Here is a 72089-nt window from a genome sequence, read left to right on the forward strand (position 1 = left end):
CTCTAAATGTGTTTTAGTTTTATTGTGTCTTGCTTTTTGGGATTTATCTATATTGATATTACATGTTGGACGGTAGTACTTATTTGCTTCCATTTTAATACTAAATTTTTTATTAAAATTGATTTTAGAAGTTCAATGATTTATATCATGCATTATTTCAATCACACTTTACTAACACTTTTAATGTTTAAAATCTAACTCATACAAATATGAATATTGAAATAATGTTGTAAATATATACTTTTATATTGAATAATCTGTCAATTTAAATGTTATTCATTTACATGAATATTTTAAGAGTAATAGGGGTAATAGGCTTTCAGGTTAAAGGTTGAATGGTCGAGTTCATTAAAAAACAAAACATTAAAAGTAATTTAAAACTATAATATATTTTCATAACCGTGTGTATTTCAGTTGAATAATAGAATAATAATTATTATTAAAATATATTTGATTATATGAATTTGTGTATTGTAAATAAATCAATTGGTCGCGGAGCGGAGCGGTAGCGAAGTGGAGCGACCAATTGATTTAATACAATATGCTTTTAAAATTTAAATTATTAATATCTTAGAATAAATATTTAGTTATAATATAAAATACACACGGTTATGAAAATATATTATAGTTTTAAATTACTTTTAATGTTTTGTTTTTAATGAACTCGACCTTTCGACCTTTGGTATGAAAGCCCATTACCCCTATTACTCCCCGTCCATACATATGTATTACAGACGGGTTTCGGTTGTGTTTCTATTTCGGCTATAGGATCTTTGAACTATAGTCCGTCAATACTTATGTATTAGAGACGGATTGATTCGTATCGTTATGTATGGAGTCCTATGTTAATCTCTCCCCGTTCATACTTAAGTATTTAACGCGGGTCTAATAATCGTTTGCTCTTGATATCATTATAAGCTATTGTCGCCTTCGTTGTCGTTTTTATTATAGGCCTCTAAGGCCGGTTTCTATGTGTGCGTACTTAAGTTTAGATGAAATTCATATAGGCAACCCTTAAGGTTATGTAATGTCCGCGGTCTATATGTGTTCGTTGTGTGAGGTTAAAGTTGAATAGCAAGTGTCAATCGCATAGTCTTTTCCCTTTTGTAAGTACGTAAGCATTTGCAGAGTTTGAACCTATCCTGTCTTTGAGCATGACGTATTTTGATTTCTTGTGGTTAAATAAAAGCTGCTTTCGCAGTACGTGAAATTATATTAACGGTTTCGTATGAGTATGTTGGGTAGAAAAACCGGTTCCTGAACTTCGCTGAAAAAGCTGAAACACTGAAACGCTGAAAATAAAACGCTGAAATTTCGAGAATTCCAGAAAAACGCTGAAATTACAGGGAATTCCCGAAAAACGCTGAAATCGTGCTAGGAACCGACGATACACGTTTTGAAAATTTTTCCTGGCCCGGTGTCTGCTGCCGGGTCCTAAACCGTGCTTTAGTCTTTACCGAATTTTATTTGGGTTATAGAGATACGCCTACAAGGTCGTTTTCTTCGGCTCCCTTTAATATTTTGAAATGGCATCAGACCACAATTAATAGGTTAGTAGCTTGAAGATGCGTATGGCCGGACCATGGTAGCTAGAGCGAAGAAGAGGTCCCCCATAAATGTTGCTATAATTTCGGCAAATGAGAAAGAGATCTGAGCTCAACCTTTGATCGATTGATGGAGGACCTCATTTCCTTGACATGAGCTGGAATCTTCAGTTGGCTCAGGACGAACGATAATTGTTCAGGACACACTGTATTACATGATACTTACTAGCCAAAAATTAGTTCATCAAAACTGCATCAGTTCCAAAAACTACCATCATGCTTCCCCAAAATGGAAAATAAATAAATAATATTTTACTTTCATTTGTCTGTGCATCATGATATAAATTGTTGTTATTGTTTTATGTGCATGTATGTTCCCGTATGAGCTAACAATGAAGTTTTCACTTCATTTGAATAAATTCTTAACTACAGTAATTCAAATTCTCAATTGTTTTTATTATTGTTTGGTAATTCCTTGCAACTTCTCATTTCAACGTTTCATACAAGAAGTAGTTGAATGAAAGTACAGTTAGGCTGAACCTGACAACCCATATTAAGTGCTAGCATCGAGATTTGATTATTTCGATTTTATTTTCGGTGACATTGAAATTCGTAAATAAAGGGTTCAACTGTCATTGTACTTAGCATAGCTTAGATTGGGTTTCATATTTCTACATTTTCTACAAGGAGGTCTTAAAGGGTCGTCCCCGGGTTAGAGGTCAGAACTTGGTTTACATTCTCAAGTTGCTGGAGACTACCATCTGCATTCATACCTCGATTTGTCTGGCCTATGAGAGTCGAACAACATTTTCCCATACACAGGCTTGGCTTTAATGTAGATGAAGGCTAGGCACTGCACATTGTGGATTAACTGGAACTCTAAACTCTCAAAATAAAACGAGTCAACAAGAAAGATCCAATAATTGAACGTTTATCTAACTATATTAATTAACAGCTTAAGAGATATACATTATACACAAAAGAAATCAGTTCTACATTTTATCCGAATCAAGCGCTAGAGCTACAGATTCGCTTAGCTTGGGCTTGAATTCTGGTTCCATTGCTTCGTATTCTATTGAAATCCCCTTTGTTACCTCGGAATAACGCTAAGCTTTTAAAGACTACAAATTTGGTCCCAGGAAAACCAAGTAAAGCGGAGTACTACTGTAAATCAGCTGTTGACTTATTTTTCTCTGGTTGAATCAAGTTATTACTGAATGAAATATAATCACTGCTGCTACAAGAAGTCTTTTCTCGGTATCTATATGTCCATCTTAGCAAATCAACTTGGTCCATGATTCCTCCTTTTAAGATAGTCTAAAAATAAGAATTGTTACAATTTCTAACAGATGCTATGTCATTTCTTTAAAAAACCTGATGATTTTCTCACCACAGCAAATGAATTATTCGCAATTGTTGAATCCATTCCATGGGCACAATGAATTAAAAAGAAATTAAGTAAGATCCCTTTTGTCTAAAAGTCGCATCATCATTATAACTAGCTATCAAATTTAACTTACCTCAAGTCTCCAACAGAGAATACCACAGTCGCCCATAGTCATGCGTGACGTGTTGACAAAAGAACAGTGGTTCTCATAATCATATTTTATATACATTGAAATGTTCAAATAAGATTTTTTTCGTCTTGTAGAAGTAAACCACATTCTTGGAATATTCAGCATAGTGTTTAAAGTTGGCTTGTGCGGTTGTGATAGGGTTTTGATACTCCATACATACGGTTTATGCATGTCTCTATAACCAAAAATCAAATCAAAGGTAGAGACTAAAGCAAAGGTTCAGGACTCGGCAGCGGTCCCGGCCCGGAAATGATTCAAATTGTGTATTGTCGGTTCGTAGCACGATTCAGCGTTTTTCGGAAATTCCCTGAAATTTCAGCTTTTTCTTTTCGGCATTTCAGCGTTTCAGTGTTTCAGCTTTTTCAGCGAAGTTCAGGAACCGGTAGTAAAACAGTGGATTTGGTCCAAGTGTCCATGGTCTGCGTAGAGGCTCGCTCTCGGAACGGATAGAGTCCAGCGGAACGTAGTGCAATCCTGTTCGGGTGACGAGCGGTGTCCGTTTATTCCGCTATCCAATTTTGGCTCAAGCGATGAAATTCCACGTCGGGGGGTGGGTGACGTGGTGTGTTTTACGGTCGACTCGGGTCCATGTATAACCACGAGATCGTGAGTTATTGGGTGGACAGAAGGGTGCGCATCGCTATCTGTAGGTTCTAATATATGGTTGTTGGGCCCGATCCTTAGTTCTCGGAGGGTAGTTTTCGAGTCGGCCCAGTCGTTACGTTCCTGAATATATCAGCAATCTACACCCGGGATTGCGGGAAATGCTTACTCGTGTGTTAGGTCGAGTTAAGCCTGAGAGCCATTTGTTATTCTACACATAAACATATCTTCCTGTGGTGGTCGTATACCCCTTCATAAACATCTTTCCCGTTGTTAAAGCGACGCAGGCGAACCCTTAGTAGCGACGCCATTTTACATACATTATTACATACTTACACGTTTACATATATATATATATATATATATATATATATATATATATATATATATATATATATATATATATATATATATATATATATATATATATATATATATATATATATATATATATATATATATATTTTGACATTACCCGAGATACGCGCCTGCATCTTAAAACCGACATAGGGGGTTTTGATTTGAGGCCCAGTTATGCGTCGTATACATATATATACATATATGACGCATTCTCGAATATGACCCATTTCAAAATGGCGCAAGGATATCACTATCACTGACGCGGAGGGCTATACTTGAAGATCGCATCAGTATTCATTTCCGACAAGATTTAACAGAAATTAGCCAAAATTCAGTACAATGATAATAATAAATTATTTTTTCATTTTACTACATTACAAAATTATTTTCACAATCAAAATATGTTTTATTTATCGGTTTTTATGTGTTTTTAAAGAAGACTTCGAGATTTTCGTGGTGGTTTAAATTGAGGGCCCGACTGTCTCTGTGATCAGTGAAGCAAGGGCTTTATGCTTGACATTCACGGTCTTGTTAGTTAACCGAAGTAATAGTAGACATTTCCGATTGAATCACACGTAGACGTAGCGCATTCGTCTAGATAATATTGGCTTGTGCGATAAGTGATGTTGTAACATATTCAACGAAAACATTCTACATGATCTACTCAAAAGAAGACTTCAATCCATTCGGAATACGCAGATGTACCAGCATACACGTGAAAACGAATACGAAAGAAAGTATGATAATTATTTCTGCACTTCGATTTCATAGACATGGACATCTTTTATGTACTTGCATTTCCGATTTCAAAATTCAAATCCCTTGTTTATCTTCTGGCGTGTAGTGGATATCAAAAGGGATGCAGCCAATACATGAACCACCTGTTCTATTTCATATTTTCAGCTTCATGATATTTTGATCTTAAAATGGGGATTCATCCTGTTATTCATTTGATTGGTAGATATCATTTGATTTGTTGGATTTGGTGTCCCTTACAAACCTACCAAGGTTTGATTTTGATATCGGTTGTTGTGTGATTGTGTCGGGCAATTTTGAGATTGAAAGTTGATTAACTATATATTTATCTCACGCCTATACGGCCTACCAAGGTTGAACTCAAGCGTTAGTCGAAAACTCACGCCCCCATGTACTTTACGGTAAATGATCGCAAAAAAGTTCCGTCATGTTTGGAAACAGGTATCATTTCTAGCCTAAAATAAGACATGAATCATAAAATGTGGCCAACATGTGGTGTACTGCAGAATAGCATGATTATTGCTTCTTTTGCTCTACATATTCCTTATAACAAATGTTCTTCTAGTAAAACAATACAACTAAAACAGGTATGCAGATCTTCCTGCTCAATTATGATTGTTCACAGACCTAAGTTTGTCCATTTGAAAAAAAATAGAATATTTATGCTTAAATTGAATATCTTCAAAAGCGAAAATCCATTGATGATTATAGGACTCCTGAACTGACCCACAGTCAAGTATGTATGTATATATATATTTAAATATATATATGAGCTCGAATAATATACAGAAATCATGTCAGTTCACTCAAGGTGAATACCGGTATACACAATGATTCCTAGAACATAATTATCCATTTGAGTGCAACACTTTTTCACAAGAATTTCTCCAAAAATTAAAGAAAATCCATTTGGGTAAAAAAACCAATGGCTCCTAGTATATAATGACGCACGGAAACATATCTGTTCATGCTCAAAAATGTATAAATAGGTAGATCTATCCTCAGAACCGGAATCTCTCGTCGAAGTTAACTGAAAAACAAGTTTGAGACCTAACTGTTCGCCAATATACAACTTCTAATTATAATAATTAATGGGTCCTTAGGTAGAGTAAGTATAACTCGATCAGCGATAGATTCATAAAGGAATTTCTTTACGGTAGGAAATGAAAATGTTTTATGAGAGCCAGCGTCGTTTATCTATCACGTGATCTAACACGTGTCTTATCACTTGTTGAACTCCGCCCACTGAGTAACCTCGTGGCGATTAAGTCCGTCTGAGTTTCCTAGACGCATACGTTTTATTTCAATCGTGGCAGTTAGAATTGTGGTCCTCGATCATTCGTTTATACACAGGCTAATAGTACTAATCCTTTCCTAATTAAGGATTCGAATCCAATCGCGTTGACATACAGTTCTTGGTTTTCGTGGCGCAACTATTTTGCCCGGTCGATCATCCATTCAAGAGATGTCTGCCATCTGACATCGATTATGATGTGGCTTTTATTCATATTGGCTGTAACGGCAAACCTAGTTCGGTGTTTTATTCTCACGGAGCAAGGGGTATCATAAATGTATGTTTGTTTTAAGTTTGTGAAAGGCCGATTTACATATAAATTTCATTCTAATAAAAGTACAATTGGATAATAATAATCGGCCATAATCCATCACAATAACGACGGATCGTTCTGAGCAGGTATATTAGGTATTTGATCAACCTGAACTAAAGTCTGATTTCCCGCAGATGCAATTTACCGACAAAATCGGCAATCCCCAAGGATGGTGTTAAATCGATGTATGACTGTATGTTAATTTGATATGAGTATATAATAAATGACTCTCACAATCAAATGACTCGTTGTATAACTAATATGTATATACATACATTTTTACCCCAACGTCAGCCAATTTTGAAATGAGTATCTTATTATTCAAAGCCTATTCAAGATGAGTATATCAAATAACTGATCACATAGGATGACTCGTGATCTAGTATGAGTACACTAAATAAGTACACTAAACTCGTACTACACTGACTCCTAACATTGAATGACTCGTTGTATATGTAACAGGCCTACTTATACATATTTTCCCCAAAAACCAACATAAACCTAATTGGATTGAGTATATAACGTATAAAACGACTCAGGATCACTCGTCGTATATCTACTACATATATTTCTCCCATATTCATCATTGGCAAACTTGACCCACGTTCATCCATGGATGTATAAACTAGCGGGGTCGACCTTTACGCTCAGCAAACGGAAAAACAAGGTATCACCTTTTTAGCCCAAGGTGAGCCAATTGATGAGTAGATTTAATTAATCTTCGCACAGGGTGACTGGTATACCTACTATATATAAATCTCCCCGAGCCCGCGTCAGTCTATTTGAAATGTATCTATATCAATTTGAAGTGTCTATATCTAAACTATAAGAGAAAAACAGCGAAACATTGTCACGGGTTGACGTCGTCTGTGCGCTTTGGTTGGTGAAGGACCGGTGTTAAAATATCCATGAAATACCCGACAATGTGTTATCCAGTTTCTCCCGTGCAGTACAGGGGTTCACAAAATATCTTAGGAAAATGGACTCAAATGTTTTTCCAATAAATTACTTCGATTTAAAAGAAACATAAAAAGTAAATTCATCCAAATCAAGTGAAATCTTCAAATAAAATAAATGGGACCATATTTTATAGCAAAATAATCAACTTAACTCAATCATGATATAACACAGGACGGGTACATAGCTTGGCCGCGTGTATGTCTAGGGTAGCATTTTGCCGATACGATAATAGATATATTTATTGACCGTATAAAATGACTGCGTTTTGTCACTACGCGCAAGCTGATTAAAAAACATTTACAGAAAGATTTGGTGAGCGTCGGCTGTTGCTTGGTTACAGTATAGTGTGCTTGACCAGACACAGGGTGGTGACCCAAAGTCACCTCGTGCCAGTCACACAGACCAGGACTGAAATTGGTAAATCTCCGACCGCTTGGTTTAAACAGTGATTTTATTATCTACACATTACTATATATAATATAATAGATAAAATGATAAAGTATGGTGTTTGGCGGGCAACGAAAGACCAATGAGATGACTAGAATGAAATGTACATACTCATATGTAGTATGAGTATGACTCTTTGCAATATGTCTGGCCGGCACAAGCTCGCAATATCAGAAAAATATGGTATATCACGAGAGTATGCGCGACACTGACTAAGAATATAATGGGGATTACTGTATCTATCTTCGCACTGTTGAAATGAGTATTAAATGACTCCTAGCATAGATATACTCCTTGTATTATACTTAAAATTGTGGCTAACACGTATCGTCAGCCAATTTAAGGCATATTAAATGGCTTATAGTTTAGAATGACTCTACCCCAGCGTATTTGGTATGAGTACCGGTATTTAAGATGGGTAGGATAGGACGACCCACATAGTTCATACATATTTTCTCCAACCAACGTCAGCCTGATGGAATCTTCTCAAACATATATTGGTAGTTTCGCTTATGTCACCTGCATCATTCGCTTGAAATCTTTGTCGGATACTGGAGATTGAGGGTCTCGGATAAGCTCCTTAATAACACATGGTAGTGGGGCCTTAAGTACGGTAACGTCCATAGTATGTTGCCAGAAGTCAGTCAATCCTTGCTATACATGCTCATGCTTTACGCTGCTATCAAGTTGAGTATTGGTAGGGAGTGGAAACTTTGGGATAGATCTGCACACATCCTTTAGGAAATCCTTCTACACTGCCTGATGCTTCATTTTAAAATTATTGATCGATAAAACTATTAGATTTATATCACGAGTTATGGTGGAAACAGCATGTTTATTTTTATTTATATATAATTAAGTGTACATGTCTTCAAGTACAATTAGAAAAAATATTTTCAATTACAAACATAATATGTGATCGTGTGACTGGTGCAACTTGGTGATGGTGCTTTGTTCGATACTCATTGAAAATTCCAACCTATGACCTCATATTTCGCGAGCATATGAGATCCTTCGATTACCATTTGTCTTAAAATCTTACCGTTCAGAGTATGCATACAGAAGCTAGTTATATCTATTTAACTTTGCCAAACACATAAGTCAGAGTGGAGTCAGTAACTCAAATGTTCGATAAAGATAAATGGCAGACAGATACCGTAGTAACAATGAACTTTCAATTGTTACCGTGTCAACTATCTACTGGTTTGCCCTAACCAACTTTTGATTAACTGACCCCAGATTACAAAGTACATTAATTCTGATTATATATTTTAAACACATTACACAGGTGGTCCAACTTAACCCTTGTGATAATCTATAAAATATTATTAACCATTATCTCTTAACTTCTTCAGAATTACAGAGCAAATAGCAGAATAAACTACTTAAAATTACAGTCATAATTTCCGCAATAATAAATGGGTTCAAGTCTTTGTGTAAGTGTATTTATTCATCCAAAAGAGATACATTCATGAAAGGTATATAGTATGAAAAACAAGGGGTCCAGACACTGCCCAATCAAGAAGATTCCAATTGCAATCTGACAATTTTATATGCAACACCCCAGATGAACATACACTGAACTAATCTTTTGCCACTGTAAACCACCAAACATTTAACACAATATGGTAAAATTGTTTAACCGCAAAACAACTAAACATTAAAGGAATTATGAATGAACAATCTTAAAGTGAGTAAATTAGCTATATGACATAATTACAACATGATCAACAGTCCGAGTGTATCAAAACAAATGACATTCTGCATGATAATGGACAACATTCTAAAGGTTGTGTAAACAGAATAGAAGTTGGACAAAGTAGCCTCTGCTCGATATAATTTCAAAAAGGTCCATAAAACGCGTTTCTTCGGTTTTGCTCCATCACTTCTTCCCTAGAAAAAAATATGATAATTTCAAATATGAGTATGACAAAATAAAGCCCATTCAATTTTAATACGCATTGTACTTTTCCAAAGAAAAACAATTTTCTGATGTAGCAGCACACATCTGGGAGTCGTATTCAAATGTTTCGATATCGGCAATAATTGAAGGAATGAACAACAATATGTTGATTTTAGGGATTATCAGGATGATCACCATGTGAATCATTCAATAGTACGGGTCATTTTCATGTACTCCTCCCAAATGTACAACTCAAATAGACTGAGGTTGTAATTTAAGAAATTAAACTTATATAGGAATACTGTATATATTGAGAATAATTCTATAGTAAGGGTCATTTTATACACTCATTTCAAATGGAATGAATTTGGTTTATGGAAAGTAATACACGTAAAAACTAAACCGTGAAGTAGGGATCAGTTCTATAGTAAGGGTCATTTTTATATGTTTTATATACTACGTGAAGTAGGGGTCAGTTGATTAATAATCATCTCAAAAGGACTGACTTGGTTTTAAATAGTAATATTCATGTAGAAATACTACACTTGGAATTATTTTATAGTAGGGGTCATTTTTATATACAATGTATACTCATACCAACTTTGGTTTTTGAAGAGTAATATTTCTATAGGAATACTTTACTGCCAGTCGTTCTACATTAAGATACATAATTTATATAGAAATATTGTGAATCATTATACGGAAGGGTTTATGTGTAGAAACAAAAGCCAGTGAATATGACCGTTTTATGACCAGGCTCATGATAGCTGGTGAATCGGTGACAATCTTCTGGTCAAAAATGGGAAGTAGTACTAAAATGGTCGATATCCAATTGGTCAAAAAAACCGAGGGCTCAATAAGGATACTGTAATGACTTACCAATTTTTTTACTGACACCTTTTACTTCAAATTTACATCTTGAAAATAAAGACAAATCCTTTGCGCAAACTATTCGTTTCGATCTCCTCCTTGTAGTTCACTCTGAAAATAACCAAATTACTGATTAGGCACAGGCCTAAATGATAAGAATTTACAAAGATAACAAAGAAAATAACAAAATGCATAGACTGGGGCATCAATATCCTAAATATAAAATGGACTGAATTTGCTGCTTGAAGATACCTATTTATACAGAAAAACTATATTTACATTTATTCTATAAAAGGTGTCACCTTTATGTACTCATCACAAACAGACTGACTTAGGTATTTGAAGATACCATGACACGCTTTATTGTGAATTATTCTAGACGGAGGTTGTTTTTCTACAATCATCTCCTTTGAGATGACTGGTTCTCGAAGATTTATGTTTAACACTATTCTCTGAATCATATTATTCTAAGGGTCATTTTTATATAATCATCTCGATTAAACTGACTGTGGTTATTGGAAATAACATATATTGAGAATGACTATTCTGCGAGTCATTCCACACAATGTGTCGTTGCATATTCTTCTCAAATAAAGTGACTCCGGTTATGGTAATTAATATTTGCACACTTGACTGAGATTCAATCTATCGTAGGAGCCATTTTTATACTCATCTGAAATAGACTGACTTTGATTTTGAAGATAAATATTTATACACTATTCTGAAATTAATTCTATGGTAGAACACATCCTTATACTTATCTCAAATAGACTGACTTTGGTTTTTGGTGATTAATATTAGCACACTTTACTGCGATTCAATCTACAGGAGGAGTAGTTTTTATATTCATCTCAAATAGACTGTTTTCTTTAAAGGTTGTAACTTATACACTATAATTGAATTCATTCTATGGAAGGACACATTCTTATACAACTTATCTTCTTATACTTATCTCAAATAGGTCTAGATTGACTTTGGTTTTTGATTATCAATATTTATACACTACAGCTACAGTTTAACTCAAATAGACTGGTTTTTTATGATTAATATTTATACAGAAGGAAAAAAGACTTAATCTATAGTAGGAGTCGTTTTTACACTTATTTCAAATAGACTGACTTTGGTTTTAAAGATAAATATTTATACGCTATACTGAAATTAATTAATTCTGTGGTTGGACACATTCTTATACTAATCTCAAATAGACTGTTTTTTTTTTAAGATTATAACTAATACACTATAATTGAATCCATTCCATGGTAGGACACATTCTTATACTTATATAAAAAAGGCCTAGATTGACTTTGGTTTTTGATGATCCATATTTATACACTATCAAAAGACTAAATCTATAGTAGGAGTTGTTTCTATACATATCTCAACTAGACTGAGTTTGGTATTTTATAGTTAATATTTATACACTATGAAAAAGGTCATTTTATATACTCATCTCAAATGGTCTGAATTTGGTTTTTGGAGAGTAAAACATGACACACTATACTGTGAAGTAGGGGTCAGTTGATTAATAATCATCTCAAAAGGACTGACTTGGTTTTAAATAGTAATATTCATGTAGAAATACTACACTTGGAATTATTTTATAGTAGGGGTCATTTTTATATACAATGTATACTCATACCAACTTTGGTTTTTGAAGAGTAATATTTCTATAGGAATACTTTACTGCCAGTCGTTCTACATTAAGATACATAATTTATATAGAAATATTGTGAATCATTATACGGAAGGGTTTATGTGTAGAAACAAAAGCCAGTGAATATGACCGTTTTATGACCAGGCTCATGATAGCTGGTGAATCGGTGACAATCTTCTGGTCAAAAATGGGAAGTAGTACTAAAATGGTCGATATCCAATTGGTCAAAAAAACCGAGGGCTCAATAAGGATACTGTAATGACTTACCAATTTTTTTACTGACACCTTTTACTTCAAATTTACATCTTGAAAATAAAGACAAATCCTTTGCGCAAACTATTCGTTTCGATCTCCTCCTTGTAGTTCACTCTGAAAATAACCAAATTACTGATTAGGCACAGGCCTAAATGATAAGAATTTACAAAGATAACAAAGAAAATAACAAAATGCATAGACTGGGGCATCAATATCCTAAATATAAAATGGACTGAATTTGCTGCTTGAAGATACCTATTTATACAGAAAAACTATATTTACATTTATTCTATAAAAGGTGTCACCTTTATGTACTCATCACAAACAGACTGACTTAGGTATTTGAAGATACCATGACACGCTTTATTGTGAATTATTCTAGACGGAGGTTGTTTTTCTACAATCATCTCCTTTGAGATGACTGGTTCTCGAAGATTTATGTTTAACACTATTCTCTGAATCATATTATTCTAAGGGTCATTTTTATATAATCATCTCGATTAAACTGACTGTGGTTATTGGAAATAACATATATTGAGAATGACTATTCTGCGAGTCATTCCACACAATGTGTCGTTGCATATTCTTCTCAAATAAAGTGACTCCGGTTATGGTAATTAATATTTGCACACTTGACTGAGATTCAATCTATCGTAGGAGCCATTTTTATACTCATCTGAAATAGACTGACTTTGATTTTGAAGATAAATATTTATACACTATTCTGAAATTAATTCTATGGTAGAACACATCCTTATACTTATCTCAAATAGACTGACTTTGGTTTTTGGTGATTAATATTAGCACACTTTACTGAGATTCAATCTACAGGAGGAGTAGTTTTTATATTCATCTCAAATAGACTGTTTTCTTTAAAGGTTGTAACTTATACACTATAATTGAATTCATTCTATGGAAGGACACATTCTTATACAACTTATCTTCTTATACTTATCTCAAATAGGTCTAGATTGACTTTGGTTTTTGATTATCAATATTTATACACTACAGCTACAGTTTAACTCAAATAGACTGGTTTTTTATGATTAATATTTATACAGAAGGAAAAAAGACTTAATCTATAGTAGGAGTCGTTTTTACACTTATTTCAAATAGACTGACTTTGGTTTTAAAGATAAATATTTATACGCTATACTGAAATTAATTAATTCTATGGTTGGACACATTCTTATACTAATCTCAAATAGACTGTTTTTTTTTAAGATTATAACTAATACACTATAATTGAATCCATTCCATGGTAGGACACATTCTTATACTTATATAAAAAAGGCCTAGATTGACTTTGGTTTTTGATGATCCATATTTATACACTATCAAAAGACTAAATCTATAGTAGGAGTTGTTTCTATACATATCTCAACTAGACTGAGTTTGGTATTTTATAGTTAATATTTATACACTATGAAAAAGGTCATTTTATATACTCATCTCAAATGGTCTGAATTTGGTTTTTGGAGAGTAAAACATGACACACTATACTGTGAAGTAGGGGTCAGTTGATTAATAATCATCTCAAATGGACTGACTTGGTTCTAAATAGTAATATTCATGTAGAAATACTACACTTGGAATTATTTTATAGTAGGGGTCATTTTTATATACAATGTATACTCATACCAACTTTGGTTTTTGAAGAGTAATATTTCTATAGGAATACTTTACTGCCAGTCGTTCTACATTAAGATACATAATTTATATAGAAATATTGTGAATCATTATACGGAAGGGTTTATGTGTAGAAACAAAAGCCAGTGAATATGACCGTTTTATGACCAGGCTCATGATAGCTGGTGAATCGGTGACAATCTTCTGGTCAAAAATGGGAAGTAGTACTAAAATGGTCGATATCCAATTGGTCAAAAAAACCGAGGGCTCAATAAGGATACTGTAATGACTTACCAATTTTTTTACTGACACCTTTTACTTCAAATTTACATCTTGAAAATAAAGACAAATCCTTTGCGCAAACTATTCGTTTCGATCTCCTCCTTGTAGTTCACTCTGAAAATAACCAAATTACTGATTAGGCACAGGCCTAAATGATAAGAATTTACAAAGATAACAAAGAAAATAACAAAATGCATAGACTGGGGCATCAATATCCTAAATATAAAATGGACTGAATTTGCTGCTTGAAGATACCTATTTATACAGAAAAACTATATTTACATTTATTCTATAAAAGGTGTCACCTTTATGTACTCATCACAAACAGACTGACTTAGGTATTTGAAGATACCATGACACGCTTTATTGTGAATTATTCTAGACGGAGGTTGTTTTTCTACAATCATCTCCTTTGAGATGACTGGTTCTCGAAGATTTATGTTTAACACTATTCTCTGAATCATATTATTCTAAGGGTCATTTTTATATAATCATCTCGATTAAACTGACTGTGGTTATTGGAAATAACATATATTGAGAATGACTATTCTGCGAGTCATTCCACACAATGTGTCGTTGCATATTCTTCTCAAATAAAGTGACTCCGGTTATGGTAATTAATATTTGCACACTTGACTGAGATTCAATCTATCGTAGGAGCCATTTTTATACTCATCTGAAATAGACTGACTTTGATTTTGAAGATAAATATTTATACACTATTCTGAAATTAATTCTATGGTAGAACACATCCTTATACTTATCTCAAATAGACTGACTTTGGTTTTTGGTGATAAATATTCGCACACTTTACTGAGATTCAATCTACAGGAGGAGTAGTTTTTATATTCATCTCAAATAGACTGTTTTCTTTAAATGTTGTAACTTATACACTATAATTGAATTCATTCTATGGAAGGACACATTCTTATACAACTTATCTTCTTATACTATCTCAAATAGGTCTAGATTGACTTTGGTTTTTGATGATCAATATTTATACACTACAGCTACAGTTTATCTCAAATAGACTGGTTTTTTGGATTAATATTTATACAGTAATACTGTATAGTATTTTTCATACTGTATGAAAAAGACTTAGGAGTCGTTTTAACACTTATCACAAACAAACTGACTTAGGTATTTGAAGATACCATGGCACGCTTTATTGTGAATTATTCTAGAAGGAGGTTGTTTTTCTGCAATCATCTCCTTTGAGATGACTGGTTCTCGAAGATTTATGTTTAACACTATTCTCTGGATCCTATTATTCTAAGGGTCATTTTTTTATATAATCATCTCAATTGAACTGAGGTTTTTGGTAATCAATATTCACACACTTTACTGAGATTCAATCAATAATTGAATTCATTCTATGCTAGGACACATTCTCATACATATCTCAAATAGGTCTAGATTGACTTCGGTTTTTGATGATTGATACTTATACAGCATGAAAAAGACTTAATCGATAGGAGTCGTTTTTACATTTATCTCAAATAGACTGACTTTGGTTCTAAAGATAAATATTTATACACAATACTGAAATTAATTAATTCTATGATTGGACACATTCTTATACTAATCTCAAATAGACTGTTTCTTTAAAGATTATAACTTATACACTATAATTGAATCCATTCCATGGTAGGACACATTCTTATACTTATCTTATATAGGCCTAAATTGACTTTGGCTTTAGATAATTAATATTTATACACCATAAAAAAGACTTAATCCATAGTAGGAGTCGTTTCTATACTCAACTCAAATAAACTGACTTTTGTTTTTGATGATTAATATTTATACACAATAAAAAGGCTTAATCGATAGTAGTAGTCATTTCTATACTCATCTCAAATAAACTGATTTTTGTTTTTGATAACTTATATTTATACACTTTTAAAAAGACTTATAGAAGTAGTCACTTCTATAATCATCTATAGTAGGAGTCATTTCTATACTCATCTCAAATAAACTGACCGTTGGTTTTTGATAACTGATATTTATACACTATAAAAAAGCTCAATCTATAATAGGAGTCGTTTCTATACTCATCTCGCATAGACTGATTTTCATTTTTGATGACTTAGGCCTAAAGTTATACACTATAAAAAGCTTAATCTATAGTAGGAGTTGTTTCTATACTCATGTCGAATACGCTGATTTGGTTTTTTATGACAAATAGTTATACACTATAATAAGGCTTAATCTATAGTTGGAGTTGTTTCTATACTCATCTGAAATAAACTGACTTTAGTTTTTGATGACTAATAGACACAATAAAGAGGCTTAATCTATAGTAGTAGTTGTTTCTATACTCATCTTAAATAAACTGACTGTTGGTTTTTGATAATCCATATTCAACACTATAATCAAGCTTAATCTATAGTAGGAAATGTTTCCATACTCATCTGAAATAAACTGTCTTTGGTTTTTGATAATTAGTATTCATTAACTATACAAAAGACTTAATCTATGGAAGCAGTCGTTTCTATACTTATCTCAAATAAACTGACTGTTGGTTTTTTGATGTCTAATAGACACATTAAAGAGGCTTAATCTATAGGAGTAGTTGTTTCTATTATCATCTCAAATAAACTGACTGTTGGTTTTCGATAATTAATATTTATATGCTATAAAAAAGCTTAATCTATAGAAAGAAGCGTTCCTATACTCATGTCAAATACACTGATTTGGTTATTGATGACAAATAGTTATACACTATAAAAAGGCTTAATCTATTGAAGAAGTTGTTTCTATACATATCTCAAATAAACTGACTGCTGGTTTTGATAACTAATATTTATTCACTATAAAAATGCTTAATCTATAGTAGGAGTCATTTCTATTCTCATCTCAAATAGACTGATTTTGGTTTTTGATAATTAATACTTATACACTATTAAAAGACTTAATCTATAGTAGGAGTTGTTTCTATACTCATCTCAAATATACTGACTATGGCTTTTATAATTAATACTTATACACTATAAAAAGGCTTAATCTATAGTAGGAGTTGTTTCTATACATATCTCAAATAAACTGACTACTGGTTTTGATAACTAATATTTATACACTTTAAAAAAGCTTAATCTATAGTAAGAGTCGTTTCTATACTCATGTAAAATACACGGATTTGGTTTTTGATGACAAACAGTTATACACTATAAAAAGGCTTAATCTATAGTAGAAGTTGTTTCTATACATATCTCAAATAAACTGACTGCTGGTTTTGATAACTAATATTTATACACTATAAAAAAGCTTAATCTATAGTAGGAGTCGTTTCTATACTCATCTCAAATAGACTGATTTTGGTTTTTGATAATTAATACTTATACACTATTTCTATACATATCTCAAATAAACTGACTACTGGTTTTGATAACTAATATTTATACACTTAAAAAAAGCTTAATCTATAGTAAGAGTCGTTTCTATACTCATCTCAAATTGACTGATTTAGGTTTTTGATAATTAATACTTATACACCATAAAAAGGCTTAATCTATAGAAGAAGTTGTTTCTATACTCATCACAAATACTGACTTTAGTTTTTGATGACTAATAGACACAATGAAAAAGCTTACATCTCAAATAAACTAACTGTTGGTTTTCGAAAAATCAATATTTATACACTATCAAAAATGCTTAATCTATAGAATGAGTCATTCCTATACTCTTGTAAAATACACGGATTTGGTTTTTGATGACAAACAGTTATACACTATAAAAAGGCTTAATCTATAGTAGAAGTTGTTTCTATACATATCTCAAATAAACTGACTGCTGGTTTTGATAACTAATATTTATACACTATAAAAAGGCTTAATCTATAGTAGGAGTTGTTTCTATACTCATCTCAAATAAACTGACTATGGCTTTTTATAATTAATACTTATACACTATAAAAAGGCTTAATCTATAGTAGGAGTTGTTTCTATACATATCTCAAATAAACTGAGTATGGCTTTTATAATTAATACTTATACACTATAAAAAGGCTTAATCTATAGTAGGAGTTGTTTCTTTACATATCTCAAATAAACTGACTGCTGGTTTTGATAACTTATATTTATACACTTTAAAAAAGCTTAATCTATAGTAAGAGTCGTTTCTATACTCATCTCAAATTGACTGATTTAGGTTTTTGATAATTAATACTTATACACCATAAAAAGGCTTAATCTATAGAAGAAGTTGTTTCTATACTCATCACAAATACTGACTTTAGTTTTTGATGACTAATAGACACAATGAAAAAGCTTACATCTCAAATAAACTAACTGTTGGTTTTCGAAAAATCAATATTTATACACTATCAAAAATGCTTAATCTATAGAAAGAGTCATTCCTATACTCTTGTAAAATACACGGATTTGGTTTTTGATGACAAACAGTTATACACTATAAAAAGGCTTAATCTATAGTAGAAGTTGTTTCTATACATATCTCAAATAAACTGACTGCTGGTTTTGATAACTAATATTTATACACTATAAAAAGGCTTAATCTATAGTAGGAGTTGTTTCTATACTCATCTCAAATAAACTGACTATGGCTTTTTATAATTAATACTTATACACTATAAAAAGGCTTAATCTATAGTAGGAGTTGTTTCTATACATATCTCAAATAAACTGACTGCTGGTTTTGATAACTAATATTTATACACTATAAAAAGGCTTAATCTATAGTAGGAGTTGTTTCTATACTCATCTCAAATAAACTGACTATGGCTTTTTATAATTAATACTTATACACTATAAAAAGGCTTAATCTATAGTAGGAGTTGTTTCTATACATATCTCAAATAAACTGAGTATGGCTTTTATAATTAATACTTATACACTATAAAAAGGCTTAATCTATAGTAGGAGTTGTTTCTTTACATATCTCAAATAAACTGACTGCTGGTTTTGATAACTAATATTTATACACTTAAAAAAAGCTTAATCTATAGTAAGAGTCGTTTCTATACTCATCTCAAATTGACTGATTTAGGTTTTTGATAATTAATACTTATACACCATAAAAAGGCTTAATCTATAGAAGAAGTTGTTTCTATACTCATCACAAATACTGACTTTAGTTTTTGATGACTAATAGACACAATGAAAAAGCTTACATCTCAAATAAACTAACTGTTGGTTTTCGAAAAATCAATATTTATACACTATCAAAAATGCTTAATCTATAGAATGAGTCATTCCTATACTCTTGTAAAATACACGGATTTGGTTTTTGATGACAAACAGTTATACACTATAAAAAGGCTTAATCTATAGTAGAAGTTGTTTCTATACATATCTCAAATAAACTGACTGCTGGTTTTGATAACTAATATTTATACACTATAAAAAGGCTTAATCTATAGTAGAAGTTGTTTCTATACATATCTCAAATAAACTGACTGCTGGTTTTGATAACTAATATTTATACACTATAAAAAGGCTTAATCTATAGTAGGAGTTGTTTCTATACTCATCTTAAATAAACTGACTGTTGGTTTTTGATAATTAATATTCATCACTATAATCAAGCTTAATCTATAGAAGAAGTTGTTTCTATACTCATCACAAATAAACTGACTTTAGTTTATGATGACTAATAGACACAATGAAAAAGCTTACATCTCAAATAAACTGACTGCTGGTTTTTCGAAAATTAATATTTATACACTATAAAAAAGCTTAATCTATAGAAAGAGTCATTCCTATACTCATGTAAAATACACGGATTTGGTTTTTGATGACAAACAGTTATACACTATAAAAAGGCTTAATCTATAGTAGAAGTTGTTTCTATACATATATCAAATAAACTGACTGCTGGTTTTGATAACTAATATCTATACAATATAAAAAAGCTTAATCTATAGTGGGAGTCATTTCTATTCTCATCTCAAATAGACTGATTTTGGTTTTTGATAATTAATACTTATACACTATTAAAAGACTTAATCTATAGTAGGAGTTGTTTCTATACTCATCTCAAATAAACTGACTATGGCTGTTTATAATTAATACTTATACACTTTTAAAAGGCTTAATCTATAGTAGGAGTTGTTTCTATACTCATCTCAAATAAACTGACTATGGCTTTTTATAATTAATACTTATACACTATAAAAAGGCTTAATCTATAGTAGGAGTTGTTTCTATACATATCTCAAATAAACTGACTGCTGGTTTTGATAACTAATATTTATACACTATAAAAAGGCTTAATCTATAGTAGGAGTTGTTTCTATACTCATCTCAAATAAACTGACTATGGCTTTTTATAATTAATACTTATACACTATAAAAAGGCTTAATCTATAGTAGGAGTTGTTTCTATACATATCTCAAATAAACTGAGTATGGCTTTTATAATTAATACTTATACACTATAAAAAGGCTTAATCTATAGTAGGAGTTGTTTCTTTACATATCTCAAATAAACTGACTGCTGGTTTTGATAACTTATATTTATACACTTAAAAAAAGCTTAATCTATAGTAAGAGTCGTTTCTATACTCATCTCAAATTGACTGATTTAGGTTTTTGATAATTAATACTTATACACCATAAAAAGGCTTAATCTATAGAAGAAGTTGTTTCTATACTCATCACAAATACTGACTTTAGTTTTTGATGACTAATAGACACAATGAAAAAGCTTACATCTCAAATAAACTAACTGTTGGTTTTCGAAAAATCAATATTTATACACTATCAAAAATGCTTAATCTATAGAATGAGTCATTCCTATACTCTTGTAAAATACACGGATTTGGTTTTTGATGACAAACAGTTATACACTATAAAAAGGCTTAATCTATAGTAGAAGTTGTTTCTATACATATCTCAAATAAACTGACTGCTGGTTTTGATAACTAATATTTATACACTATAAAAAGGCTTAATCTATAGTAGGAGTTGTTTCTATACTCATCTCAAATAAACTGACTATGGCTTTTTATAATTAATACTTATACACTATAAAAAGGCTTAATCTATAGTAGGAGTTGTTTCTATACATATCTCAAATAAACTGAGTATGGCTTTTATAATTAATACTTATACACTATAAAAAGGCTTAATCTATAGTAGGAGTTGTTTCTTTACATATCTCAAATAAACTGACTGCTGGTTTTGATAACTTATATTTATACACTTTAAAAAAGCTTAATCTATAGTAAGAGTCGTTTCTATACTCATCTCAAATTGACTGATTTAGGTTTTTGATAATTAATACTTATACACCATAAAAAGGCTTAATCTATAGAAGAAGTTGTTTCTATACTCATCACAAATACTGACTTTAGTTTTTGATGACTAATAGACACAATGAAAAAGCTTACATCTCAAATAAACTAACTGTTGGTTTTCGAAAAATCAATATTTATACACTATCAAAAATGCTTAATCTATAGAATGAGTCATTCCTATACTCTTGTAAAATACACGGATTTGGTTTTTGATGACAAACAGTTATACACTATAAAAAGGCTTAATCTATAGTAGAAGTTGTTTCTATACATATCTCAAATAAACTGACTGCTGGTTTTGATAACTAATATTTATACACTATAAAAAGGCTTAATCTATAGTAGGAGTTGTTTCTATACTCATCTCAAATAAACTGACTATGGCTTTTTATAATTAATACTTATACACTATAAAAAGGCTTAATCTATAGTAGGAGTTGTTTCTATACATATCTCAAATAAACTGACTGCTGGTTTTGATAACTAATATTTATACACTATAAAAAGGCTTAATCTATAGTAGGAGTTGTTTCTATACTCATCTCAAATAAACTGACTATGGCTTTTTATAATTAATACTTATACACTATAAAAAGGCTTAATCTATAGTAGGAGTTGTTTCTATACATATCTCAAATAAACTGAGTATGGCTTTTATAATTAATACTTATACACTATAAAAAGGCTTAATCTATAGTAGGAGTTGTTTCTTTACATATCTCAAATAAACTGACTGCTGGTTTTGATAACTAATATTTATACACTTAAAAAAAGCTTAATCTATAGTAAGAGTCGTTTCTATACTCATCTCAAATTGACTGATTTAGGTTTTTGATAATTAATACTTATACACCATAAAAAGGCTTAATCTATAGAAGAAGTTGTTTCTATACTCATCACAAATACTGACTTTAGTTTTTGATGACTAATAGACACAATGAAAAAGCTTACATCTCAAATAAACTAACTGTTGGTTTTCGAAAAATCAATATTTATACACTATCAAAAATGCTTAATCTATAGAATGAGTCATTCCTATACTCTTGTAAAATACACGGATTTGGTTTTTGATGACAAACAGTTATACACTATAAAAAGGCTTAATCTATAGTAGAAGTTGTTTCTATACATATCTCAAATAAACTGACTGCTGGTTTTGATAACTAATATTTATACACTATAAAAAGGCTTAATCTATAGTAGAAGTTGTTTCTATACATATCTCAAATAAACTGACTGCTGGTTTTGATAACTAATATTTATACACTATAAAAAGGCTTAATCTATAGTAGGAGTTGTTTCTATACTCATCTTAAATAAACTGACTGTTGGTTTTTGATAATTAATATTCATCACTATAATCAAGCTTAATCTATAGAAGAAGTTGTTTCTATACTCATCACAAATAAACTGACTTTAGTTTATGATGACTAATAGACACAATGAAAAAGCTTACATCTCAAATAAACTGACTGCTGGTTTTTCGAAAATTAATATTTATACACTATAAAAAAGCTTAATCTATAGAAAGAGTCATTCCTATACTCATGTAAAATACACGGATTTGGTTTTTGATGACAAACAGTTATACACTATAAAAAGGCTTAATCTATAGTAGAAGTTGTTTCTATACATATATCAAATAAACTGACTGCTGGTTTTGATAACTAATATCTATACAATATAAAAAAGCTTAATCTATAGTGGGAGTCATTTCTATTCTCATCTCAAATAGACTGATTTTGGTTTTTGATAATTAATACTTATACACTATTAAAAGACTTAATCTATAGTAGGAGTTGTTTCTATACTCATCTCAAATAAACTGACTATGGCTGTTTATAATTAATACTTATACACTTTTAAAAGGCTTAATCTATAGTAGGAGTTGTTTCTATACATATCTCAAATAAACTGACTACTGGTTTTGATAACTAATATTTATACACTATAAAAAAGCTTAATCTATAGTAGGAGTCATTTCTATTCTCATCTCAAATAGACTGATTTTGGTTTTTGATAATTAATACTTATACACCATAAAAATACTTAATCCATAGTAGGAGTTGTTTCTATACTCATCTGAAATATACTGACTATGGCTTTTTATAATTAATACTTATACACTATTAAAAAGGCTTTATCTATAGTAGGAGTTGTTTCTATACATATCTCAAATTAACTGACTGCTGGTTTTGATAACTAATATTTATACACTGTAAAAAAGCTTAATCTATAGTAGGAGTCGTTTCTATACTCATCTCAAATTGACTGACTATGGCTTTTTATAATTAATACTTATACACTATAAAAAGGCTTTATCTATAGTAGAAGTTGTTTCTATACATATCTCAAATAAACTGACTGCTGGTTTTGATAACTAATATTTATACATTATATAAAAGCTTAATCTATAGTAGGAGTCATTTCTATTCTCATCTCAAATAGACTGATTTTGGTTTTTGATAATTAATACTTATACACTATTAATAGACTTAATCTATATTAGGAGTATTTTCTATACTCATCTCAAATAGACTGATTTTGGTTTTTGATAATTAATACTTATACACCATAAAAATACTTAATCCATAGTAGGAGTTGTTTCTATACTCATCTTAAATAAACTGAGTATGGCTTTTTATAATTAATACTTATACACTATAAAAAGGCTTTATCTATAGTAGGAGTTGTTTCTATACATATCTCAAATAAACTGACTGCTGGTTTTGATAACTAATATTTATACACTAAAAAAAAGCTTAATCTAAAGTAGGAGTCGTTTCTATACTCATCTAGAATAGACTTATTTTGGTTTTTGATAATTAATACTTATACACCATAAAAAGACTTAATCTATAGTAGGAGTTGTTTCTATACTCATCTTAAATAAACTGGCTGTTGGTTTTTGATAACTAATATTTATTCACTTTAAAGATGCTTAATCTATAGTAGGAGTCATTTCTATACTCATCTCAAATAGACTGATTTTGGTTTTTGATAATTAATACTTATACACTAAAAGACTTAATCTATAGTAGGAGTTGTTTCTATACTCATCTCAAATAAACTGACTATGGCTTTTTATAATTAATACTTATACACTATAAAGCGCTTTATCTATAGTAGGAGTTGTTTCTATACATATCTCAAATAAACTGACTGCTGGTTTTGATAACTAATATTTATACACTATAAAAAAGCTTAATCTATAGTAGGAGTTGTTTCTATACTCATCTTAAATAAAATGGCTGTTGGTTTTTGATAACTAATATTTATTCACCATAAAAATGCTTAATCTATAGTAGGAGTCATTTCTATACTCATCTCAAATAGACTGATTTTGGTTTTTGATAATTAATACTTATACACTAAAAGACTTAATCTATAGTAGGAGTTGTTTCTATACTCATCTCAAATAAACTGACTATGGCTTTTTATAATTAATACTTATACACTATAAAAGGCTTTATCTATAGTAGGAGTTGTTTCTATACATATCTCAAATAAACTGACTGCTGGTTTTGATAACTAATATTTATACACTATAAAAAAGCTTAATCTATAGTAGGAGTTGTTTCTATACTCATCTCAAATAGACTGATTTTGGTTTTTGATAATGAATACTTATACACCATAAAAAGACTTAATCTATAGTAGGAGTTGTTTCTATACTCATCTCAAATAAACTGAGTATGGCTTTTTATAATTAATACTTATACACTATAAAGCGCTTTATCTATAGTAGGAGTTGTTTCTATACATATCTCAAATAAACTGACTGCTGGTTTTGATAACTAATATTTATACACTATAAAAAAGCTTAATCTATAGTAGGAGTCGTTTCTATACTCATCTCAAATAAACTGACTTTAGTTTTTGATGACTAATAGACACAATGAAAAAGCTTAATCTATAGTAAGAGTTGTTTCTATACTCATCTTAAATAAACTGAGTATGGCTTTTTATAATTAATACTTATACACTATAAAAGGCTTTATCTATAGTAGGAGTTGTTTCTATACATATCTCAAATAAACTGACTGCTGGTTTTGATAACTAATATTTATACACTATAAAAATGCTTAATCTATAGTAGGAGTCATTTCTATACTCATCTCAAATAGACTGATTTTGGCTTTTTATAATTAATACTTATACACCATAAAAAGACTTAATCTATAGTAGGAGTTGTTTCTATACTCATCTTAAATAAAATGGCTGTTGGTTTTTGATAACTAATATTTATTCACTATAAAAATGTTTAATCTATAGTAGGAGTCATTTCTATACTCATCTCAAATAGACTGATTTTGGTTTTTGATAATTAATACTTATACACTAAAAGACTTAATCTATAGTAGGAGTTGTTTCTATACTCATCTCAAATAAACTGACTATGGCTTTTTATAATTAATACTTATACACTATAAAAGGCTTTATCTATAGTAGGAGTTGTTTCTATACATATCTCAAATAAACTGACTGCTGGTTTTGATAACTAATATTTATACACTATAAAAAAGCTTAATCTATAGTAGGAGTTGTTTCTATACTCATCTAAAATAGACTGATTTTGGTTTTTGATAATGAATACTTATACACCATAAAAAGACTTAATCTATAGTAGGAGTTGTTTCTATACATATCTCAAATAAACTGACTTTAGTTTTTGATGACTAATAGACACAATGAAAAAGCTTACTCTATAGTAAGAGTTGTTTCTATACTCATCTTAAATAAACTGACTATGGCTTTTTATAATTAATACTTATACACTATAAAGCGCTTAATCTATAGTAGGAGTTGTTTCTATACATATCTCAAATAAACTGACTGCTGGTTTTGATAACTAATATTTATACACTATAAAAAAGCTTAATCTATAGTAGGAGTCGTTTCTATACTCATCTCAAATAAACTGACTTTTGGTTTTTGATGACTAATAGACACAATAAAGAGGCTTAATCTATAGGAGTAGTTGTTTCTATTCTCATCTCAAATAAACTGACTGTTGGTTTTTGATAACTAATATTTATACCCTATAAAAAAGCTTAATCTATAATAGGAGTCGTATCTATAATCATCTCGCATAGACTGATTTTCGTTTTTGATGACTTAGGCCTATAGTTATACACTATAAAAAGCTTAATCTATAGTATGAGTTGTTTCTATACTCATGTCAAATACACTTATTTGGTTTTTTATGACAAATATTTATACACTATAAAAAGGCTTAATCTATAGTAGGAGTTGTTTCTATACTCATCTCAAATAAACTGACTTTAGTTTTTGATGACTAATAGACACAATAAAGAGGTTTAATCTATAGAAAGAATCGTTCCTATACTCATGTCAAATACACTGATTTGGTTCTTGATGACAAATAGTTAAACACTATAAAAAGGCTTAATCTATAGTAGTTGTTGTTTCTATACATATCTCAAATAAACTGACTGCTGGATTTGAAAACTAATATCTATTCACTATAAAAAAGCTTAATCTACAGTAGGAGTCATTTCTATACTCATCTCAAATAGACTGATTTTGGTTTTTGATAATTCATGCTTATACACTATTAAAAGACTTAATCTATAGTAGGAGTTGTTTCTATACTCATCTCAAAAAAACTGACTATGGCTTTTTATTATTAATATTCAACACTATAATCAAGCTTAATCTATAGAAGGAGACGCTTCTATACTCATCTCAAATAAACTGACTTTTAGTTTTTGATGACTAATAGACACAATTAAGAGGCTTGATCTATAGTTGTAGTTGTTTCTATACTCATCTCAAATAAACTGACTTTAGTTTTTGATGACTAATAGACACAATGAAAAAGCTTACTCCATAGTAGGAGTCGTTTCTATACTAATCTCAAATAAACTGACTTATGGTTTTTTGATAGACACAATAAAGAGGCTTAATCTATAGGAGTAGTTGTTTCTATTCTCATCTCAAATAAACTGACTGTTGGTTTTCGATAATTAATATTTATACACTATAAAAAAGCTTAATCTATAGAAAGAATCGTTCCTTTACTCATGTCAAATACACTGATTTGGTTTTTGATGACAAATAGTTATACACTATAAAAAGGCTTAATCTATAGCAGGAGTTGTTTCTATACATATCTCAAATACCGGTACGGTAAACTGACTGCTGGTTTTGATAACTAATATTTATTCACTATAAAAAAGCTTAATCTATAGTAGGAGTCATTTCTACACTCATCTTAAATAGACTGATTTTGGTTTTTGATAATTAATACTTATACACTATTAAAAGACTTACTCTATAGTAGGAGTCGTTTCTATACTCATCTCAAATAGACTGATTTTGGTTTTTGATAATTAATACTTATACACTATTAAAAGACTTACTCTATAGTAGGAGTCGTTTCTATACTAATCTCAAATAAACTGACTGTTGGTTTTCGATAATCAATATTTATACACTATAAAAAAGCTTAATCTATAGTAGGAGTCGTTTCTATACTCATCTCAAATACACTGATTTGGTTTTCGATGACAAATAGTTATACACTATAAAAAGGCTTAATCTATGGTAGAAGTTGTTTCTATACATATCTCAAATAAACTGACTGCTGGTTTTGGTAACTAATATTTATACACTATAAAAAAGCTTAATCTATAGTAGGAGTCGTTTCTATACTCATCTCAAATAGACTGATTTTGGTTTTCGATAATGAATACTTATACACTATTAAAAGACTTAATCTATATTAGGAGTTGTTTCTATACTCATCTCAAATAAACTGACTGCTGGTTTTGATAACTAATATTTATACACTATAAAAAAGCTTAATCTATAGAACGAGTCGTTTCTATACTCATGTAAAATACACTGATTTGGTTTTCGATGACAAATAGTTATACACTATAAAAAGGCTTAATCTATAGTAGGAGTTGTTTCTTTACATATCTCAAATAAACTGACTGCTGGTTTTGATAACTAATATTTATACACTATAAAAAAGCTTAATCTATAGTAGGAGTTGTTTCTATACTCATCTCAAATAGACTGATTTTGGTTTTTGATAATGAATACTTATACACCATAAAAAGACTTAATCTATAGTAGGAGTTGTTTCTATACTCATCTCAAATAAACTGAGTATGGCTTTTTATAATTAATACTTATACACTATAAAGCGCTTTATCTATAGTAGGAGTTGTTTCTATACATATCTCAAATAAACTGACTGCTGGTTTTGATAACTAATATTTATACACTATAAAAAAGCTTAATCTATAGTAGGAGTCGTTTCTATACTCATCTCAAATAAACTGACTTTAGTTTTTGATGACTAATAGACACAATGAAAAAGCTTAATCTATAGTAAGAGTTGTTTCTATACTCATCTTAAATAAACTGAGTATGGCTTTTTATAATTAATACTTATACACTATAAAAGGCTTTATCTATAGTAGGAGTTGTTTCTATACATATCTCAAATAAACTGACTGCTGGTTTTGATAACTAATATTTATACACTATAAAAATGCTTAATCTATAGTAGGAGTCATTTCTATACTCATCTCAAATAGACTGATTTTGGCTTTTTATAATTAATACTTATACACCATAAAAAGACTTAATCTATAGTAGGAGTTGTTTCTATACTCATCTTAAATAAAATGGCTGTTGGTTTTTGATAACTAATATTTATTCACTATAAAAATGTTTAATCTATAGTAGGAGTCATTTCTATACTCATCTCAAATAGACTGATTTTGGTTTTTGATAATTAATACTTATACACTAAAAGACTTAATCTATAGTAGGAGTTGTTTCTATACTCATCTCAAATAAACTGACTATGGCTTTTTATAATTAATACTTATACACTATAAAAGGCTTTATCTATAGTAGGAGTTGTTTCTATACATATCTCAAATAAACTGACTGCTGGTTTTGATAACTAATATTTATACACTATAAAAAAGCTTAATCTATAGTAGGAGTTGTTTCTATACTCATCTAAAATAGACTGATTTTGGTTTTTGATAATGAATACTTATACACCATAAAAAGACTTAATCTATAGTAGGAGTTGTTTCTATACTCATCTCAAATAAACTGAGTATGGCTTTTTATAATTAATACTTATACACTATAAAGCGCTTTATCTATAGTAGGAGTTGTTTCTATACATATCTCAAATAAACTGACTGCTGGTTTTGATAACTAATATTTATACACTATAAAAAAGCTTAATCTATAGTAGGAGTCGTTTCTATACTCATCTCAAATAAACTGACTTTTGGTTTTTGATGACTAATAGACACAATAAAGAGGCTTAATCTATAGGAGTAGTTGTTTCTATTCTCATCTCAAATAAACTGACTGTTGGTTTTTGATAACTAATATTTATACCCTATAAAAAAGCTTAATCTATAATAGGAGTCGTATCTATAATCATCTCGCATAGACTGATTTTCGTTTTTGATGACTTAGGCCTATAGTTATACACTATAAAAAGCTTAATCTATAGTATGAGTTGTTTCTATACTCATGTCAAATACACTTATTTGGTTTTTTATGACAAATATTTATACACTATAAAAAGGCTTAATCTATAGTAGGAGTTGTTTCTATACTCATCTCAAATAAACTGACTTTAGTTTTTGATGACTAATAGACACAATAAAGAGGTTTAATCTATAGAAAGAATCGTTCCTATACTCATGTCAAATACACTGATTTGGTTCTTGATGACAAATAGTTAAACACTATAAAAAGGCTTAATCTATAGTAGTTGTTGTTTCTATACATATCTCAAATAAACTGACTGCTGGATTTGAAAACTAATATCTATTCACTATAAAAAAGCTTAATCTACAGTAGGAGTCATTTCTATACTCATCTCAAATAGACTGATTTTGGTTTTTGATAATTCATGCTTATACACTATTAAAAGACTTAATCTATAGTAGGAGTTGTTTCTATACTCATCTCAAAAAAACTGACTATGGCTTTTTATTATTAATATTCAACACTATAATCAAGCTTAATCTATAGAAGGAGACGCTTCTATACTCATCTCAAATAAACTGACTTTTAGTTTTTGATGACTAATAGACACAATTAAGAGGCTTAATCTATAGTTGTAGTTGTTTCTATACTCATCTCAAATAAACTGACTTTAGTTTTTGATGACTAATAGACACAATGAAAAAGCTTACTCCATAGTAGGAGTCGTTTCTATACTAATCTCAAATAAACTGACTTATGGTTTTTTGATAGACACAATAAAGAGGCTTAATCTATAGGAGTAGTTGTTTCTATTCTCATCTCAAATAAACTGACTGTTGGTTTTCGATAATTAATATTTATACACTATAAAAAAGCTTAATCTATAGAAAGAATCGTTCCTTTACTCATGTCAAATACACTGATTTGGTTTTTGATGACAAATAGTTATACACTATAAAAAGGCTTAATCTATAGCAGGAGTTGTTTCTATACATATCTCAAATACCGGTACGGTAAACTGACTGCTGGTTTTGATAACTAATATTTATTCACTATAAAAAAGCTTAATCTATAGTAGGAGTCATTTCTACACTCATCTTAAATAGACTGATTTTGGTTTTTGATAATTAATACTTATACACTATTAAAAGACTTACTCTATAGTAGGAGTCGTTTCTATACTCATCTCAAATAGACTGATTTTGGTTTTTGATAATTAATACTTATACACTATTAAAAGACTTACTCTATAGTAGGAGTCGTTTCTATACTAATCTCAAATAAACTGACTGTTGGTTTTCGATAATCAATATTTATACACTATAAAAAAGCTTAATCTATAGTAGGAGTCGTTTCTATACTCATCTCAAATACACTGATTTGGTTTTCGATGACAAATAGTTATACACTATAAAAAGGCTTAATCTATGGTAGAAGTTGTTTCTATACATATCTCAAATAAACTGACTGCTGGTTTTGATAACTAATATTTATACACTATAAAAAAGCTTAATCTATAGTAGGAGTCGTTTCTATACTCATCTCAAATAGACTGATTTTGGTTTTCGATAATGAATACTTATACACTATTAAAAGACTTAATCTATATTAGGAGTTGTTTCTATACTCATCTCAAATAAACTGACTGCTGGTTTTGATAACTAATATTTATACACTATAAAAAAGCTTAATCTATAGTAGGAGTCGTTTCTATACTCATCTCAAATAGACTGATTTTGGTTTTTGATAATTAATACTTATACACTATTAAAAGACTTACTCTATAGTAGGAGTCGTTTCTATACTCATCTCAAAAAGACTGATTTTTGTTTTTGATAATTAATACTTATACACTATTAAAAGACTTACTCTATAGTAGGAGTCGTTTCTATACTAATCTCAAATAAACTGACTGTTGGTTTTCGATAATCAATATTTATACACTATAAAAAAGCTTAATCTATAGTAGGAGTCGTTTCTATACTCATCTCAAATACACTGATTTGGTTTTCGATGACAAATAGTTATACACTATAAAAAGGCTTAATCTATGGTAGAAGTTGTTTCTATACATATCTCAAATAAACTGACTGCTGGTTTTGATAACTAATATTTATACACTATAAAAAAGCTTAATCTATAGTAGGAGTCGTTTCTATACTCATCTCAAATAGACTGATTTTGGTTTTCGATAATGAATACTTATACACTATTAAAAGACTTAATCTATAGTAGGAGTTGTTTCTATACTCATCTCAAATAAACTGACTGCTGGTTTTGATAACTAATATTTATACACTATAAAAAAGCTTAATCTATAGTAAGAGTCGTTTCTATACTCATCTCAAATAAACTGACTGCTGGTTTTTATAACTAATATTTATAAACTATAAAAAAGCTTAATCTATAGTAGGAGTCGTTTCTATACTCATCTCAAATAGACTGATTTTGGTTTTCGATAATGAATACTTATACACTATTAAAAGACTTAATCTATAGTAGGAGTTGTTTCTATACTCATCTCAAATAAACTGAGTATGGCTTTTTATAATTAATACTTATACACTATAAAAGGCTTAATCTATAGTAGGAGTTGTTTCTATACATATCTCAAATAAACTGACTGCTGGTTTTGATAACTAATATTTATACACTATAAAAAAGCTTAATCTATAGTAGGAGTCGTTTCTATACTCATCTCAAATAGACTGATTTTGGTTTTCGATAATGAATACTTATACACTATTAAAAGACTTAATCTATATTAGGAGTTGTTTCTATACTCATCTCAAATAAACTGACTGCTGGTTTTGATAACTAATATTTATACACTATAAAAAAGCTTAATCTATAGAAGGAGTCGTTTCTATACTCATCTCAAATAGACTGATTTTGGTTTTTGATAATTAATACTTATACACTATTAAAAGACTTACTCTATAGTAGGAGTCGTTTCTATACTCATCTCAAAAAGACTGATTTTTGTTTTTGATAATTAATACTTATACACTATTAAAAGACTTACTCTATAGTAGGAGTCGTTTCTATACTAATCTCAAATAAACTGACTGTTGGTTTTCGATAATCAATATTTATACACTATAAAAAAGCTTAATCTATAGTAGGAGTCGTTTCTATACTCATCTCAAATACACTGATTTGGTTTTCGATGACAAATAGTTATACACTATAAAAAGGCTTAATCTATGGTAGAAGTTGTTTCTATACATATCTCAAATAAACTGACTGCTGGTTTTGATAACTAATATTTATACACTATAAAAAAGCTTAATCTATAGTAGGAGTCGTTTCTATACTCATCTCAAATAGACTGATTTTGGTTTTCGATAATGAATACTTATACACTATTAAAAGACTTAATCTATAGTAGGAGTTGTTTCTATACTCATCTCAAATAAACTGACTGCTGGTTTTGATAACTAATATTTATACACTATAAAAAAGCTTAATCTATAGTAAGAGTCGTTTCTATACTCATCTCAAATAAACTGACTGCTGGTTTTTATAACTAATATTTATAAACTATAAAAAAGCTTAATCTATAGTAGGAGTCGTTTCTATACTCATCTCAAATAGACTGATTTTGGTTTTCGATAATGAATACTTATACACTATTAAAAGACTTAATCTATAGTAGGAGTTGTTTCTATACTCATCTCAAATAAACTGAGTATGGCTTTTTATAATTAATACTTATACACTATAAAAGGCTTAATCTATAGTAGGAGTCGTTTCTATACTCATCTCAAATAGACTGATTTTGGTTTTCGATAATGAATACTTATACACTATTAAAAGACTTAATCTATATTAGGAGTTGTTTCTATACTCATCTCAAATAAACTGACTGCTGGTTTTGATAACTAATATTTATACACTATAAAAAAGCTTAATCTATAGTAGGAGTCGTTTCTATACTCATCTCAAATAGACTGATTTTGGTTTTTGATAATTAATACTTATACACTATTAAAAGACTTACTCTATAGTAGGAGTCGTTTCTATACTCATCTCAAAACGACTGATTTTTGTTTTTGATAATTAATACTTATACACTATTAAAAGACTTACTCTATAGTAGGAGTCGTTTCTATACTAATCTCAAATAAACTGACTGTTGGTTTTCGATAATCAATATTTATACACTATAAAAAAGCTTAATCTATAGTAGGAGTCGTTTCTATACTCATCTCAAATACACTGATTTGGTTTTCGATGACAAATAGTTATACACTATAAAAAGGCTTAATCTATGGTAGAAGTTGTTTCTATACATATCTCAAATAAACTGACTGCTGGTTTTGATAACTAATATTTATACACTATAAAAAAGCTTAATCTATAGTAGGAGTCGTTTCTATACTCATCTCAAATAGACTGATTTTGGTTTTCGATAATGAATACTTATACACTATTAAAAGACTTAATCTATAGTAGGAGTTGTTTCTATACTCATCTCAAATAAACTGACTGCTGGTTTTGATAACTAATATTTATACACTATAAAAAAGCTTAATCTATAGTAAGAGTCGTTTCTATACTCATCTCAAATAAACTGACTGCTGGTTTTTATAACTAATATTTATAAACTATAAAAAAGCTTAATCTATAGTAGGAGTCGTTTCTATACTCATCTCAAATAGACTGATTTTGGTTTTCGATAATGAATACTTATACACTATTAAAAGACTTAATCTATAGTAGGAGTTGTTTCTATACTCATCTCAAATAAACTGAGTATGGCTTTTTATAATTAATACTTATACACTATAAAAGGCTTAATCTATAGTAGAAGTTGTTTCTATACATATCTCAAATAGACTGACTGTTGGTTTTTGATAACTAATATTTATACACTACAAAAAAGCTTAATCTATAGTAGGAGTTCTTTCTAATCTCATTTCAAATAAACTGACTTTGGTTTTTTATAATTAATACTTATACACTCACAGGGGTTTGGCGATGGGCTTGAATTTTATTTCCGGGTTGTTGATAATCTCGCGAGAATGGCGCTAAATATGAACTGCGAATAAATTCAAAATATCACGGAAATACCTTGTGTTTATATTGTTTATTTATACGCTATAAAGTTTCGATAAACAATTGGTTGTTAAGAATCATTATCAGACGGTCGTCACGCTTTACTATATAAAATCACAAGGGATGAAACACATGGCTAATTAGCATATCCAGGTCATCCATCCGATTTGAGAAAAAGCTATTTTTCCTTGACTTTGCACAATTGTCAATTATATTTTCTGAAGTGCAAATAAAAATTCCTTCACAGGGGTTGGAGAATGGATAATGCTCTAATGAATGATTTGTATGAATATATGCTCAGTTGCACAAAGAGCCTTTCATCTGGAAACCATGTCATTTAAATTCGCTCCATTTGTTTAGTAATAGACTCAGCCTATGGCTGGCCTAAAAAAGACTTAATCTCGAAGGAGTCGCTTCTACACTCATCTCAAATAAACTGACTAATGGTTTTTGATAATTAATATTCAAACACTATAACTAGGGGTCCAGGGACACCATGTCCACTTAGAAAGTGGTTTCAATTGCTCAACTATCTAACAATTTCAATATTCAACACCCCCTGGTGACCATATTCAAAAACCAATGACCTCAAAACTCACCAATCATAGAACATGTCAGCAGCTACGATTTTGTAATTGATTGTGATAACAAAATAAGCCTCATTACCAAACTACTAGGCCTATGGAAATACTAGGAGTCATTTCTATACTAGTATAAAATGCGTATAACTAAAAAAAAACTTTAGGACTCAGTAACGACTTACCTATTTCATGGCTGACAACTTTCACGTCGAAATTGTGTTTTGGGAGAGGTGACAAGACCTTTTCCCTTCCGATCTTTTTGATCTCCTCATTGTTTATTCTGAAAATGTAAAAAAGATTGATTTAGCATAGGCGCCTTAATGATAACGATGGAAATTACAAAATTGCATAGAGCTTCATGATGGTCAATCATCATATAGGCCTAGGCCTACATGTAGGCCTACCAATATAGGCCGAAGTGCACAACATTGTTCATACAGAAGGAGACTTCCTCATAGTTACTTATCAAACTGCCAGAGCCATGAGAGCAGATACTGTGCTTAATTGAAACCATAATCTTAGAACATGTCACAAGCTTACAGTTTAACAATTGATTGTGGAAACAAAATTGTGATCGAAATTCAACAGATGTCATTTTCAAGACTGATGACACTTAAGATGGTGGCCAATTGCACGATAATTGACTGATTGCAAAAGCGCTCTAATATGATCTCTTCTCAAAGAATATCCATTACGGTGCAGATTCTAATAAAAAATGCAAAACCACTAGGAAGCTGCTGTCTCAGCATTCAGAGCAAAATTGACCTTTTTGGGCAAATGACCACCACCACACATCCACTCGACTCAATTTGCCTTATGCTGATGGGCCTTGGGGGATACAATTATCGCTGAAAGATTAAGACAAACGATGAATCGATTTCAACATTTGCCTTGAAAACATCAAAAATGTTTAAAAAGTGCTGATTTCAGTGAACAAAATGGCCACCAGTTGGCCATCTTGTTTCTGACCGTGCCAATTTTTTCGACTGAAGATGTACCTACGGTAGGCCTAGATGCATGTTGAATTTCAATTCCTAAACGATCAATTGAAACTTCTTCCAATTCTTAAATAGCTGGAGTCCAACTATTGACCCGCATAGGCCTAAGCACAAACGAAAACTTTAAGTGAACGCAATAAACTCAAGTCCAAGTGGTCTAAAAACTACTGAAAAGTGCGGATTTCGGCAAACAACAATGGCTGCCAGTCGCCCATCTTGAATATGATCGGGCCAGTTTTTAGGCTGCAGATGGTGTCGGTTCAACTCCGGATTAGGTCAATATAGTTATGTCATGGTGGGTTTTCTTTTATGAAGTGAGTGGTTCGGTTCCTGATTTTCGAACGATTCTGCTCCTGGACAATGTCTACAATCTAATTGTCGACCGATTCTACCTGTCGACCAATTCTACTGTCGACAATGTCTACAATCTGATTGTCGACCAATTCTAGCCTATCCGTCGACAATGTCTACAATCTGACTGTCGTCCGATTCTACTCATCGACAATGTCAACAATCCTGATTGACTGTTAATCAAATGATTGCAGACAGTGTTGACGAGTAGAATTGGTCGACAAATTTTGGCTGATTCTACTCATCGACATTGTCTACAATCCTGATTCTTACCAATTCTTCTCGCGACACTGTCTGCAATCCTGACTGTAAATCAATTTCTGTGTGTAAGGCTGTGTGTGTGTGTGTGTGTGGATTAACCTTATAGGGTCTATAAAGTGGCTGGGATCGAGGGTCACCTACATCCATCAGTTGATTTTCACAATCAGGGTTGTAAACATTGTCGACGAGTAGAATTGGTCATCAATCAGGATTGTAGACATTTTCGTCGAGTACAATCAGTCACCAATCAGATTAATGAATAGACAAGAACGATCAGCCGACAAACAGGATTTTAGAACTAGGCCTAGGGCTAGGCCTATTTAAAATAGACTTGACTTCGACTGTATTTCGATGCTTATGCCTACCCAGAAAATTAAGTGATAGGCCTATAGGTATCCCAAAAAGATCACTGCCAATCGAAAACAAATAGACTTTAGGTTACAATAATGGGATCCGATACGGCAAGCAACATTGCGGCTTACTTGATAGCCGGTACCCACTCTCTCACTCTCTTCTCTACTTTACTAGATAGAATTAGATTGAGGATAATCTCTTCTTCTAACCAAAAAAGGCCTCGGCGAACTCGGCCCTAAATGGGGAATAATTGCTTTCTCAAGGTACCACGGACCACCGGTTCGGATGAAAGACGTTTTTACATTAGATGAATAAGAAGAGACACTTCTAACCTACCTGCGATTAGGCCTACCAACGAAATTTAGCAAAATTCAGGGAGAACAGCTGCCGCCATTATCAACGGTTTGGTGATCAATTCAATTCAATTCACCGGCTCTGATTCGAGTTATCCGACTTCGTTCTTAGGTGCTACATTTTCTTCACACCGCTTTGTTGGAAAACGTAGATCGCTGTAGGGTAATGTAGACGCTGAAAACTTTTTAGAACTGCGTGAGTGACAGCTTAATTTTAGAACTATTTTCATAGCGCATGACGACCTACTAGAGTAGTGCGCCGCCAAGTTCGAGATTCGGCCGCTAGAGGCACCACCGTACGATGCGATGTATATATTTTCGGTATGAAACTCGATTACGCGAACTACCCTAAAACGAATCTGCCATCTATCTTAAGATGATTTAAGTCAAAATCTGGTGCGCGTTCTTTTGGCTGACGCGCTATAAAAATCTGGCGCACAACAAAGGTTTTAAATTGAAAAATAGCGCGTATCTCGGAAATATGAAAGTATATATATATATATATATATATATATATATATACTCTGAGGATACAAAAGAAGATCACGCTACCACGATAATTGAACCTGGTACGAGCGAGTGCACACGCTCGTCCGGTGAGTATTTATTGGCGGCCATCTCCGCCAAACAGACACTTAAGTCATCACGTGAAGGATAAACCTATAACGTGAATTATAATGTAATAACGCGAAGGATTAACTCACAGCGTGAAGGTAAATGTCATGACGTGAAGGACTCACGTCATCAAGGATAAACCTATTATGTCACCAGATGGCGTGCCAGTCGATCAGAAATATGTTCAGTTGTGCGCAGGCGTCATGACATGGTAACGTAAATAAGTTTCTGCGTATTAAGTTCGAATCCCGAAAATTATGAAGTATCGCTGGTTTACTTTGTTTGCCGCGTAAAAGGTTTCTTATCTCAAGTATGAAATAATAAACTTTGAAGGCTACAGTATCTATTTGTATGTGCTATTAGGTTCGAATCCCGAAATTGTGTAAAAGAAAAATATATCAGGATTTTTTCTTACACCGCTATATATCTCAAATTTTTAGCTTACTGCAAGACATAACCCGTTATCCAAAATACGAAAGATCTTCTTAAGCAATTATTGACAAAAAACGAAGAATGCCTGATCCTGGTCCGTCCGCAGTTGTGAGCAAAACCGAGTCAAATCGAGACTCACATCTATGAATATTTTTTGGGATTAATAGCACTGCTAATAGAATAAATCAGCGACATTGTGGTCATCAATTTGAAATAAGGATCAATATTTTGTGGGATTCGAACCTAATAGAAACTACAGTGACGCTCATGCTGGAGTCATTAAAGTTCAGATGTCATGACGCCTGCGAACAACAAAATTTATTTCGACTGGCACGCCATATGGTGACATGATAGGGGAGTAATAGGGAATATGGGGGTTCAGATCAAAGGTCGAGAAGTCGAGTTCATAAAAAATGAAAAATATATTCTCGCACACTCAAATTTATTTTTTATGAACTCGCCCTCTCAACCTTTAATCTCAACCCCCATATTCCCTATTCCTTTTAAAATATTCATATATATGAATATGATTAACTTCTAAAATCAATTTTAATAGAAAATTGGATATTAAAATGGAAGCAAATAAGTACTACTGTTCAACATATAAAATTGATATAGATAAATCTCAAAAGCAAGACATAATAAAACTAAAACACACTTAGAAAATTAATTAAAGTTAGAATATAAAGATGATATATTAGAAACTAAATAAGATGTATTAAAGAATGAAATATATAAATGTGATACATGTCATCAATCATTCAGTGATAAAAGATATTATAAAGAACATTTAAAATCTAAAAGTCATATTAGAAATATTAATAATGATATTTTAGGTGAAGAATATTTTGATAAAGATATTGATAAGAAACAGAATACAATTAAAAGAATTAAAAAATAAATTAAACAACAAAGACCATACATAGAAGATGTTAGAAATTATATTAATTCATTAGATAATAAAAAAGAAATAGAGATAACTGAAGCATTTAAAAGTGATATTGGTCCAGCTGCTATTGAGTTTAAATTTCATAAAGGTTAAACATTAGAAGAAAATAAAAAACATTTAGAAAATATGAAAAATATTATAAAAATAATTACTGATGTTGAATACCCTAAAATTAGTATATCTTCTAAAGTTAAATTTATTAAATCTGAAGATAAACCAATATATAATATAAATTCTCATTCACAACATATTATTTCAAAACAACATATAATACAAATGTTATAATGAAATAAAAAATAAGATAGAAGAAAAATATTTTGAAGGGTCAGGTTTAATATTCGATGAAATAATATTTATGACTTTACATGTATATAACACAAAATATAATAAATTAACTAAATCAAAAACAATTGATGAAAATAATTTATCATATTTTAAAGATGATAATATTAATGGATCAAGTTATATCAAATTACCATTTAAAACTAATGCTGTTATAAATGTACAAAATTCTGATGATAAATGTTTTCTATGGTCAATAATTAGTTGCTTACATCCTGCAACTGATAATATTTGTAGAGTATCAAATTATAAACTATTTGAAAATAATTATAAGATTTAAGAATATCCCAAAAATAGAAAGAGATAATAATATAAAGATAAATGTGTTTGATTTAATCAAATTACCAAAAACAAAAGGCAATAAAATTGAACATTTTATATTAGAGCCTTTATACCTATCAAAAGATTATGATTCAAATGGTGTTATAGATATATCATATTATGAGAAACATTATATGTGGATTAAAGAAATAGATTTATTTTTTAGAACAGAAAATGATCACCATAAAATATATCTTTGTAGAAAATGTATAACTAAATTCAGTAATGAAAGGGCATTATTCAATCATAAGCAATTATGCGATAATCATGATTATTGTAAAATAGTTTTACCAAATGAAAAGGATAAAGTATTAGAATTCAAAAAAATATGATTACAAAAATAAAGTACCATTTGTAATATATGGAGATTTTGAATCATTAAATAAAGAATCAACTGATAAAGATAGAAAAGATATATATCATAAAAGAAAGAAATTAAATTCTAATTCTGATGTAATTGATTATTCAGATCCTTTTATAACAAATACTATTAAAAAGATTCATCAAAGTGCTGCAGCTTTCGGGTTATATATAAAATCAGACTATCCAGAACTAATTGAAAGTGAATATTATCATTATAGAAATGAAAATGTTATCAATAATTTTTGTGACTTATTAATTGAGTATGAAATCAAATTTAGTAAACTATTAGATACAAATAAAGAAATAATTATGACAGAAGAAGAAAAAGAAGAATTTGAGTTTGCTGATAAATGTTTTTATTGTGAAAAGATATTTAATTTTAGAGATAAAAAAGTAAGAGACCATGATCATTTGAATGGAAAGTTTAGAGGCGCAGCCCATGAGAATTGTAACTTACAAGCTAAGAAAATTAACTTTGTTCCAGTTATATTTCATAATTTATCAGGGTATGATGCACATTTATTTATCAAACAGCTATGTCATAAAATAGAAGAAATCAATAATGAAATAGAAAGAGTAAATTCATATAGATCAAAAGATAAAATACCAACTTATAAATTTAAAATGTTAGCATCTGAGAATTATATATCTTTCCAATTTGGATGCCTAAGATTTATAGATTCATATAGATTTTTAGGTAGTTCATTAGATAATTTATCAAAATCATTAGTTGATGATGAATTAAAGATATTAAAACAACACTATCAACATAATGATGATTTTCAAGTAATGAGATATAAAGGCGCGATTCCAAATTCATTTTATAAATCGCATAATGATTTTAACATAACTGAATTATTAAAAGAACAATTTTATGATGAATCAAAAAAAATGTGTATGTTAAAGATGAAGTCTATAATAGAACATTGAATATTTGGAAAATCATGGACAATTAGTAGATTTATATTCAAAATCAGATGTATTATTATTATCTGATATATTCGAAAGGTTTAGAGATGTAAATCTAAAATATTTCAATATTGATCCTTTCCATTGTTACTCTAGTCCAGGTTTAACTTGGGACTGCGGATTAAAATTTACAGAAATAAAAATGGATTTATTAACAAATATAGATCAATTATTATTATTTGAAAAATCTATATGAGGAGGAGTTTCGGGTGTATTAGGTGATAGATATTTCAATGTAAACGATAACCCTGGATATAAATTATTATATATAGATGCAAATAATCTATATGGTTGGGCAATGATGGAACCACAACCTTATGGAGTATTTGAAATAACTGAAGTTTTACAACATGAAAATAATGATAAATTCAATTGGAAGAAAAGAATTCTAGATATTGCAGATGATTCAGGTACTGGTTACTTCTTTGTTGTAGATTTAGAATATCCTGAAGATAGAAAAATTTAAATCTAGAAATCTAGCTTACTGCCCCGAACATAAAACTGTTACGCATGAAGAATTATCAAATTATCAAAAAAGAATTAAACCCGAAAATCATATTCATACAGAAAAGCTAATGGTAACTCAGGAAGATAAATATAATTATGTCGTACATTATAGAATGTTGAAGTTTTATTTGAATCAAGGAATGGTTCTAAAAAAAGTACATAGATATATTTCATTTAGTCAATCTAAATGGTTGGTTGAAAAATATATAGATTTTAACACCAAACAGAGAACTAAAGCGAAAACTGATTTTGAGAAAGATTTCTTCAAGTTAATGAATAATGCATTCTATGGTATGACCTGTGAAAATATTAGAAATAGAAATGATATTGAGTTAGTTAGTAATGGTAAAAGGATAAGGCATTTACAAACATATCCTAAATTTATTGGTAACAGAATATTTGATAAAAATTTAGCTGCTGATAAAATGAAAAGAACTTCTATGAAATTTAATCAACCAATTTATGTTGGTGCTTCAGTTTTAGAAATATCAAAATTATTGATGTATGAATTCTATTATAACGTATTACAGCCTCATTTTGGAGAAAAGCATATAGAAATCTTATATTTTGATACTGACAGTTACATATTAAAGATTAAAACTAATAACATAACAGATGATTTAAAAACATTAAAACATCATTTTGATTTCAGTAACTATCCAAAAGCTCATGAATTGTTTAACAATGATAATAAAAAAGTGCCCGGTAAATTCAAACATGAATTAGGTGGTGAAGAAATGATAGAATTAATAAGTATTAGATCTAAAATGTATTCATATAAAACCAAAACTCATGAAGCTAAAAAGTTAAAAGGAATTACCAAAAGCGTAGTAGAAAAGAATATTCATTTCAAAGATTACATCAATTGTATATTTAATGAAGAAGTTAGAAAACATAAGATGAAATGTTTAAGATCAGAAGATCACGAGATGTTCATTGAAGAGATAGAAAAGGTTAGTTTAAATCCTTTCGATGATAAAAGATATATTTTAGATGATGGAAATCATACAGTAACTTATGGCTGTAATTTAGGTGAATATCTAAAATTTAAAAGAGAAGAAGAGAAAGAAAAGGAAATTATTAAAAGGATTATTACATGTTAATCGGCTTTAATTCAATTTCAATAAAACATATCTTATTAAAATGGAGAGTAAAGAAGCACACAGTGAGAACAACAAATCATTTCTAGATAGAATAAAAGATATCACAAATGCTAAATCAGTAGATTATAGATTTAAGAAGTTAACAGAATTAACAATTCATAAGTAATATCTAATTACTAATATTGATACAGTTACTAACAAATGTGGAGATAAATTAGTTATTCACTTAGAATATGAAGGATTAAAAGGAAATACATATAAAATCAAAACATATTTACCAGATAGATTTCATAGATTATCAAGTGAAGATTTAGAAGAATTATTTTCAGGTGATTTCTATTTCATATATAGGGGTAAGAATGAAAAAGGGCACCATGAAATAGATTTCGAATAAAATATGTAAAATAAATGGTAGAATTAAAAGAATACAGAATATTTGTTGATTCAAGAAGACTTACAAATTATAAATCACATAATTTACTAGTACAATTAGATAGAGAATTTAAAAATTGTGTAGATTTAAAATTAGTAAATGTAAGTTTATGTAATTCTTTTTATAATATATCGGATAAAAGTATTGAACATAGAGTCTTTTTAATTCATGACAGAAATAAGAATAGATGGTTTCATCTTTATCTTAAACCTGGATTATATAATTTAGAAACATTAGCTCAAGAAATAAATAAAAGAGCACGCTCAAAATGGGCGCATCTGCTGGATTTGGATTATGACTTATTAAAAGTGATAGCTCTGATAAAGTAAGAATAAAATTAGGCAATGATGATCAACATCAATTTCTAGTTAAAAAACCTTTAGCTAAAATTTTAGGAATTAACCCAGATGTAAGGTAATGCTGATGCTACACCAAACTTAATACCTTTTACACACTTTTATATTTATTGCAATTTAAATGATCCTACAAAGACATTTGAAGCAACTAAAGATACAATTTGTAGTTCTGGTTTATTGAATATTTTACCATTGAAGAATGTTAAAGAATTTGGAACGCAAATAAATTATAATTTAGCCGAGTGCGATTTCAAACCATGCATTCCTCAATTTAATCATTTTAGATTAGAAATTAGAAATCAAAATGGATACTTAATTGATTTGAATAACTTTCCTGTGATAACATGAATTAGTTATAAGATGTTAAGAGTAATTTTTCGCTATATAAATATGAATATAACTGTTGGACCGAGTATATGTTTTGGGTTTGATTTTAAACATGGTAAAGAAATGAGATTTAAACTAAATGATGTAATTATTGATATTAAACGCGAATCATTTAATAATGCATCAATGATTAATAAAAGAAATTATAATGTAGAAAAAGTAATTGATTTAATCAAAACACCTTTAGAATATTATGAATTAAATGAAGATGGAATAATCGATGATATTAAAAACATATTAACTGAAATATATGATAATCATAAAAGTAGTAATGAAATAAATGTTGAAATAATTATAACTAAGATAACTAAATATTTTGAAGATAGTAATTTTTTTGATAAATAAATGAGTGATAATAAGTGGATAATAACTGGATTATATAATGGTGCCTTACTATCAGTTGGAACTGTTGGTTAATCAATGGTATTAAAAAAAGTATTAAAAATGGGAAGTGTTAATGTTGATAGATTTGATATAAATGATATTTTAAAATTAACATTAGCAGTTACTTTATCTAATTTAACTATTGATTATTTGGAAAAACAAAAATATATTCCTCCTATATAAATGCGTAATTGTTTTGTTAAATAAATGGCATCTACAGTTATAACTATTATAGGATGGGCAATTGTTAACGCTTTAGCATTTACTGGTGGTGGTTATTTATTTAAACATATTGATAAAAAATGTTCATTATCAGAACAAAAAAGACACAACTTATCGTTAGAAAAGTATAATAAAGCAGCCGAAGAATATAGAGAAAAGAGACAAAACTATATGGATTACATCAATAAAGAATTATATAACCAGAAAATTACACATAGAGATTTTCAATCAGTTGATGATGCAATGAGTTTATACAACGCAGTAACAAATAAAGAAAAATTAAATCTATATAAACCTAAATTATCGGATTATTATACACCAAGTAAAGAACAACAGAAATATGAAAAAATTTGGATTTTAGGTGGAACAGTTATTGTTATATTTGTAGCATATAAATTTACTAATTAGTAATTTTTCTTTCTAAATAAATGGAGGATAAAGTTGATAATATTGATATTATTCCTCACGATATAAATAAAACTAAATTAAAACTATATTTGGAAAAACAAATAATCGAATTTGAAAATGACTTAAAGATAAAAAAGAAAAAATATTTAAAATCTAAAATTATCTAAATTATTTTATTATCAGTGGTTCAGTTCCAATAAGTTCTGTAATAACATTTCTAGCATTAATCTCACCATTAACACCTTTAGCTATCTCAATTGGAGCTTTAGGTTTAAGTTCAAGTGTATTAACCGGAATAAATTCAAAATTAAATTTAGCTGCCAAGCAGCGATGACGGGTTTTCTGCAAAGATGGGAATTGTAGTAAATTGAAATATCGATACATAGAATAAAATGCATTGACAGATTCGAACCTAATATGCTACCACTGTGTAAACGTCAAATATGATTCAGCTTTGAAACCGAACATACGCGGACGTACAATCAACAAATATTAATTCATTTGACCAGGCATTTATTTTGGCATTCAAACATCATGATACTGTATTATCACCATGCTTAAAAATGGATCTGTCCTATTAAGAACTCATTTGAAGCACCTGCGGAGTCGATAGATTGAGTGAATTTACAGATAAGAACGTATTATGATTTAGAATAGATTTAAGAAGTTAATGTTTTTAATGAAATATTTGAATAAATACATATTTTGTAGTGTAGATTCAATCAATAAATTATGAATTGATCTGGTCTGGGTTTCCGTTTGATGTTGGTTTTTGGCTTTTATGGATTACAAATTCTTTAGTGATAAACAATTGATACCTGCAACATGTGTGTAAATCAAACCTATTCCACTAGTTGCGTGTGTTTCCTAATAAACGGGAGAGTCACTCTTGATCTGAGTTATTAGAAAAATAATGTTCATTTAGTTATAGAAATTCATTGCCTTTTTGGAAATTCTGTAATAATATTTGTTCCGTCCTGATTTTTATTACTGTATGAACCAATGATATGCTTTGTAAATATGATGTAATAAAATAAGTTTGAATTTGAATTAAATTTGAACATGAATATCAAGCATAACTTGTTTTTTCAATTTGTCTTTTGTTAACAGTTCCAGAGTTTCAATTACAATCAAATCCAAATTGGCTAAAAAGTACATATGACTAAATGAAATGAACCGTTAGTTACTGCAAACCTAATCCAGTGTTATGTCGATCGTGTTGAATCACTTTCCTTGAGTTGAAAGAATCAGATCTTCTATGGTGCAACATCGGTCGAAGAGAGATATGTTAGTGTTGACTGTCCTTGACCATCTAACTGCATGCGTTTGACATTGGAATCAGCATCATACCCATTTGAACTGCAAAATATTCATACAACATGAAAACGTACAGTACATGTATACAGTTCTCAAACTTTCACCGATGTTGGATATTTGAATGAACGTTGGGCTTATTTCAGTATTCTAAAGCAGGAAATAATAAGCCCAATCAATAGGCCCTATTCCCATTGGAAAAGATTGTATAATGCGTACGCTATACCGTACACTTATCAGTCAAGAATGGAGAAATCGGTATACCAAACCTACGAACAGCAAAATGTACAGGCCTACAATGATTTCTGGTATACAAGCCGTGACCACATGAACGTTTTGGTTTGACTATTAATGTCAGCAGGTCAGAGAAGGCCTGGCCAAATTTAATCACATGGCTCAAATCAATTAGCCTTTCTGCGTGTGAATACTTCACTATTGCTTTAAAAATAGGCCTATCGAGTGAATTAGTACATAGACTGAATTAGACTTTAGGCTAGTCCTGAGCAAATCCTATCCATGTTATAATTGCACCAGTTATATTAACATCACTGTAGGGCCGACGAGAGGGAGAAAGTTGTGTTTGTAGCACATAGGCATGGTAGGCTTGTCGTACTCACTTAATACTTAAAACGCTGTTGTTACCTGTACGTGACTGTACGGTAATTTCTACAGGTTAGCCGTATGTGAGTATGTTGACGCTCAGACTTGCAATATTGGGATTCGAAACCAAACGAAAAAAAAGTCCAGTTGTAGTCCAGTGATTTACCCACTGTGCCACAGAACGTAAATTAATTAAATTTGATTTACAAATAGCCTAGCCTCACCTAACCCAAACTCTATTCTTTCACGCATGCGCGTTTGCAGATTATAGGATTTCACGTATGGCGTTTTTAGGGAACTCACGTACGGTTAACCTGTGGATATCACCGTACAGTCAAGTACGGGTAACAACTTCGTACTTAAAAAATTGTATTGGCTACTAAGAACTCACGTACGGCGTTAGTAGGGAACTCACGTACGGTTTACCTGTGGAGATCACCATACAGTCACGTACGAGTAATAACTACGTACTAAAAATGGTATTGGCTACTATACAATAGGCCTATAGACAAATAAATACCGGTACTGCGGTAGGCTTTCTTAGCTTCCACACTTCACAACCGAACCAACTGACCAACCAGTATATTTAGTCCCAGTACGCACCAACCGGCACAGGCCTAACACTGTTTGTCAACTGTGTGTACCGTTGTAGGCTATCGATATCGATAATCACCTGATACTTTTCTGTCGTTTGTTTTCTCTCTGAGACGAACGTAATTCTAGTAGCAAACGGTAGAAAGTTTCTTTTGTCCAATGTCGTATAGCGCCGCCGCGGTCGAAAATCGAACTAATCTGTCAAGTCGATAATTTTCTAAGTGAGAAGACGCCGCGTTCAGTTCGCGGTACACTGTACGTACAGTTTTTCGATACACTGCTGTTCAACAAATTTGTTTTGAAGTTGAAGTTCACAGCGCGCTATTCAGTTTTCAGAAGTAGAGGGCTAAAATAACATCATTCGTAAGATCTCAGATTGAATATTTTCATCAGATTCAGAGCTCAGTTCATTGTATAAAATATGTTATTTCATGTATTAGACAGTTACTTCTATTACTCTGACAGGAGTTTTTATGTCATAATTTTTTTTACCTCATGTGTAACTCAATTATAGCAGAGTTGATAGTTAAATTATCAATTATTAATTTATAAATAAATTAGTATTATTAATCTAATTATTGGATTGATTATTATTAAGAGATATGACATTATAAACATATATATAATGCACAGATATGGATGTTATATATAATGCAAAGATATGGATGTTATAATGATAATGTATTTCTACTCGCATAGAAATGAGAGTAAATTTTTCCTGTTTGGATATTCTAAAAGCTTATAAGTCCTTTGCCAAGGATATGAATGGTTTGTGATGATATTATGTTAACTAAATTCATTTGTTGGTTGAACGATTTCAATTAATATCGCAATATTTAGCATTCGTGATATAATTAATATGATAGAGATATGGCCATTTGTCTATTGTTTATGTTAGCAAAAGATTGCATTTGATATAGAAGGCTTTAAAATGTTTTGATGTATGGTTGAGATTTTCAAAATAAATGTTATGCTTACATGAGATAATTGGAACTAGATGTTTTATTTCATTTTTATCAAGTATCGATGGATGAATGTCTTTCGACGATGTGCAGTTAGCCCATTAGAGTTTGCCTTAAAATACTTTACTCTCAGTCTAAGCTGAATTTAATTCATACCACCGTTACAGTACCATAAAATTCACACAAAATCTTTAGCGTCATTGGAATAGGACGTCCCCTGTTTCACATCCGGCAGGTCTGTTGACGGTGGGTAAGTTTAATAAGGTACACCAAATCTATTAAAACGATCGCTATTTTAAAATCAAATCATCCCGAAGAAAAATGGGGATTCGAACCTATCGGATATATACTGGTACTCAGCGTCTTTCCACTTAACAAAACATCGTCAATAACATTAGTTCTTATTATTGCTAAGTAGCGGCGCTACCGGTACTGTCGATCGGACATTAGAAACTTTCTACCTTTTGCATTCTGCAGTAGCCTTTCGCGACTCAACGACCTTGATTTAAACTTGATCAATTCAAAATCTGTTTATTGACGCTTTTGGTTACATGAACTGATCAGCAATATACTTAAATAAAATAACCGGAATAACAAAAAATCAAAAATATTAAAGAGGTAACAAACAAATGCCCGTAAACCTGTCAGACACGAGAACGCCGGACTCGTAAACTCTTGGACTCGGACCCGCTGAGCAATAAATTCATAAAATTGACTTTGAAATTGATTGTGGAGAAGAGAGGGAATTATTTGATAGCTCTTCCTCGAAAAGAAGAGAGAAATATCGGAAAGAAAACACAAGATGGCTACTAATTGAACGGAGCCAAATTTCCGATGTTTACGGCTCGACAGTGCCTTTATAACGTGGATTTATCAAAATTCCCATGCAGTATCTGGAGATTGAAGTGAGCTGAAGGATATCATACGGATTGTATCGGCGACAGCGGTAAGGTAAGGAAGCCTTTACACTATTAACAAAAACTATGTGGAAAAGGGAAAAAAAATAATAATAATCACGCGAATTTCAATAGGGTTTTCTGTGAAGAAACAGAAAACCCTAAATATAAAAAGTTATAAAGAAAAAATAAAATCTAATATAAAAGAAATTAATAAATTAAAAAATACATTAGATTATATAATAATGATAATATAACAGTTGAAGAACAGGATAAATTATTAAAAGAATTAATTAATTATTTATTTTTTTATTATATAAATGGGGTTTCCAAAAAGCTTTCCAATATAATAAATCAATTAAATATAATATTCCAGCAATAGATTTTAATAAAGATATTTCATATAGAAATTAAGTTTTAGATTCATTAATTAATTTAGATATTTATGTTACTGAAACTAATTATTCTAATGCAAAGATGGAAAACATATTTCATGTATATTTAATTAATTTTAAAAAATTGAAAGATGAAAAACAATGGTTATTAAAATCTAATATGAAATATTGGCAGAACCAATTAAATTTTGCAGTTTATTGTGCAACAACAGGATGTGGAATTAGTTGGAATGATCATTTGAATAATTCAAAATATGAATTAATTCAAAGTTTATTTAGATTCCATACTTATTTTCAAATAAGATTAATAATAAATGAATTAGAGACTCCTTTGCCAGGATCTAGAGATTTTAAAGAATTAGATAATAATATTAATTTATCAAAGTTTTATAAAATTTGTAATGAATTTAATATAGATATAAATATTCTGATTTTAGAACAAAAATTGGAACAATAAGATTACTTCCTTGCCCTGAAAATGTTGCAGCATATTGTACACTTCCCATACCATCTAATAGTTTTTATAATATCTATAATAATAAATTAGGTTATGGTAAAATAGAAACAAAGGATTTAGAAACACTAAATTTCAATAAATTACCGAAATTCTATGATAATTTAAAACAAGAAAACATTAATGGTTGGGTTTATTTTATTTTAGAAAATAGTGAAGGTTTTACTAAATCAGGTATACAAAGAATAAATCAATCAATTAGAACTTATTTGATATGTATTCTAGGTGCACAGGTTGTAACAAGATCCCCAATAATAGGAAATTTAAATACATCATTTGATACACAAAAACAATTTAAAGTTTTATTTGAAGATTCTATTCATAATGATAAAAATAGATCGATTCCAGAAAATATAGTCAGGTACCAAATTTATTTAGATAAATCTCATGTAAGATGAAATTATTGTATAGGACCTAATTTATTAATTATTTCTGATGATTTAATATTAAAGATGGAAAATATAATTAGGGTTTTCTGTTACATCACAGAAAACCCTATTGAGATTCGCGTGTTTCTTATTATTATTATTATTATTATTATTTTTTTCCACACATTTTTTGTCAAAAGTACATAGGCTTTTTTACATTACCGCTGTTGCCGATACAATCCGTCTGATATCATTCAGCTCAGTTCGATCTACAAATACTCCGTGCGAATTTTGAAGAATCAACGTTACAAAAGCACTGTCGGGCAGTAAACATCGAAAATTGAGCCCCATTCAAAAAGCCGACATGTTTTTCTAAGTCGTCTTTCCGAAATCTACCGCGCGTTTCTTGTCACATCGATTATCAATTCAAGCATAAATTAACAAATTTATTACCCAAAGATTGCACATTCTGTCGCGGTTTTTAAAAACTAATTTTAACAATAACCCATTTTCCTCATCAAATTATAATACCAATACACAGGAAATTTACTACTTTAGATTTTAAAAGCACTGTCGAGCCGTAAACATCGACAAATCGACGTGTGTCACTACATCGTCGTTCCGGGAATCAGCTGCGAGTTTCTCCTCATTCTGAGAATCAAATCGAGTACAAATTAATTTATTACTACCAGTGATTGGGCTGCGGGCGTCAAGCAGTTAATTTAGCAATACCTATTTTTCTTTACCAAATTTACCGTGTTTTTACTAAGATAAATGTACCGGGGAGTCGTAGGCCTAAACTAAACACGCCGAAGAGATTATAGGGGAGAAAAGCTGTTATGTCGACGAGGTATCAAAATAAAACAATATATTACTTTATTCGGCCGCGGGCCTCCATATCAATACCATCAATATTCTATATTTCCTACAGTACATACCGATCATTGTCAAATCCACAAGGTATTTACTAAATACAAGTATAAAGCACAGTCGTATCCGTATGCTGGACTCACACTTGACATTCGGAGTAAGCGTTCGCTGTGGGGGAAAGGAGATCGTTCGCTGGGTCACATGAAGTGTTTATCGAGTTTTACGCGACTTTAAAGTTTTAGTATGGTGGCTGATAAGATAACAAAACACGAATATGCAAATGAGGGCGACATTACGACAAAACGACAAAACTAAAATAACGCGAGAAAACAATGATTTTGATTTTGTCGCCCGCGACAATTCATTATTTTGGTTTTATCGCCCACGACAATTCATTACTTTGGTTTTATCGCCAGCGACAATGCATTATTTTGGTTTTGTCGCCCGCGACAATTCTTCTTTTTGGTTTTGTCGCCAGCGACAATTCATTATTTTGGTTTTATATTTTGTTTTTGTCGTCTGCGACAATTTTCTTTTTTGATTTTGTCGCCCGCGACAATTCAATATTTTGGTTTTATCGCCTGCGACAATTCAATATTTTGGTTTTATCGCCCGCGATAATTCAATATTTTGGTTTTATCGCCCGCGATAATTCATTATTTTGGTTTTGTCGCCCGCAACAATTCATTATTACGGTTTTATCGCCCGCGACAATTCATTATTTTGGTTTTGTCGCCCGCGACAATTCACCATTTTGGTTTTGTCGCCCGCGACAATTCATTATTTTGGTTTTATCGCCCGCGACAATTCATTATTTTGGTTTTATTGCCAGCGACAATTCATTATTTTGGTTTTGTCGGCCCGACAATTCTTTTTTTGGTTTTGTCGCCCGCGACAATTCATTAGTTTGGTTTTGTCGCCCGCGATAATTCAATATTTTGGTTTTGTCGCCCGCGACAATTCATTATTTTGGTTTTATCGCCCGCGACAATTCAATATTTTGGTTTTATCGCTCGCGACAATTCATTATTTTGGTTTTGTCGCCCGAGACAATTCATTATTTTAGTTTTATCGCCCGCGAAAATTCATTATTTTGGTTTTATCGCCCGCGACAATTCATTATTTTGCTTTTGTCGCCCGCGACAATACACCATTTTGGTTTTGTCGCCTGGACAATTCACCATTTTGGTTTTGTCGCCCGCGACGATTCATTATTTTTGTTTTGTCGCCCCGACAATTCTTTTTTTGGTTTTGTCGCCCGCGACAATTGTCGCCCGCGACAATTCAATATTTTGGTTTTATCGCCCTCGACAATTCATTGCTTTGGTTTTATCTCCAGCGACAATTCATTATTTTGGTTTTGTCACCCGCGACAATTCTTGTTTTTGGTTTTGACGCCCGCGACAATTCATTATTTTGGTTTTATACTTTGTTTTTGTCGCCTGCGACAATTTTTTTTTGGTTTTGTCGCCCGCAACAATTCAATATTTTGGTTTTGTCGCCCGCGACAATTCATTATTTTGGTTTAATCGCCCGCGACAATTCAATATTTTAGTTTTATCGCCTGCGATAATTCATTATTTTGGTTTTATCGCCCGCGACAATTCATTATTTTGGTTTTATCGTCCGCGACAATTCATTATTTTGGTTTTGTCGCTCGAGACAATTCATTATTTTAGTTTTATCGCCCGCGACAATTCATTAGTTTGGTTTTATCGCCTGAGACAATTCAATATTTTGGTTTTATCGCCTGCGACAATTCAATATTTTGGTTTTATCGCCCGCGATAATTCATTATTTTGGTTTTGTCGCCTGAGAAAAATCATTATTTTGGTTTTATCGCCAGCGACAATTCATTATTACGGTTTTATCGCCCGTGACAATTCATTATTTTGGTTTTATCGCCCGCGACAATTCATTATTTTGGTTTTGTCGCCTGAGAAAATTCATTATTTTGGTTTTATCGCCCGCGACAATTCATTATTACGGTTTTATCGCCCGCGACAATTCATTATTTTGGTTTTGTCGCCTGGACAATTCACCATTTTGGTTTTGTCGCCCGCGACAATTCATTATTTTGGTTTTATCGCCCGCGACAATTCATTATTTTGGTTTTATCGCCAGCGACAATTCATTATTTTGGTTTTGTCGGCCGCGACAATTCATTATTTTGGTTTTATCGCCCGTGACAATTCAATATTTTGGTTTTATCGCCCGCGATAATTCATTATTTTGGTTTTATCGCTCGCGACAATTCATTATTTTGGTTTTGTCGCCCGAGACAATTCATTATTTTGGTTTTATCGCCCGCGACAATTCATTATTTTGCTTTTGTCGCCCGCGACAATTCATTATTTTGCTTTTGTCGCCCGCGACAATTCACCATTTTGGTTTTGTCGCCTGGACAATTCACCATTTTGGTTTTGTCGCCCGCGACAATTCTTTTTTTGGTTTTGTCGCCCGCGACAATTCATTAGTTTGGTTTTGTCGCCCGCGACAATTCATTTATTTGGTTTTATCGCCCGCGACAATTCAATATTTTGGTTTTATCGCCCGCGATAATTCATTATTTTGGTTTTATCGCTCGCGACAATTCATTATTTTGGTTTTGTCGCCCGAGACAATTCATTATTTTGGTTTTATCGCCCGCGACAATTCATTATTTTGGTTTTATCGCCCGCGACAATTCATTATTTTGGTTTTGTCGCCTGAGAAAATTCATTATTTTGGTTTTATCGCCCACGACAATTCATTATTACGGTTTTATCGCCCGCGACAATACATTATTTTGGTTTTGTCGCCTGGACAATTCACCATTTTGGTTTTGTCGCCCGCGACAATTCATTATTTTGGTTTTATCGCCCGCGACAATTCATTATTTCGGTTTTATCGCCAGCGACAATTCATTATTTTGGTTTTGTCGCCCGCGACAATTCATTATTTTGGTTTTATCGCCCGCGACAATTCAATATTTTGGTTTTATCGCCCGCGATAATTCATTATTTTGGTTTTATCGCTCGCGACAATTCATTATTTTGGTTTTGTCGCCCGAGACAATTCATTATTTTGGTTTTATCGCCCGCGACAATTCATTATTTTGCTTTTGTCGCCCGCGACAATTCATTATTTTGCTTTTGTCGCCCGCGACAATTCACCATTTTGGTTTTGTCGCCTGGACAATTCACCATTTTGGTTTTGTCGCCCGCGACAATTCATTATTTTGGTTTTGTCGCCCCGACAATTCTTTTTTTGGTTTTGTCGCCCGCGACAATTCATTAGTTTGGTTTTGTCGCCCGCGACAATTCATTATTTTGGTTTTATCGCCCGCGACAATTCAATATTTTGGTTTTATCGCCCGCGATAATTCATTATTTTGGTTTTATCGCTCGCGACAATTCATTATTTTGGTTTTGTCGCCCGAGACAATTCATTATTTTGGTTTTATCGCCCGCGACAATTCATTATTTTGCTTTTGTCGCCTGGACAATTCACCATTTTGGTTTTGTCGCCCGCGACAATTCATTATTTTGGTTTTGTCGCCCCGACAATTCTTGTTTTTGGTTTTGACGCCCGCGACAATTCATTATTTTGGTTTTATACTTTGTTTTTGTTGCCCGCGACAATTTTTTTTTTGGTTTTGTCGCCCGCAACAATTCAATATTTTGGTTTTGTCGCCCGCAACAATTCATTATTTTGGTTTTATCGCCCGCGACAATTCTATATTTTAGTTTTATCGCCCGCGATAATTCATTATTTTATTTTTATCGCCCGCAACAATTCAATATTTTGTTTTTATCGTCCGCGACAATTCATTATTTCAATTATGTCGCTCGAGGCAATTCATTAATTTGGTTTTATCGTCCGCGACAATTCATTATTTTGGTTTTGTCGCTCGATACAATTCATTATTTTGGTTTTATCGCCTGCGACAATTCATTAGTTTGGTTTTGTCGGCCGTGACAATTCAATATTTTGGTTTTATCACCCGCGACAATTCATTAGTTTGGTTTTGTCGCCTGCGACAATTCTTTTTCAGTCCACTTGGGACTTTAGTCCCAGCGGGCTATTGTGTTCACTTTTCGTTCGTCCGTCCGTCCATAGACGGAATCCAGTTTTTTTGGGAAGTTTTGAAGACGCTTCAAGGTCATTGGTTTTAGCATGTGGCCATCAGGGGGCGTTGAATAATACAATAACTTAGTATTGCTATATTATATTTGTACCAAGGCATATTTTGTTACCATGATCAATTGCAAAGTTGTAGTTCATGACATCGTCTATGATTGTGGTGAGTTTTTAAGGACATTAGTTATTCCATATAGTCACTAGGGGGCGTTGAATAGTAGAAAAGCTTAGTTTTTCCTTATTAGATTGGTACCTAGGCATAGTTTGTTACCATGATCCATTGCAAAGTTGTAGATCATGACATCGTCTATGATTGTGGTGAGTTTTTAAGGACATTAGTTATTCCATATAGTCACCAGGGGGCGTTGAATAGTAGAATGGCTTAGTATTTCCTTATTAGATTGGTACCTAGGCATATTTTGTTACTATGATCAATTGCAAAGTTGTATTTCATGACATGTACTACGATTGTGGTGAGATAAATGAAGAAATCCCACACTTCGAATTTGAAATTATACTATCAAATTTATTATTACGAAACCACAACGTTTCGGCTGTTGACTAACAGCCATCATCATCATCATCATCATCATCATCATCATCATCATCATCATCATCATCATCATCATCATCATCATCATCATCATCATCATCATCATCATCATCATCATCATCATCATCATCATCATCATCATCATCATTCCACCTGATGATGGCTGTTAGTCAACAGCCGAAACGTTGTGGTTTCGTAATAATAAATTTGATAGTATAATTTCAAATTCGAAGTGTGGGATTTCTTCATTTATCTACAGTTTACACGGATTATAGTGTTTATTCGACAACTAACTGATTATGGTGAGTTTTAAGGTCATTGGGTTTTGCATATGGTCACCAGGGGCGTTGAATAGTAGAATAACTTAGTATTTCCATATTAAATTGGTAACGAGGCATATTTCGTTATCACAATCAATTACAAAATCATAGCTGCTCACATGTTCTATGATTGTGGTGGGTTTCAAGGTCATTGGTTTTTGTATATGGTCACTAGAGGGCGTTATATATTGAAATTGTTAGATTGTTGAGCATTTGAAACCACTTCCCAAGTGAGCATGGTGTCCCTGGACCCCTAGTTTGGTTTTGTCTCCCGCGACAATTCATTATTCTGGTTTTGTCGCACGCAACAATTCAATATTTTGTTTTTGTCGTCCGCGACAATTCATTATTTTGGTTTTATCGCCGCGACAATTCAATATTTTGGTTTTAACACCCGCGACGATTCATTATTGTGGTTTTATCGCCGCGACAATTCAATATTTTGGTTTTAACACCCGCGACAATTCATTATTGTGGTTTTATCGCCCGCGACAATTCATTATTTTGGTTTTATCGCCCGCGACAATTCATTATTTTGGTTTTATCGACCGCGACAATTCATTATTTTTGTTTTGTCGCCCGTGACAATTCAATATTTTGGTTTTGTCACCCGCGACAATGCATTATTTTGGTTTTGTCCCCGTGGTTTTGTCGGAACATTAAGTTTTTTGGTCGAACAGTGTGTTAAGGTCGTTTTGGAAATTTACTCGGTCTGATATATTTTGGATTACTGTGTATGTCATTTGTCAGGACATTAAACAGAAGACGACTTAGGATACTACCTTGCGTGACTCCACTAGTTGGACCGTCTCATTCCAAGATGAGGCGTTCCGTTGATTTCGGTTACAAGTATCCGTTCAGAGATAACTGCTGAGCCATTTTAACGACCTATCATTGATACTGTTTCCTAATAGACTCTTTAGTAATGGCTGATGTTGAACCTTATCAAATGCTTTGTTGAAATCCACCGTTGAACAGGATTCTAAGACTGTGCAGAAAACCCGTTATCGCTGCTTTGCAGCTATATTTGGTTATAATAATTTGATTAAAACTGCAACAATAAATAATTCATTAAGATTAAATGACATAAATAAAATGATTATTACTGCTCCATAATTAATGGAAGGTGAAAAAATAAAAAACATATTCAATCAACAGAAACTAAAACTAAGAATATTCAATTAAATAATGATTCTAAAATAAAAGATTACAATACATCAGAAAATGTAAAAACTGATATTATTCAACATGATATAATTAAAACTAATAATGATAATAAATCACATGAAAATACTAAATTAGCTAAATTAACGTGTATAGGAATTGTAATAGTAGGAATATTATATTTCAAATTTTAATTTTTATAAGATATAAATGGATGTAGAAGGTGGAGAAGATTATGAAATGGGAGAAATGGGAAATAATAATGAAGGATATATTGATGATGATTATAATGATGATGAAACTAATATTGATAATGATGATGGATCAGCATATAATACTAATTTAGCAGATAGTGGTTCTAAAGCCCCATCCACAGACGAGTTTGATAGAAGAACTAAATCGAGAATAAATCCTGAAAATGAAAATCCAGATTTAGTAAAACAAAATTTAGAAAATAATGAATTTATATATAATTTCAAACCTATATTTGAAAGATCTGGATATAATATCAATGATAGAGGTGCTAGATATTTAGTAAGAGAATTAAAATTTTTAGATGGTGAATATTATTATCATTTGAAAGATGATTGTTATATTGATATCTCTTATAAAAATCAAAATAAAATATAAGCAGAATCAACTTTGAGTAATTTAGAACCATCTAGAATTAAAAGAATAAGTAATAGTAATGAAATGGAAAATGTTTCACAAGAAGAAATAAATCAAAATAAAAGAGTATTTAAACAAAGAATTAATGACCTTAATTTGAAACAATCAATAATAATTTAGAAACAGAAACAACTTCTGGTAAACTTAAATCAAATAAAGATCCAATTGAAAAACTATTACCAAATGGATTACTTGATGCAACGAATCAAGAATTAGAAGATTTAAATATATTTTCTGATAAAGCAATCAGAGAAATTATTAGTATAAGACTTGCATCTGATAAAATTGCGCATGATAAAAGTATAAGAGATTTTAAAATTAGAACTTTAGAAAACTATAGAACTGATAAAATGAAAGAAATAGAACAATTAAAATTAGATAGAGATAATAAAGTTATTGACGAAATCGAATTTAGAAAAAAGAAATGCATATTTAGAAAAAGAAACAGATTATTTAAAATATAACATAGAATTTCAGAAAGAAGAAATTTAATTGTTAAAAAAAATCATATCATTATAATGTTAATAGATTAAAAATTATTTTTAAAGATTTGTTGATAAAAGCAAATTCTGAAATATCATTAAAAGATAGAATAAAATTATTATTGAAGTTAGAAGGTATAACAATTCTTTCAATTCTAACAGCTGTAACTATGGTATTCACAAAAACAGGTTTAGCAATATCAAATTCATTAAAATCTACCCCTACGTCCAATAAACCAGATAAACCCCCAAATGATAATAATTCTATACAAGATAAAGTGAAAGATGATTTTAAAAAATTAGCAAAATATTTATGGGAACTATCTAAAAAAATCTGCTGCTGCTTCACCAGGAATTATAGCATCAATTGTTGGTTTTATATTGAAATCTGCAGGAAATACTATTAACTTTGCTGCAGAACATATTATTTTAATTTTAATTACAATTGTTAGTGCAATTATTTTTGGGTTAGTGAATATGATAAAAAATAAATAATTAATTTTTTTGTTAAATAAATGAGTGGGAGTTATATAAATCCTTCTAAGAGTTCTAGAATATCTAATGCTATTAAGGCAGAAAGATCTCATCATATAATTACTCATAATCCTTCTAATATTAATCCTGATGAAACTTTATATGTTAGAATTCCTCGATTAACACAAAATACTTTTTATGTTCCAAATAGTATTTATTTATCAGCTGATATAAAAGTAACTGGCCATGATAATAATTATGTTGTTGATAATGTTGGAAGATATTTGATTAAAAAATTAACTATAAAGATTGGTCCAGAAACAGTTTTCTCATTAGATGATTATAATTTATTTATGCATTATAAAGATTTATGGTTAACAAAAGAAAATAGAAATAATGTGATATTTTTAGGCATCCAATCAGAAAACCATAATAAATTAAGATCAGAAGCTAATAATGCAATAATAACTAATGCTACAGATAATTTGATAAAAAAGATTTATGGAAGCAAATATAAAATTCCATTAGATTTTGAATTGATAGATAATAATGCACCTTTATATAAATACGCAATTCAAGAAGGTATTATATTTGAAATTACATTTGCTCCTGTTAATGAAATAGTATTATCAAGTGTAATAAAAGATATGGGTTATAAATTATCGAATATATGTTTAGAATATGATGCAGTAACTGACGAAAATATTGCTAACACAATTCAAACTCAATACAATCAAGGATTTTGATTATTATATGATTATATTGATAAATTTAAAACTGTAACTATTAATGCAAATGATGAAATAATTAATGAGAATATCAACTTCCCAAGAAGATCTATTAATTAAGGTATATTAATATTTTTTACCATTGCTACATATTCAAATGGCGCAATACAGGTTGATAATTATTATAATCCTGAAATAACAAGAGTAGAAATAACTATTGAAGGTATAGCAAATAAAATATTCTGTCAAGGAATGAGAATGATTGATCAATGGCCAGAAATTAGAAAACATTTTATGAATGAAAAAGTAAAATCATCTGATTTTAGAACGACAGAGGATAATTCATTACATGGTTCTGGGAAAAAAACTACAAAATACAAAAGATGGAATACAATTATTCATGACAAAGAAAAAAGGAAGTTTAAATTTCAAAATGCATATTTATATTGTATCTGACGCGCAATTAAATATTGTAAATTCTCAATTTAATAGTGTTATGTATTAAAATGTTAGTTTTAATAAAAAATTCTATAATACATGGAGGCAGGTAAAGTATATAAACATATTCCATACATTGATAGACATGAAAATAATGATGGCTTATATAATGTAATACCTTGTAATATAGCTTTGATATTTGATCCTATTTTCAAAAATTATAAAACTAAACTAATAGAAATCGATAATAATAAAAGTTAAGTTTTTGATAATTTAAGTAATGAAATTGATAATAATGTTTTAACTTCTACATCTGATAATGTTTTACCTTCTACATATAATAATGAAATAATATTAGATTATAGTGAAAATAGAAATTATTGTGGTTATTGTAAAGGTGAATTTTCAAACAGCCCATCAAATTGGAATAACCATATGAATACATTTGTACATATTACTAATGTTATAAAACGCGTTGGTTTAAGAGAATTTATAGAACACCCATTTAGATATGTAACAAAGTTTGTTTCAAATAAAAAAGTAAATGGTAAAGATTTATATAAAGATTTATTAGGTGAATTTTTATCTAAGGGACCTGAACACAGTAAAGCGGAATTAGATTTAACTGATGTTAATAAAATATTAGGATCAAACATTGTAAATAAAATATTAAGACCAAACACTAAGAAAGAGGATAATGAAAATATAGTAACAGTTAAGCATATTGATAATGAAGATTATTTAGATACAGATTGGACGAAACGTAAAGTAGTAACTATTAATGACGCAGTAGACAGGATGAAAAAGGATTATAATGAAGAAACTTATGATGATCCGGTAGATAGGTTTAATAGATTGTTAGAGTCTGATAAAGAATTGGAGAATGATGATGAAAATGATGTTAATTATCTCACATTCATATAAAATAATAGTTGAAAATGGTATAAAATAATAGTTAATAAAAAAGGGGTTTTACGCATTTATATTTAGGTATCTAATACGTGTCTAATACGTATCTAATACGTATTTAAGTATTTATGTATCTAATATGTATTAATCTAAATAACCTTTATTATTTTCAAACTTAGTTGAAAAATACAAATATATTAGTTGAAAATTTAAAATAAATAATATATTTTCAAAAGGGGGTTTTAAGTATTAATGTATCTAATACGTATCTAATACGTACTAAATACGTATTAAGGTATCTAATACGTATTTAATACATATCTAATACATAAATGCTTAAAATACCTTATTTTATAAATTTATATTCATAAGGAAATTGAAGCTTCAGAAGTAATTTTGAGCCTTTATGGTTCTTTAATTTATTCATATATTCATCATGTAATTCAGTAGGTATTATTTGATTCTCTTCCAATTTTTTCCAATCTCTCATATATTCTGGATTATTTGCTCGCCATTGTTTTTTCAATTCTTTACATTTTTCTAGATTATTTTTATAATATTGTTTACTATTTTGATTATGGCAGCTTTTGCAGTTATGACGTAAACCATCTTTGCCGATCTTACGTTTATAATAATCTTTAAATGGCTTACTTTTTTTACATTTGCAACATGTCTTCTGATAAATATTTATAAAACCATAATTATTGTTTGTAATATCTATAGTTTGTGATTGTTCTGGCTCCATTTTAATATCCAATTTTTTATGAAAATAGATTTTAGAAGTTATTCATATTCATTTATATGAATATTTTAAGAGTAATAGGGAATATGGGGGGTTCAGATTAAAGGTTGAGAGGGCGAGTTCATAAAAAATGAAAAAATAATTCGAGTGTGCGAGAATTTATTTTTCATTTTTTATGAACTCGACCTCTCGACCTTTGATCTGAACCCCCATATTCCCTATTACTTAGGGGTATCCTTGATGACGAGAGGTGGTCCTTCACGTCATGACATTATCCTTCATGTTATGAGTTTATCCTTCACGTTATGGGTTTATCCTTCACGTGATGACTTAAACGTCTGTTTGGTGGGGATGGCCGCCCATAAGTATTTTTCATAGGTACCCTGTAGACTACCCCGCCAATACGGGTAGCCGAGCAAACCGGAAAACTCATAACGCGCGACATTACTGGCGGGTAGTCTAGAGAGGCCAATGAAAACTCCGGTTTGCTGAACTACCCCTCTTTGCGGGGATGCGGTATGATGTTTGAACTGACAGTTTCAAGTGGTTAATGGGTGTTTCAAGTGCTTTATATTTAAAAATTTGATTAATTTACTCGTTAATTACTCGTTACTTAATAATAATAATAATAATAATAATTTATTTACTTATAAAGCGCATTTCTATAAAACATAATCATTGCACTTCACATTATTAAAACATATAAGACAGAAGCAGATTAAAACACTAATTGTACAGGTTTCTTAAATAAAAAGTAATGATACTTACGTGATACTTAATTAATATATAAAATTATTTCTCTATATTTGGGCTTATTAATCTAAATTATTTCACTCACACTTTACGCTAAGTTTACGCTGACCAATATAGAAAGCTGTAAGGCCTAAGAAAAGATGCATTAAGTATATCATATCTTTCAATATAATGAAGAAGTATTCAATTGGCCATCTGATCACAACAATAGTCTAACTTGTCTTATTGAATTTACCATCACTGACCACCAGTGACCAATTCATGCTTCTCGAATATGAGAACGAAATACCACGTTACGGTGTCAAACTAGAAAGGATTCGCCATTGAAAATTCATAAACTGACCATCACTGACCACCACTGACCAATTCAAACTTCTCGAATATAAGAACGATATACCAGTACCGCATTTGGTGTCAAACTAGAAAGGATTCGCCATTGAAAATCAATAAATTGACCATCACTGACCACCACTGTCCAAGTGAAACTTCTCGAATACCGTGGTCGAATTCGAAAGTGCTTGTCGTCGTGTTGCTATTTCTAGAGACCAGAAGTATGTTTTGCTACTATTTGTGAATGGCGTTGACATGGTGGAAATATATTACCCATAAATAGGTTACACATCTGGATCGCAGCACCCTCACTTGCCGCAGTGCGTTATTTTCACTACATAGTAATGCTAATACATAAACTTTTTTACTACTTGACTCGAAGCTTGACTCGAATCATCTGAACAGTACTGCGTTTGAAAACTCAACGAATAGAAAATGTTTGCGGGAAGCGCCTACAAATAAGTTATGATAAGATAAAATCTATGAGTAATAGGGAAAATGTTGTTTCATACCAAAGGTCGGGTCGAGCACACGCTCCCCAACCTTTGATATGAAACAACACTTTCCCTATTACTTTTCAGTACTTTTATGTGTTAAATTCTTATAAAAGTAACGAGAAATTAACGAGTGAAATAATTCATATTTAAATCAGTGAATATTTATATTTATACCCAGCTAACAAAAAACGTTCAAAGAACGTTTTCTAAAAGTTTTTCACTAACGTTTTAACGTTAATGTTGAACGTTCGTGCAAGGTTTGTAGAACGTTTTTTTTTGTATATGTATTTTAAGGTTCACAGAACGTTTTTGATAAAATTGACTGAACGTTACTTCACAACCTCTCTGCAACCATTGAGCTTGATAAAAACGTTCCAATAACGTTCGTATAACGTTACATTATAACCATGATGTCCTCTTTCACGAGCTCGAATAAATCCCTTTCAACTAACTAATGTTTGAATTATTTTACCTCACTTTTATTTTGTATCTACGTATATATACATGTATAATATCGAAATTATTCACTCGAAAGTTAGTTCTCCAGTGCACCAGTCGTCGTCGTTACAGCGTAGCTGGCAGCCTTTGTGATTCCTAAAATAAAAAGGAAATAATATAGAAACTTTTATTTTCATAGTTGTGTTAAGCCTTGAAGTTCATTTCATCCATACATACAGGGATTGTTATGCTTGTTATTGGAGAACAACAGTTATGTCATTTCATTGATATAAAACCCGACGAGAAGGTCTCTAACGTGGGTTTCTACATAAAAGATTGTTTCAAAAACATTCTATCGGTATTCTTCCATATATTGAAAGTATCAAAATTTGTGGATTGAATAACGTACCTTAGTAAATAAACGATTTTTAAATCCCTTAAACACGCCGCTTAATAAAGCTGATTGCTGAACAATGACGAACACTTCCTGTTTTGATATGTCACGATATCCACCGGTTTCGAATCCCATATTGTTCTTTACTCCCGAAATTTTGAATCTTGCTTTCCAATGGTATTAAAACGTAGGAATCCACGTCGGGATTTGCTTAAAACGGGCTATGTTGATGATATCTGACTTAACTAATAATTTGCTGCAGGCTCTTGGATGACAACGTTTAGAAAACCTTCAGAAAACGTTATCGCCTGAACGTTACATTAAAAACTATCACACAACTTTCACGAACGTTTCCGAATGTTGTATGAACGTTGTGTGCTAGCTGGGATTGCAGGTTTCTCGGTCGCTCGTCCGAAGGTGGTCAAACATGTCCCCCGTGGGACCTCACCGTCGTGCTGAAATATTTGATGGCGGCTCCGTATGAGCCCTTAGACTCTTTGTCGTTTGCTCGTCTTACCAAGAACACGGTTTTTTGTTACGTCTGGCCATGGCGGCTCGTAGGTCGGAACTACACGCTTTGTCGGTACGTCCCGGTCATATCGTTTACGGACCCCGCGACAGGACGATCACTCTGCGTCCCAGTCTTTCATTCTTAGCGAAGGACCAAAAACCGGCCTCGGCGGGTCGGGAATGGAAGATCGAGGCTCTTACGCACAGGGTGTCCGGCGAGTTCCCGGACGGTTTTTATGCCCGGTCAGGGCTTTGAAGGCGTTCGTAGCCCGGTCGGCCCCCTTCCGGAAAGGAAGGGAAAGATTACTTTTGCCTTTGTCAGATAAGTCTGAGGCAGATATTTCTCGAGACACAGTATCTCGTTGGATCGTGTCTCTGATCAAAGAAGCCTTCAGTCAGAAAGGGGCTCCTCCTTCTGAGGACGTTGTTTCACACCAGGTTCGTGCTCTGGCCACTTCCTGGGCGGTGTTTTCCGGTGGATCTCTTGATCAGGTTTGTAGGGCGGCCTTCTGGGCTTCGCCTTCGACCTTTTCTTCGTTATACTTGAAGGACGTTTCGGGCCAATTAGGCTCCTTGTCGTCAGTTGGGCCGGTAGTTCTGGCTCAGAGGAGGCGCCTCCCGGCTAAGACCTCTTCTACACTTAGTTCTCCCTTAGACCCCTTCGGCCGGAGAAGGGAGTTACCTTCTCTCTGTAATTAATTATTGTATCATTCATATATATATGTATATATATATATATATATATATATATATATATATATATATATATATATATATATATATATATATATATATATATATATATATATATATATATATATATATATATATATATATATATATATATATATATAATTTTCCTCCTTACGACTTAGAGGCCAACCCACCTCCTTTTGCTTTGAGATTCTGGCTAGTTTGTGTTTACAGGGAAGCTATTGACGGGAATATCACAATTTTTAGTATTAAAATTTGTATTCCCGAAATACTTACCTGTAAAAACATACGTTTTTGTCCCATTTTTACAGGTAAGTATTTCGGGAATACAAATTTTGATACGATAAATTGTGATATTTTCAAGAATCTCGTTACATCCCTGTTGAAAGCTGTCTGGCTCCTGGTACTTAACTTTTGATAGAAATTCATCAAAATCAAATCCATCCGGCAATTCATACATTATCAAAGCTGTAGCAGCTTTAACATAATTGTCCAAATCAGATAATTCTTCCTCCGTCATTTCTTCTTCCATTTGATTATCGCACAAATCCTCAGAAATAACCAATACATCACTACCATCTGTTGCCTGATACCTTACAAGATTTTTTGAGCAGCAACGCAAATCTTCCGGAACTTCAGTGACTGACTTCATGTTCTCGTAAAATGTGACGAACGTCTCTGGCTGCGGAATTATGACAGAAATATTAAAGTTTTTTAGCTGTCATCCATCCGAAGTTTTACATCGGCCAATGGCAACACCTAATTGGCCCGGACTTCTTTTATTTTCGCAGTCAACGATTGCGCGATCACAAGTCATCCCTTGTGACTTGTGTATCGTAACAGCAAATCCTAAATCAACCGGGTACTGGATACGCGTTGCTATCGTCTTACATTCGTACGGATCGTACACTGAAAAGATGTTTGATTAAGATGAACTATTTTTTATAGAAACTTTTAGACAAAACTTTGAGACGTTACAAAGCACTTATTTTATCTAGCGGCACCCTCAAAAACAACAGTTTATGAGAGGTACTTTAAGTACTTATATCACAAAAGAAATAAAGTATCTAAACTAATGAGGCTGTCTGTACAACGGCCTATGGCCTTCTTTGATGGTAAATAATGATATGATATGATCAAGATTCAATAATATTGGGTAAAATATTTTTGTTGGTCTATGATTGTTAAGTTATCCAAACTCAGAACAATAGAAATGTATACCTGTAAGATTGTACTTCTTCATCTCTATGGTGATATCTACGTCCACCCAATGTACAACTGGACCATCCTTGAAATCAACGACTATCCCGGTGCTGCCATTCACTTACTTGTCACTCAGGTTTGCTAAAAATGACAGGGGCGCTTCGCTTCAATAGCAGACGTTTTGGAGCTCTCATTTTATTCCAGGGAGCTTTTCATCCCATGGTCCTCCGCAATGAATTTGAAAAGTTCACCTTGCATCTGTTATGAAAATGATATGACGAAAAGGATTACATTTTAAACAACAACATATAGGACTACAGTGAAAAGGCAAAGAACACTTACTTCAACAAGGGACTCAACATTCTCTTGAACTTGAACTTCCAAGTTTGTTGAAAATAATTTAAGTGCTCGAACAGGGTTGATTGGTCGCTGCAAAGTTAGTAGATACTTTATTGTGTCTTGATCTTTCACTCCTCTACTACAGTCATGTATAGCCTGAAATCAAGATAAACCAATATTAAAAATACCAATTAGAAACCCCCTTAAATTTGGAGCATGAAATATTCTTTAAAATCAAACAGTTGATAGAATAACAAAGCATTTGTGATTCATCACCCACCTTGATAAGCTCTTTTTCATTCTGACGTTTAATTTCTTTAAGGACGACGTTATGAACGAACATTTCTTTCCAAACAGTAGAACAAAATGGCATTATTCCTTCCTCACCATACGACAGGTCTGGGACAGGTGGGAGATGCAGAAAATCACATAAAAAGATGCATAAAATCACAGCGATCATGACATACAAACCACTTTGAAGAGAAATAAATAGTACGTCAGACCAACCTGATACAATGACTTGTAGGCCACCAAATGGCAAGCAACCTCCTCCTCGATCAATTTTTCCAACAGATCAAACGTCTTACAGCTGATCATAGAAATGTCATCTATTATTAACACTTCCGTAGATTTCATTCTCTCATACGAATCTTTGTATCCTTCCTCGGTTTTAATTTTCTCAGTTAGGACATCCACCGAATACCGGCAATCACCTATGCCAGACCACCTGGAAGAGATGAAAACAAAAAATGTCTTTATTTAACATCATTGTGACATGCCTGGGACGGGTAGTGGCCCAGTTCTATTTAGGAACCCAAATCAAGCATTATCAATGGCATATGTGTTTCTTAATTGACTGTGATCTTTTATCAAAATAATTACCATTCAGTTCGGTACATACATGCTTAGGTCTAGGCTTGTGGGTTTTGATAATTATTCATTACACTTTAATGCTTGGTAGGCCTCACGTGTATCACTGCACCAAACACACGTCTTACCTATGGATCGTCATAACGGAGCAGTGGCCGGAGTACACCTGCGTCGCCTTCCCTGTCGAGGCAGTTAGAGCGACCCTTTTGCGATCTAACTGTAATTCCTTAGCACGATCTATAGCGAATTTGAGTTGCATGTTACCCACGGATCGAAATATCGTATTAAAATTCTTCTTCTTCACGTTCCCGTACCTCGTCGCTAGCTTCCGAAATTATGAGAAATGCTATATCAAATCCAGGACTGCCAAAAGTAAAGTAAAGTTCCTTCAGGAGTGTTATGCCGAAAAAGTGGTTCCGCGATCACTTTCTTGGATTTGGAAATACGACTCCAGCTCTGCGTTTCCATCCGAAGCTAACAAGCAACTCAAATTCGCTATAGATCGTGCTAAGGAAGACTGTAACTATCAGTTCTACAAATTCCGTCAATCTCAAAATTATTTGAAGTCACACGTACCGGACCTATTCCTCTGGAAATCGCTCTCCACTATTGTTCAAGGCTCTGGAAAATATCATCAGCACAGAAAGTCTGTGGATCTTACCAACCAACTGAATAAACTCATTGATTCCAGCCCGGACTAGATTTAGCAACACCGAAAACATAGTAAATTTGTCTTCAACCACGTTATCTTCTACTCAGTGTCAACTTCTCGGCTACGGTTTGAATTTTTCTCTTCCTCATCAAGATAAACATGTTTTAGACTTTGTCACCCAATCGGAATATCGCAAATCATCTCCGAACAGTTTGGACTATAACTTTATATTCATGAATCTACAGGCTATTTGCGATCAACTCAACAGGAACATCTTTGAATATCTACCTCGTCGATTTCGGCTCGCCCTCCAAGAACTACGGAAGTTAAAGACTAATATCTAAGGCTGATAAAGGTGGCAAGATTGTGATTTTAGATCTGGATAATTATAATGTTAAAATGCAATCTCTCTTGGATAATCCTTGTGTTTATAAGAAACTTAAATCGAATCCTCTTCCTCGTATGCAAGCTAATTTCAACAGAAGTCTTTCGGATATTATTAAACGTTTCCCCTCCGCTAAAGAAACTCTGAATAAGTTCCATTCACGTCTTCCCTCTTTACCATATATCTATGGATTGCCTAAAATTCATAAAGATAATGTTCCACTGCGCCCTATAGTCTCCAATTGTAATTCTCCTACATACCGGTTATCTAAATTTCTCGCGAAACAGTTATCTCCAGTGCTCGGTTCGTTCTCTCCGTCGCACCTTCGCCATAATCAACACTTACTTGAACGTATTAAGAATATTATCCCATGGCAACGACAAATTTATATCATTTGATTTTACTTCCCTTTTTACCAATGTTCCTCTTGGACCTACTCTTGATTTCTTAAAACGCAGATTACCATCACTTAACATTAACTTCGGCATTACTACGGATTGTATCATCGACCTTATCTCTATTTGTACGACGGACTCCTTTTTTGAATTCAACAATTGTTTTTACGAACAGACATTCGGTATCGCTATGGGAAATCCTCTTAGTCCTATTCTAGCTAATTTATTCCTAGAACATGTTGAATCTGAAATATTGCCTCTTTATACTGATATTCACCCTAAAATCTGGCTCAGATATGTTGACGATGTTCTGGCTTTGGTTCCCTTTGACTTCAATGTTGATAACTTTCTTATATATTTAAACTCCCTTTACCCGTCTCTGGCTTTTACGTATGAATGGGAATCTAATAGTAAAATACCTTTTCTGGATGTTTTAATTTTTAACTGTGGATCCTTTTTGAAATTCGCGGTTTATAGGAAACCTACCAACGCTGAATCCTACCTCCATTACTTCTCTTTTACTTCTCCGGATATTAAACTCGGTTTAGCTCAAGGATTATTTCTTCGCGCTTTGAGAATTTGCGACCCCTCATTTCTACCCGATGAAATTCAACATATTAACCAATCTCTCAAAAAACTTGCCTACACCGATTTCCTATTGAAAAAAGCTCTACTTAACGCTCGTACTACGCATTTTAGAAATAACAACCTTAGAACTCCTACGTTGGCTACCGATAAACAGCCTATCATTGTACCGTATTGTCGTGCGACCTGGAGGGGGAAGCCCGAAATTGCTGTGGGAGAGCGCCGCTGTTCTTGTTCGTGACGTATGCACTTCCCCTCCTGTCCTGCACGGCGATATAGAAACCAGAGACCAAACATAACCAACAACTAAACTCAGGTTGATAAAATGATGCAAGGGTTCTATTGCATGAAACTTAAACAAATGACAACTGACAATATCATATCACCCTTACCCTACTTGGTGCGCTGCCTCTGCTCTGGTCGAAGCCGCCAATGTTGCTCTCCCTCTCCGTTTTTCCCCGAGAGTACCGTGCATTTATTCTAGAAATTTATCTTATCTAATTCCGGGTTTGAACATAAAGCTTTTAATTATTCTATAATTACTAAACAGCAGGAATTGTCCCACGAGCTTGTAATAGCAGAAAGTGATACGTAGTTAAATTGATTAAAATGCCTATGTCACAACAGTATGTACCTTTCCTCGAGAATTCTAAAGTTTCTATTCGGTCACTAAATAAACAACTTACAATTATAAACTTAGTAACATATTGATCAATAACAAACCGAAAACCGAATCCCTAAACTGTGGAATTTATAAAATACCTTGTAAAGTTTGCGACAAAGTATATATAGGAGAAACAGGTCGGAATCTTAATCAACGCATAAAAGAGCATAAATTAGATGTAAAAAACTTTAAACCTGAAAGCGGAGTTGCTAGTCATGTTTTTCAGACTTCACACAATTTTGATTTTGCTAATGCTGAATTAATTTACCCTTGCAGCGATAAAACTAGA

The 72089-nt window shown here is 31.4% G+C and overlaps 1 long non-coding RNA gene across 1 annotated transcript; it reads right to left on the minus strand.

Annotated features, from left to right (window-relative positions):
- Positions 1 to 8679: 8679 nt before the first annotated feature.
- LOC141905610 (uncharacterized) lies at positions 8680 to 38591 on the minus strand. The gene is made up of 5 exons (XR_012619270.1): positions 36032 to 38591; positions 14460 to 14561; positions 12549 to 12650; positions 10637 to 10738; positions 8680 to 9747 (listed from the first exon to the last, which is right to left on the minus strand). It is a non-coding gene; the product is annotated as an uncharacterized LOC141905610 (long non-coding RNA).
- Positions 38592 to 72089: the final 33498 nt, after the last annotated feature.

This window comes from Tubulanus polymorphus, chromosome 5, assembly GCF_964204645.1.
Source record: "Tubulanus polymorphus chromosome 5, tnTubPoly1.2, whole genome shotgun sequence".
Classification (NCBI taxonomy): domain Eukaryota; kingdom Metazoa; phylum Nemertea; class Palaeonemertea; order Tubulaniformes; family Tubulanidae; genus Tubulanus; species Tubulanus polymorphus.